Raw genomic sequence first — 72,089 nt, 5'->3', positions numbered from 1 at the left:
ACTACATCTTAGTACTTCTGCTCAATCATAGTATTTCTGCTAAATTATAGTATTTCTGCTAAATTATAGTATTTCTGCTTTTTTATAGTATTTCTGCTTTTTATAGTATTTGAGCTTAATATAGTATTTCTGCTTTTAATAGGATTTGTGCTTAATATAGTATTTCTGCTTTTTATAGGATTTGTGCTTAATATAGTATTTCTGCTTTTGATATGATTTGTGCTTCATATAGTATTTCTGCTTTTTATAATATTTCTGTTTTTTATAATATTTCTGCTTTTTATAGTATTTCTGCTTTTTTATAATATTTCTGCTTTTTATAGTATTTCTCCTTTTTATAGTATTTGTGCTTAATATAGTATTTGTGCTTAATATAGTACTTCTGCTAAGTTATAATATTTCTGCTTTTTATGGTATTTGTGCTAAAACATAGTATTTCTATATATTACTGCCAGGTCCCCAGGTAGCCAATCCTCTGTGAGGACTGAGACATTCAAATTTACAAATCAGAGCCTGCACGACTTCCCAGCCAGCCAATCATATCTGAGGGCTCAGGCATTCAAATTTCCATAATGGGGCCTGCACGGCTTCCCAGCCAGCCAATCATATCTGAGGTCTGCCGTTTCTTCTCTCGTCATATCTCAGCGACGGTTGTACAAAGAGCAATGAAAATCGCAGTCAAAGTACACCAAAGTCCACTGATTCACCCAGTATAAGAATTATGCTTCTAGTCCAACTAGTTTTTGAGTTACACGACGTTTTGTAACTCCAAATGACGGCGTTTTTCGACTCGCACCGCAATCTTATTCTGACTGCTCATCACCCTGTTTTCCAGGCTCCCATGCTCTTTCCCAGTAGCGCAGTTGGTAATGACATGGTTCTGGAACCCAAAAGTCGTGGGTTCAATCCCACCTTGGTCAACATGTTTTTTTCCCTACAAATTAATACACTATCACAGGCCAGTAATTCATATTCATCATTTATTACAATTCTGCAAACTTTTATCATTTTACCAGCTTTTCTAATATGGACCTCACATTCTTGTTAACACTCCATGGCACAAATACTGTTCCCTTTAGGCTCTGTGTATGTGCGTGTGTATATCAATATTTCTCCCATTTTAAAGTATTACTACTCCATAATTGTATTTCTGTTGAATCAAAGTACTTTTACTACATCTTAGTACTTCTGCTCAATCATAGTATTTCTACTAAATCATAGTATTTTTGCAAAATCATGTTTTTTGTGCCAAATCATAACATTTGTGTTATGTTATAGTATTACTACTAAGTGGAGGAATTCCTATCATGTTATAGTATATGTGCAGATTACAGTATTTCTGCTAAATCATACTATTTCTACTATATTATATTTTTCTTTCTAAATATAGCATTTCTGCTATATAATTGTTTTTCTGCTATGTTATAATATTTGTGCTAAACCAGAGTATTTGTGCTGAAACATAGTATTTCTGCCAAATGATAGTATTTCTGTCAAATTATAGTATTTGTGCTAAAACATAGTATTAATTTAAAATTACAATATTCATAGTTCATCACAGTGTCTCTGGTAAATCACAGTATTTCTGCTATGTTGTACTATTTTTCTAAATCATAGTATTTCTGTAATGTTTAAGTATTTTTGGCTAAATATATTCTTTCTCTTATCTTATACTATTTCTCCTAAATTCTTGTATATTTGAGAAGTTATCATGTTTCTGGTAAGTTACAATATTTCTGCCAAGTTCTGCTATGCTATTGTATTTCTGCCAAGTATTATGTTTCCTCTAAGATATTGCAGTTCTGCTAAGTTATTACTTTTTAGCAAAGTTCCTTTGCTTCTGCAAAGTTTTTACAATTTCTGCAACTTTTCAGCTTTTTCAGCTAGTTTTTGCAGACAGCTTCAGCTTTAAAGCATCCACACTGCATTTTCGCAGGAAATGCAAATTTTTCTAGTTGTGTGGATGCTTTAAGGCATCCACACTATTGTTTTCCTGTTTCTCTTTATTCTTTATTATTGTGTGGATGCTTTAAGGCATCCACACTATTGTTTTCCTGTTTCTCTTTATTCTTTATACTTTATTATTATTATTATTATTATTATTATTATTCTAGTTGCCACTTTTTGTACTTTTTTTGGCACTTAACTACTTCCACAATTTTCAGCCGATTTTCACCGTTCAAATTTTAAACTATTCTGCTATTTCTGCTAATTCCAGCTATGACTTTTGCTATTTTTTGCTATTATACTTTTTAAAATATTAAGCTTTTTTCCTTTAATTTGTCCCATTGAAATGAATGGAAAACTTCCACAATTCTGCTAAAACTTGCTTGTTTTTGAAACTTAACTACTTCCTCATACTTTCACTTAGAACAACCATTCAAACTTTAAAATGTTCACAAATTATTGGGCTATTCATGTATGATTCAGCTTTTTCATATCTGTTACCATTTTCATCTTATCCCTCTTCAAGTTTTGAGTTTCATCTTTATGATTTTTGACAAAATACATGGGTTGTTATGGTTGCTATGCTGTTGGTTCTAAGTGAGCCGCTGTACCTTTGGCAATTTTCTCTTCATGTCCGAACAACTTCTGGCTACTTGCTCAATTTTCACTCAACTCCCACAAATTATACATCAAAATGTAGGTATTTTTGCTGGCTTTCAGAAAATGTCACTATCATTGTTGTGGAATTTATAGAATTTTGGCAAATCTCCTCAGACCAACACAAAGTCTGAAAACTCTCCATAGAAAGCCAATGGAGAGTTTGTTCAAAATCACCGCTGGATTTCTCTAATGAGAGGCATATTCGAATCATCATATCTCCTTAAAGAAGCGAAGTTAAAACATGAGGCTTATCCCAGTATATCTTCAGACACTCCTGACGCTCACAATTCAAGAATTTTTTTCTCACCTATTACCGTTCTGAGATGAGTTAGACTTGTTTGAGGGTAGGTAATTCGTTCTTCGCTCAGATTTCTTCAGATTTCAAACTCTGGAAATGAGCCACTTTTTTCTCTCGTCATATCTTTTTGATAGATTTCCACAAAGACCTGGAAATTTCCATGACTATTTACCAAAGCCTGCTGTCTCTTACGGTGAAAGAATGATATCGATACTCCAAATAGATTTAGAGTTAGAAAGCGTTGTTTGATGGCAAGTCAAGGCAGTTTTCGCTTGACTCTACTCAGTTATGGTGCATTACAAGTCAAATATCTTTAATAATTCATATTTTAATGATAAATTGTCAACACTTTAAGATTCCCCCATCTCTGCTGAACAAAACGGTGTAAGAATGACCGTTCTAGCCCCTACGGTTAGGAAATTATGGCCATTTGTTTGGAGGGTAGTCCTCACTATGAGAAATAGACTGCAAAAATCCTGTCTCTGCTGTGTGTGTAAAAACGGCTGCACCTGTTTTGGCGGGAAAAAGTAGACAGCCTCTCTGATTGGTGCATTCAAATTCAGCAGCTCCCAGGCTGCTTGACTGATCTATAAAGTTGCTTCTCTCTCTTTTTGTGTGTGTTTGTGTGTGTGTGTGTGTGTGTGTGTGTGTGTGTGTATTTCTGCTTTTTATAGTATTTCTGCTTAATATAGTATTTCTGCTAAATTATAGTATTTCTGCTTTTTATAGTATTTCTGCTTTTTATACTATTTCTGCTTAATACAGTATTTCTGCTAAATTATAGTATTTGTGCTTAGTGTAATATTTCTGCTAAATTATAATATTTCTGCTTTTTATAGTATTTCTGCTTTTTCTAGTATTTGTGCTTCTTATAGGATTTCTGCTTTTTCTAGTATTTGTGCTTAATATAGTATTTCTGCTTTTTATAATATTTCTGCTTTTTATAGTATTTGTGATTAATATAGTATTTGTGCATAATATAGTATTTGTGCTAAATCACAGTATTTCTGCTAAATTATAGTACTTCTGCTTTTTATAGGATTTCTGCTTTTTATAGTATTTCTGCTTAATATAGTATTTCTGCTAAATTATAGTATTTCTGCTTTTCATAGTATTTCTGCTTTTTATAGTATTTGTGCTTAATATAGTATTTCTGCTAAATTAAAGTATTTCTGCTTTTTATAGTATTTGTGATAAAACATAGTATTTCTACTAAATGTAGTATTTATGCTTAATCATACTATTTCTATATATTACTGCCAGGTCCCCAGGCAGCCAATCCTCTGTGAGAACTGAGACATTCAAATTTACAAATCAGGGCCTGCACGGCTTCCCAGCCAGCCAATCATATCTGAGGTCTGCCGTTTCTTCTCTCGTCATATCTCCGCGACGGTTGTACAAAGAGCAATGAAAATCGCAGTCAAAGTACACCAAAGTCCGCTGATTCACCCAGTACAAGAATTATGCTTCTAATCCACCTAGTTTTTGAGTTACGCGACGTTTTGTAACTCCAAAAAACGGCGTTTTTCGCCCCTCACCGCGATCTAATTCTGACTGCTCATGACCCTGTTTTCCAGGCGCCCGGTCTCTTTCCCAGTGGCGCAGTTGTTAATGACACAGGTCTTCAACCAAAAGGTCGTGGGTTCGATTCCACCTTGATCAACATGTTTTTCTCCCTACAAATTAATACACTATCACAGACCAGTAATTTATATTCATCATTTATTACAATTCTGCAAACTTTTATGATTTTACCAGTTTTTCTAATATGGACCTCAGATTCTTGTTAACACTCCATGGCACAAATACTGTTCCCTGTAGGCTCTGTGTATGTGTGTGTGTATCAATATTTCTCCCATTTTAAAGTACTAGTCCTCCATAATTGTATTTCTGTTAAATCAGAGTACTTTTACTACATCTTAGTACTTCTGCTCAATCATAGTACTTCTGCTCAATCATAGTATTTTTGCCAAATCATGGTTTTTGTGCCAAATCATAACATTTGTGTTATGTTATAGTATTACTACTAAGTGGAGGAATTTCTGTCATGTTACAGTATATGTGCTGATTACAGTATTTCTGCTAAATCATATTATTTCTACTATATTATATTTTTCTTTCTAAATATAGCATTTCTGCTATATAATTGTATTTCTGCTATGTTATAATATTTGTGCAAAACCAGAGTATTTGTGCTGAAACATAGTATTAATTTAAAATTACAATATTCATAGTTCATCACAGTGTCTCTGGTAAATCACAGTATTTCTGCTATGTTGTACTATTTTTCTAAATCATAGTGTTTCTGTAATGTTTAAGTATTTTTGGCTAAATATATTCTTTCTGTTATCTTATACTATTTCTCCTAAATTCTTGTATATTTGAGAAGTTATCATGTTTCTGCTAAGTTACAATATTTCTGCCAAGTTCTGCTATGCTATTGTATTTCTGCCAAGTATTATGTTTCCTCTAAGATATTGCAGTTCTGCTAAGTTATTACTTTTTAGCAAAGTTCCTTTGCTTCTGCAAAGTTTTTACAATTTCTGCAATTTTTCAGCTTTTTCAGCTAGTTTTTGCAGACAGCTTCAGCTTTAAAGCATCCACACTGCATTTTCGCAGGAAATGCAAATTTTTCTAGTTATTATTATTATTATTATTCTAGTTGCCACTTTTTGTCCCGTTTTTTGGCACTTAACTACTTCCACAATTTTCAGCCGATTTTCACCGTTCAAATTTTAAACTATTCTGCTATTTCTGCTAATGTGCGCTATGACTTTTGGTATTTTTTGCTATTATACTTTTTAAAATATTAAGCTTTTTTCCTTTAATTTGTCCCATTGAAATGAATGGGAAACCTCCGCAATTCTGCTAAAACTTGCTTGTTTTTGAAACTTAACTACTTCCTCATAGTTTCACCTAGAACAACCATTCAAACTTTAAAATGTTCACAAATTATTGGGCTATTCATGTATGATTCAGCTTTTTCATATCTGTTACCATTTTCATCTTATCCCTCTTTAAGTTTTGAGTTTCATCTTTGTGATTTTTCACAAAATACATGGGTTGTTATGGTTGCTATGAAGTTGGTTCTAAGTGAGACACTGTAGGTTTCGCAGTCTTTTCTTCATGTCTGAACAACTTCTTGCTACTTGCTCAATTTTCACTCAACTTCCACAAATTATACATCAAAACGTAGGTATTTTTGCTGGCTTTCAGAAAATGTCATTATCATTGTTGTGGGATTTATAGAATTTTGGCAAATCTCCTCAGACCAACACAAAGTCTGAAAACTCTCCATAGAAAGTCAATGGAGAGTTTGTTCAAAATCACCGCTTGATTTCTGTAATGAGAGGCATATTCGAATCGTCATATCTCCTTAACGAAGCGACGTTAAGACATGAGGCTTGTCCCGATATATCTTCAGACACTCCTCACGCTCACAATTCAAGAATTTTTGTCTCATCTATTACCATTTGGCCATGAATTACGTTTGTTTGAGGGTAGGAAATTCGTCCTTCGCTCAGATTTCTTCAGCTTTCAAACTCTGGAAATGAACCACTTTTTTCTCTCGTCATATCTTTTTTTTGGATTTCCACAGAGACCTGAAAATTTCCATGGTTGTTCACCAAAGCCTGCTGTCTCTTACGGTGAAAGAATGATATCGATACTCCAAGTAGATTTAGAGTTACAAAGCGTTGTTTGAGGGCAAGTCAAGGCAGTTTTTTGTTCCCCTCTACTCAGTTATGGTGCATTACAAGTCAAATATCTTTAATAATTCATAATTTAATGATAAATTGTCAACACTTGAAGATTCCCCCATCTCTGCTGAACATAATGGTGTAAGAATGACCATTCTAGCCCCTACGGTTAGGAAATTATGGTCATTTGTTTGAGTTTAGTCCTCACTATGAGAAATAGACTGCAAAAATCCTGTCTCTCTGCTGCGTGTGTAAAAACGGCTGCACCTGTTTTGGCGGGAAAAAGTACACAGCCTCTCTGATTGGTGCATTCAAATTTAGCAGCTCCCAGGCTGCTTGACTGACCTACAAACTTGCTTCTCTCTCTTTCTGTGTGTGTTATAGTATTTCTAAATGATAGTATTTCTGCTTTTTATAGTATTTCTGCTTTTTATAGGATTTGTGCTTAATATAGCACTTGTGCTTAATATAGTATTTCTGCTAAATTATAGTATTTCTGCTTTTTATAGTATTTCTGCTAAATTATAGTTTTTCTGCTTTTTATAGTATTTCTGCTAAATTATAGTATTTCTGCTTTTTATAGTATTTCTGCTAAATTATAGTATTTCTGCTTTTTATAGTATTTCTGCTAAATTATAGTATTTCTTCTTTTTACAGGATTTGTGCTTAATATAGTATTTGTGCATAATATAATAAGTCTGCTTAACATAGGATTTCTGCTAAATTATACTATTTCTGCTTTTTATAGGTTTTGTGCTTATTATAGCATTTGTGCTTAATATAGTATTTCTGCTTAATTATAGTATTTCTGCTAAATTATAGTATTTCTGCTTTTTATAGTATTTCTGCTTAATATAGTATTTCTGCTCAATTATAGTATTTCTGCTTTTTATAGTATTTCTGCTAAATTGTAGTATTTCTGCTTAATATAGTATTTCTGCTTTTTATAGTATTTCTGCTTAATATAGTATTTCTGCTAAATTATAGTATTTCTGCTTTTTATAGTATTCGTGCTAAAACATAGTATTTCTACTAAATGTAGTATTTATGCTTAATCATACTATTTCTATATATTACTGCCACGTCCCCAAGCAGCCAATCCTCTGTGACGACTGAGACATTCAAATTTACAAATCAGGGCCTGCACGGCTTCCCAGCCAGCCAATCATATCTGAGGTGTTCCGTTTCTTCTCTCATCATATCTCCGCGATGGTTGTACAAAGAGCAATGGAAATCGCAGTCAAGGTACACCAAAGTCCGCTGATTCACCCAGTACAATAATTATACTTCTAGTCCACCTAGTTTTTGAGTTACGTGACGTTTTGTAACTCCAAAAAACGCAGTTTTTCGCCTCGCACCGCGATCTAATTCTGACTGCTCATGACCCTGTTTTCCAGGCACTTGTTCTCTTTCCCAGTGGCGCAGTTGGTAATGACAGGGGTCTGCAAACAAAAGGTAGTGGGTTCGATTCCACCTCGATCAACATGTTTTTCTCCCTACAAATTGATACACTATCACAGACCAGTAATTCATATTGTTTATTTATTACAATTCTGCAAACTTTTATCATTTTACCAGCTTTTCTAATATGGACCTCATATTCTTGTTAACACTCCATGGCACAACTACTGTTCCCTGTAGGCTCTGTGTATGTGTGTGTGTATCAATATTTCTCCCATTTTAAAGTACTACTCCTCCATAATTGTATTTCTGTTAAATCAAAGTACTTTTACTACATCTTAGTACTTCTGCTCAATCATAGTATTTTTGCCAAATCCTGGTTTTTGTGCCAAATCATAACATTTGTGTTATGTTATAGTATTACTACTAAGTGGAGGAATTTCTGTCATGTTACAGTATATGTGCTGATTACAGTATTTCTACTAAATCATATTATATCTACTATATTATATTTTTCTTTCTAAATATCGCATTTCTGCTATATAATTGTATTTCTGCTATGTTATAATATTTGTGCTAAACCAGAGTATTTGTGCTGAAACATAGTATTTCTGCCAAATGATAGTATTTCTGCTTAATTATAGTATTTGTGTTTTTTATAGTATTTCTGCTTTTTATAGGATTTGTGCTTAATATAGTATTTGTGCTTAATATAGTATTTCTGCTAAATTATAGTATTTCTGCTTTTTATAGTATTTGTGCTAAATTATAGTATTTCTGCTTTTTATAGTATTTCTGCTTTTTATAGTATTTCTGCTTTTTATAGGTTTTGTGCTTAATATAGTATTTGTGCTTAATATAGTATTTCTGCTAAATTATAGTATTTCTGCTTTTTATAGTATTTCTGCTTTTTATAGTATTTCTGCTAAAACATAGTATTAATTTAAAATTACAATATTCATAGTTCATCACAGTGTCTCTGGTAAAACACAGTATTTCTGCTATGTTGTACTATTTTTCTAAATCATAGTGTTTCTGTAATGTTTAAGTATTTTCGGCTAAATATATTCTTTCTGTTATCTTATACTATTTCTCCTAAATTCTTGTATTTTTGAGAAGTTATCATGTTTCTGGTAAGTTACAGTATTTCTGCCAAGTTCTGCTTTGCTATTGTATTTCTGCCAAGTATTATGTTTCCTCTAAGATATTGCAGTTCTGCTAAGTTATTACTTTTTAGCAAAGCTCCTTTGCTTCTGCAAAGCTTTTACAATTTCTGCAACTTTTCAGCTTTTTCAGCGAGTTTTTGCAGACAGCTTCAGCTTTAAAGCATCCACACTGCATTTTCGCAGGAAATGCAAATTTTTCTAGTTGTGTGGATGCTTTAAGGCATCCACACTATTGAGTTCCTGTTTCTCTTTATTCTTTATTATTATTATTATTATTATTATTCTAGTTGCCACTTTTTGTACTTTTTTTGGCACTTAACTACTTCCACAATTTTCAGCCGATTTTCACCATTCAAATTTTAAACTATTCTGCTATTTCTGCTAATGATCGCTATGACTTTTGCTATTTTTTGCTATTATACTTTTTTAAATATTAAGCTTTTTTCCTTTAATTTGTCCCATTGAAATGAATGGAAAACTTCCACAATTCTGCTAAAACTTGCTTGTTTTTGAAACTTAACTACTTCCTCATACTTTCACCTAGAACAACCATTCAAACTTTAAAATGTTCACAAATTATTGCGCTATTCATGTATGATTCAGCTTTTTCATATCTGTTACCATTTTCATCTTATCCCTCTTCAAGTTTTGAGTTTCATCTTTGTAATTTTTCACAAAATACATGGGTTGTTATGGTTGCTATGCAGTTGGTTCTAAGTGAGCCACAGTACCTTTGGCAATTTTCTCTTCATGTCCGAACAACTTCTTGCTACTTGCTCAATTTTCACTCAACTTTCACAAATTATACATCAAAACGTAGGTATTTTTGCTGGCTTTCAGAAAATGTCATTATCATTGTTGTGGAATTTATAGAATTTTGGCAAATCTCCCCAGACCAACAGAAAGTCAGAAAACTCTCCATAGAAAGTCAATGGAGAGTTTGTTCAAAATCACCGCTTGATTTCTGTAATGAGAGGCATATTCGAATCGTCATATCTCCTTAACGAAGCGACGTTAAGACATGAGGCTTGTGCCAATATATCTTCAGACACTCCTGACGCTCACAATTCAAGAATTTTTTTCTCACCTATTACCATTTGGCCATGAATTACGTTTGTTTGAGGGTAGGAAATTCGTCATTCGCTCAGATTTCTTCAGCTTTCAAACTCTGGAAATGAACCACTTATTTCTCTCGTCATATCTTTTTGATAGATTTCCACAAAGACCTGAAAATTTCCATGGTTTTTCACCAAAGCCTGCTGTCTCTTACGGTGAAAGAATGATATCGATACTCCAAATAGATTTAGAGTTAGAAAGCATTGTTTGAGGGGAAGTCAAGGCAGTTTTCGCTTCGCCTCTACTCAGTTATGGTTCATTACAAGTCAAATATCTTTAATAATTCATATTTTAATGATAAATTGTGAACACTTGAAGATTCCCCCATCTCTTCTGAACAAAACGGTGTAAGAATGACCGTTCTAGCCCTTACGGTTAGGAAATTATGGCCATTTTTTGCAGGGTAGTCCTCACTATGAGAAATAGACTGCAAAAATCCTGTCTCTCTGCTGCGTGTGTAAAGACGGCTGCACCTGTTTTGGCGGGAAAAAGTACACAGCCTCTCTGATTGGTGGATTCAAATTCAGCAGCTCCCAGGCTGCTTGACTGACCTAAAAACTTGCTTCTCTCTCTTTCTGTGTGTGTTATAGTATTTCTAAATTATAGTATTTCTGCTTTTTATAGTATTTCTGCTAAATTATAGTATTTCTGCTTTTTATAGGATATGTGCTTAATATAGTATTTGTGCTTAATATAGTATTTCTGCTAAATTATAGTATTTCTGCTAAATTATAGTATTTCTTCTAAATTATAGTATTTCTGCTTTTTATAGGATTTGTGCTTAATATAGGATTTGTGCTTAATATAGTATTTCTGCTTTTTATAGTATTTGAGCTTAATATAGTATTTCTGCTTTTTATAGTATTTGTGCTTAATATAGTATTTCTGCTTTTTATAGGATTTCTGCTAAATTATAGTATTTCTGCTTTTTATAGGATATGTGCTTAATATAGTATTTGTGCTTAATATAGTATTTCTGCTAAATTATAGTATTTCTGCTAAATTATAGTATTTCTTCTAAATTATAGTATTTCTGCTTTTTATAGGATTTGTGCTTAATATAGGATTTGTGCTTAATATAGTATTTCTGCTTTTTATAGTATTTGAGCTTAATATAGTATTTCTGCTTTTTATAGTATTTGTGCTTAATATAGTATTTCTGCTTTTTATAGGATTTGTGCTTAATACACTATTTCTGCTTTTTATAGGATTTGTGCTTAATATAGTATTTGTGCTTAATATAGGATTTGTGCTTAATACATTATTTCTGCTTTTTATAGTATTTCTGCTAAATTATAGTATTTGTGCTTAATATAGTATTTCTCCTAAATTATAGTATTTCTGCTTTTTATAGTATTTCTGCTAAATTATAGTATTTCTGCTAAATTATAGTATTTCTTCTTTTTATAGTATGTGTGCTTAATATAGGATTTGTGCTTAATACATTATTTCTGCTTTTTATAGTATTTCTGCTAAATTATAGTATTTGTGCTTAATATAGTATTTCTCCTAAATTATAGTATTTCTGCTTTTTATAGTATTTCTGCTAAATTATAGTATTTCTGCTAAATTATAGTATTTCTTCTTTTTATAGTATTTGTGCTTAATATAGTATTTGTGCTTAATATAGTATTTCTCCTAAATTATAGTATTTCTGCTTTTTATAATATTTGTGCTAAAACATAGTATTTCTACTAAATGTAGTATTTATGCTTAATCATACTATTTCTATATATTACTGCCAGGTCCCCAGGCAGCCAATCCTCTGTGAGGACTGACACATTCAAATTTACAAATCAGAGCCTGCACGGCTTCCCAGCCAGCCAATCATATCTGAGGTCTTCCGTTTCTTCTCTCGTCATATCTCAGCGAGGGATGTACAAAGAGCAATGAAAATCGCAGTCAAAGTACACCAAAGTCCGCTGATTCACCCAGTACAAGAATTATGCTTCTATGTTTTTACAATTTCTGCAACTTTTCAGCTTTTTCAGCTAGTTTTAGCAGACAGCTTCAGCTTTAAAGCAATTCAGAATTCATATGATTACAACCAATATGTATTAGAATAAAAGAAACAAATGTGCAATGAACATGTCAGGAGTCGCTGTTAAAAAGTCTCATGGTAGTGGGGTTAAGGGACCTCCTGAACCTCTTGAGTCCTGCAGTGGAGTGAGATGAGCCTCTGCAGCCACTGTCCTGTGAGGATGCTTAGGCGATCACCAACACCAGCTCCTTGGTGTTGGTGTTCAGAAGAAGACTGTCCTTATTACTGCAGTCAGTTAAATAAATCTATCATAATACAGTACATTTTAACATAATGACCTTATGTTTATTTATGTCTTTTAACCATTATTTCAAATTCAAAGAATCCTGTTTGAAACATTTATTAAACTTATAGAATTAAATTTCTGCTAGTTGTTTTTGTTGCAAAAAAATCTAGTATAATAATATTTAAATTTACATATATTTTTCACGTTTTCAATGCCAATTTTGTGTAATGGCGAAGTTTCCCACTACCCGTGAATGCCTCTTTTTTTACGTCTCTGGCTGACTCCTGAACCTCCGCCCACTCTCTGCTCTATCCCTGCCGGTAAGCGCTGCTTCTCTGTCTCTCTTCTCTGAAATGAAGTGTCTATAAGCTGTTTGAGTGATTTAGTCAGTTGTTGTTAGTGACTTATAAAGCCAGTCAAAGTATAAGTCATGTTTAAGTAACACAATGACTGCTTTTTTAATGAAATGTTGTAATTTTAGTATTTAAAAGGAGTGTTTGGTAAGCTAGCCCTAACAACCAAGTGCTAACGCCTAGCCTAGCTCCTAGAGGCCCAGTGTGAAATTAATATGGTTCATTTGATTGTTTAATACAATTATTGTGTTGTATTTGGTTCATTCGGTGTGTTAGTGTTTCTGAGTCTCTTAGGGAAGCTCAAGTTACTTCTCCTCTTCACAAGTCAGTCAGTTAAAACGGCCTCATTCTTTAGGTTGTAATGTAATGAGCCGCCATTTTAGAATCACTGATTAGCTGCTGAAGCAGCAGGGTCGGCAACTTCAAAGGAGCCATTTTACCGCCTCTGACTGAAAGGCGGGAGAAAAAGAGTCACGTGCCTGTGTGCGTGTGTTTGTGTTGTGGGTTAATTAACAGAAGGGAGAGAGAGAGTGAGGATAAAACACATAATATAAGAAAATAACATTTCTTAACAAGAAGAAGTTGTTTTTAATTAATCAATTTTAGTTTTTTAGTTAAATTTTAAGAACTGTTTAACAAACACTTGTTTGTGCAGTTTGTTTTTTTAAAATATATCCTACACCTGCAGCTCTTTTTAACTTCTCACTTTGTGAAAAATTAATGAAATATAAAAAAGGCCACAGCAAATCATTGCTTATTAAATCTACTGTGTTATCTAATAGCACCAAACTAATAGAGCTATCACATAACTGAGAAACTTGTGTGGCTTATTACAAATGGATGAAACCACATTTTACCTTAATGAAGACAGTAATCTTTAATAAGGTGTAGAAAAAAGAGGTGAGTTGTTTGTTGCTGTGGTAAACATAGAAGTGTACTGAATCTTTTGGACTACACAGAGTGATGCAGTATTGACTGTGATGCTGATTTGAGTTGTCTCATTCTGTGTTTTTGTGCTTTGTCTTTTGTTACACAGAGTGAAAGAGATCTTTGGTTTTGCCTTTGCTGGTAAGTAAACAGTGATTGTAACTGAAGCAGTATGAACCTGGCATTGCGTAGCACATTTGGCAACTTACATACAGTAGTATGACTTTTTGTGATATGTTTCCATTTACTGATGGGCAAAAACACAAAGTCAGGATTTATTACGTGTAGCAGCAAAGCCCCCACACAGGACCTCTGACTGTCCCTGAAAATGTCCCTGAAGTTTAATAGCCCATTTATGTATGATATCAATTTCTTATGGCTTATCAAATCCAAACATAGCTAAATGTCAGTTGTTCATTTTCTCCTTATGTTTGTGGATTTAAGTAGCAGACAAAACAATTAAAGTGTTTTAGGGGAGTCAGTAGAGCTGCAGAGGTATTGATCTATATTGTCTCTCAAATTCTGCTGATGTATTACATTAAAGTCAGAACATTGTAGAAGTATTTTGCCTGACTCGGTATAAGTAATAGCTTTAACAGTTAAGCAATAATAAAAACAAAGAGAACCAGAGGTGTGAGTGGACATTGTTAGGTACATTACAGCCATTGTGTCGAATTAGTTTATTACTTATTTAGTGAATATAATGTGTTTTAAAATTAAATAGAAATTTTGCCAAAAAGGGACAATTTTAAGTAGGTGGCCTGAAACTGTCTGCTCTAACCTCAGTGTGTTGGTTTTGTTGGACCATATAATATTTACAGTAAGTGATTGTAGCAGCACATCTTGGTGTAAGTTTATAGACTCTGTTTGTTTTTATTGTGTTAATAGAATTTGAATTCAGGCCATTCAAATTCTATTGCAACATACATAAATATTCCTAGCAACTGGTACAATGAAAGGAATTTTAAGTTTAATATTTTAAGACATTTCATTTCACAAAACATTCTGCACCTCTGTTATTGTAACATGTCAGTATTTACATGTATTTTAGGATTTGCATATTCATATCAGACTAACCAAAACATGATGAGGTTTTCTGTTGCTTCTGATTAAAATAATTACTTTGTATTTAATGTTTTTAACCTGAAAGGACATTAAAAGTTTTGGTTTTTCACACTTTATTAGCTCTGACCTGTTGTAGAAAATGTTGGAGCCACAAGGCTTCTGTGTAGGAAATATTTGGTGTGTCCTGCACTTGTGCCAACAAATATTGGTGCCTGTTCTTTGCATTTCTGTAGTAATAATGCTTTTATTACACATGCTATAGCCATGTGAGACACTGCAGTTCAATTATCTCCTCTTTAGACTACAGTAAACTTAAAAAAGCTTAAAGTAATTGAGGATTTTACTAGTTAATTTGTGTCACAGTAAATTGGATTGTGTGAAGAGGCTCAACAGTCTGAATCATTAAACAGTGATCTGATGAATTGTTTCCTTTCTCTAGACTGCTGATCTGATCGTCTCAAGTCTGGTAAGTAAAGGTTTTTCTGAAGTGCAGTGCTGGGAAATGTTTCTCATTTTAGGAGATTCAGTTTAGTGCAGTGAGTGAGCACAGCTCTTGGTGATCATCGAAAGTCATCAAATCCTAGAAAAATCTGTGTAAACATTTCCAGACCTACAGAGGTCGGTAGGTTATTGTAGCAGCACATATTATTTCACATTAGAGCAGCTCATGAACAGCAGTTTAGGTACAATTAAGTCTTCAAGTAGGGCCTTGTGGATTTCAAAAGCTTCTTTCCCTTCATTAAATTAAGTCACTTTCTGAAAACTGCTCTTTGAATTAGTCTTTTAATTAAGGATTTTGTTGATGACTGGAAAAAATCAAAAGCACAGATACAGCACTCATATCTGTATTTTATGATTAAATGATCTACAAAGAAATTATCATCATACTACATTTTTAATTAGGCCTTTAAATCGGCCATTATAAGTACGTCCTAGATTTAGTGGAGTGCTTATGGCTGTGTATTAAACATACCCCAAATGTGACTGAAATATGTAGAAACTGCTTTGTAGGAACCATCCATCTCCAAATTTCTCATTTTGCCAAAAGTCATACTGAATAAAGTATTGTTTACTTTTATGATGTACTGTTGTCCCAGGTAAATACACACAGAAACAGTGATTTGAGAACTTTGGGAACCTGTGATGTGGCATAAATTTTAAGTAGGTGGCCTGAAAGTGTCTGCTCTAACCTCAGTGTGTTGGTTTTGTTGGACCATATGATATTTACAGTAGGTTATTGTAGCAGCACATCTTGGTGTAAGTTTATGGACTCTGTTTGTTTTTATTGTGTTAATAGAATTTGAATTCAGGCCACCTCAAATGTTAAAACCTACAAACATTCCATACAAGCTATCATTTGTGATTGTTGCCTACTTTTAAATTGTGACATCACCATTTGATAAAGTGTGCAGTGCTAGGTGTTGCAAATCATTGGTCTACTCTCTTAAGTAATCGAACCTAAATTTTGGAGCATTACATGAATCAGAAACTTGTGTGGCTTATTGCAAATGAATAAAACTACATATTACCTTTATGAAGATGATAATCTTTAAAGAAAAACAGAGGAGAGTTGTTGTTTGTATTCCAGCTGTGGTAAACAAAGAAGTTTCTGGAATCTTTTTGACTACAGAGAGTGATGCAATATTAACTCTAATGCTGATTGGAGTTGTCTGAGCCTGTATTTTTGTTCTTTGTCTTTTGTTACACAGAGTGAACAGATCTTTGGTTTTGCCTTTGCTGGTAAGTAGACAGTAATGGTAATGTTTAGTAATTTACTTGTGTCTTCTTGCCATTCACTCATGGGCAAAAACAAATAGTCAGGATTTAGAATCTGTAGCAGCAAAGCCCCCACACAGGACCACTGACTGCCCCTGAAAATGTCAATGAAGTTTAATAGCCCATTAATGTCTGATTTTAATTTTTGATGGCTTATCAAGTCCAAACATAGTTAAATGTCAGAGATATCTTTATGCAGTTGTTTGATTTCTCCTTATGTTTGTGGATTTAAGTATCAAACAAAACTATAAAAGTGCTTTAGGTAAGTATAGGTGGTACCTTAAACACTTAAGAGCACCACAGCTATCGATTTTTATTATTATATCTTTCATTCCACTTATGAATTAGCATGAAGTCGAAACACTAGAAGTATTTTGCCTGAGTGACTGTAAGTGATAGCTTAAACGCTTAAGCAACAATAAAATGTAAGAGAAGTACAGTTGTGAGTAGGTATATTAAAGCCAATGTTTTAAAATTAAATATAAATGTTGCCAAAAAGGGATATACTGCAAAACATAAATATTGCTAGCAACAAATACAATGGAATGACTTTTTAGCGTAATATTTTAAGAAATTTTCATTAGAAAAATGGTGTGCCACTGTTGTTGTTGTTGTGGTTTTCTGTTGCTTCTGATTTAAATAATTAATTTGTATTCAACATTTTTAATCTAAAATGAGATTAAAAGTTGTCATTCTTCACATATTATTAGAACTGACTTGTGATAGAAAATGTTGGAGCCACTATGCTTCTGTGTACGAAAATATTTGGTATATCCTGCATTTGTGCCAACAAATATTGGTGCCTACTCTTTGCAATTCTGTAGTATGAATGTTTTTATTAACATGTTAACATGTTATTAAACATGCCATCTGAGACTCTGCAATTAAATTCAGCTCATAAAGCCTTAAATAAATTGAGGATTTTACTAGTTAATTTGTGTCACAGTAAGTTGGATTGTGTGTGAAGAGGCTCAACAGTCTGAATCATCAAACAGTGATCTGATGAATTGTTTCCTTTCTCTAGACTGCTGATCTGATCGTCTCAAGTCTGGTAAGTAAAGGTTTGTCTGAGGTGCAGTGCTGGGAAATGTTTCTCATTATAGGAGATTCAGTTTAGTGCAGTGAGTCAGCACAGCTCTTGGCAATCATCAAATCCTAGAAAAGCCTATGTAAACATTTCCAGACTTACAGATCTCTCTTATCATCATACTGCATTTTTAATTAGGCCCTAATATCGGCCATGCTAAGTTTATTGTAGATTTAGCGGAGTGAGTATTAAACATGCCCCATATTTGACTGAAAAATGTAGAAACTGCTGTGTAGGAGTCATCTGTCTCCAAATTTTTCATTTTGCCAAAAGTCATACTGAGTAAATTATTTTTTACTTTTATGTTAACGGCTCCCCAGACATTATGATATACTGTTGTACCTGGTAAGTACACACAGAAATGGGAATTTGAGACCTTTGGGCATTTAGGAACATGTGAGTTGAGTGCATGTGAAGTGTTTAAAGCAGGTGGTCTGAAACTGTCTGCTCTAACTTCATTCTGTGGGTTTAGCTTGACCATATAATGTTTATAGTAAGTTACTGTAGCACCACATCTTGGTTTACAGACTCTGTTTGTTTTTATTGTGTTAATAGAATGCAAAAATGTCCTTAGAAATGTTCCACCGCCATATGTTAAACATTTTCATTCAGTTGAATCTAATAATGTACTGTACAACTCTTCAGTGTGTAATGAATGAATTAATGTTCTGTATTTTTCGGACTGTAAGGCGCACTAAATTCTAAGGCACATTAAGCCAAACAAAACAGATAAGTCAAACTTTATTCAACTCATTTACAATAACTCTGAAAATTGTTCAGTTGCAAGACATAAAATACAGAACAATACACTCACTTTTCAGGATTTGTGGATTGATGAATGTGGATTGATCAGTTTGAAATCTGCTTCATAAGCATGGCTCTCAACAGGTGCCAGGCCCTTATACACACACACCATATTATGTTGAAGCACAGTACGAATTACTCTACGAGGGTGCTGACTATGGTAGCCATACTCCGACAATACATCAAGTGGTGCGGCTTTGTAGCTTACCAAAGTCATACTAAAACATTTGACAGATTTTTGAGTGCCGTGTACCACATAGAATTGGTTTGAAATCAGTAAGCACAACCATACATAAGGTGCACTGTCTATTTTTGAGAAAATTAAAGGCTTTTAAATGTGCCTTATAGTCTGAAAAATACGGTAAAGCCAGGTTTATTGGAAGTGTGTCTAATTCCACTTTCTTTCTGTCTTACAGGTGACCTGCTGCAGAAAACCCTCTCCCTCTATCATTAACAAGCAATTCAGTCTGTCCTATCACTCTCCCTCTCCCTGCTCCATCTTTTTTGACAAGCCATTCTATCTTCTATCATTCTCCGCCATGAACTCTATCTAATTTGACAAGCTTGAACCTGAGTTGAAACGCAATCCTGTGACTTGAAATCAAGTTTTACCAGAATCTAAGTTTTTGGAATTGAAGTTACCAGAACTTCGTCAATCTGTATTCAGAATTCTGAGAGATCTCCGCTCTCACTGCTCCATCTTTCCTGTCGTTAAACTCTCTCACATCCAGTCATTTTGCTGGAAATCACAAGTACAAAGTTAAAATTACAGTAGTAGAATTACAGTACAGTAGAACTCACAGTAGAAACTACTTACACATTTTAATTTTGCATTACACTTTGGAATAAACATTGATTGGCTGTTTGGCTTAGAGGTGCAATTACTTTGATAAATTATATAAAATATACACCTCTTCTTAAAGGTTTATTTGTAATAAGACAATCTGGTTATTTTGTAATTTATACATACAGACTGCTGTATTTACATAAATATTAAATTAGATTCAGATACATTTTTCAAGTCTGTTTCATTGACTATAACATTTGACTACAAGTTTAAACTATTATTATTTAAGGACAAACCCTTTTTTTGTCACTCAGTGTAAGTATTCAGTTACAATTGTCATCTAGAGGCTGCCCTGAGAACCCAGACTTCCTGTTTCCTGACTGCTGCAGAACATCCAGCTGAAGAATCGTCATCGCCTGTCATCTGATCACCACACCATCACAGTTCCTTATATTTGCTTTAAATTTTAGATATCTGAAAGATTTACACAAATTCTACTTAAAGGCTAAGAGTTTTATTATAGCCTGTTGATTGTTGAGATTTATTCTGCATATTACTTTACAGAAGTATAGACCTATTCATTAACCAGTCTGGTTAAACAAAATAGAAGTAATAATATACAGTTTTTGAAAAAGCTACAATAAAACTGTTTTTAAAGAACTTTCAATAACCTTTATATTGAGTTTGTATTTAAGTCAGCCTTTTACATCAATTACATAGTTATAACAACACTTTACCATTTGTATAGTTTTACATTTCTCCATTTGATAGAAACTTGAGGAGTCATTTGTTTTTCAGTGTTTACAGGTTGAGTTTTGTTTACATTTGTGTATAAATACATATAAGGGCCAGTTTGTACTTGCACAAAATGCCAAGGAAAGGTCAAAGGTCACAGTCCCAGAAGCTTAGATGGCAAAAGGAGAAGGAACAGGTAAATGTTTCTCAGACCGGTGAGCAGGTAAAGGTGTCTGTTACAAGTATTCCCAGTCCAGAAGTGCAGCTCAGCGTTCAGACAGCCGCAGTGTCTTATGCAGATGTGGTAAAGAGAGGTGTTTGCTCATCTGTGCCAAATGCTAAAGTACAGCAGGTAATCCAGACTGAATCCCAGGTAACTGTGCAAATGCAGCATGATGGAGAAGCTCCAGGACCGTCTCATGTACAGGTTACAAACAGTGAAAGTCGTCCACGAGTGAGTAACATCTGTGCATCTCGAAGCCAGGCCGCTGCTAAGTATGGAAAGTACAGGAATCAGCAATGCATGGCTAACAGTTTGGTTTTCCTGTCATTCTTACACGAGGATGAATTCATTACCAGAGCAGATCTTAACCGTGTGTTGGACAAAGGCCATGCCGTGTATTCAGATGCCAGAAAGAGGTTTGTGAACAGCGTGTTTCTAGCCTGTGATGAGCTTCCCACAGTGGTCACCAGCCGCAGACACGAGTATCAAGTGGATATGTCTCAGTTTGCTCGTTATGGCACATTTGACGGTACAGATCATCTTCCGAGCCTTGAACAGGGACTACAGTGTTTGGCTTCAGAGTTTCGCTACGCTTTGCTAGTCATGGGAGGAACAGTCATGGCAGTTTGCAGGCTGACTTCAGGTGAATACGCATACTTTGACCCTCACCCACGTAAGTCTACAGGAATGCCCATGTCGCTGGGTGTAAGTGGTGGAACTGCAGTTCTATTAAAATTCACACATCTTAACGACATGATTGACAGGATCAAACATTTGTACCGAATGTTTAGCATCGCACCAACCTGCACTTATGAGCTACAGCCTGTTGAGTTCCACAGTGAAAACGTTGCTGACCAAAGAAATGCTGATGAAAACAGACAAACAGCTTCAACTGTTCCAGCACCAGCCTTAAATGAACCTGAATTTGAAAGAGTGGATTATTCAAATGAGCCAGCTGCTGAGCTGAACAATCGTCCTTCTGATTATTTAGAAATAGAAACCTCTGCATCTTCTGTAAGAGACACTCCGGTAACAAAAGATTCTGTTCCTCAGAATGATTTAAACACTGCCTCCTGTTTAACTAAGACAACAGAGGAACTCTCACATAAACTGTTGAAGCATAATAAACAGCAAAGGAGAAAGATTAGGAGACGACTATTGGTCCAAGAAAAACTACCACAGAGAAAGGAAAATGAGAAAAAGAAAGAAAGACAGATGTACACTTTTGATGAAAGCTTTAAGGCAAAGAAAAAAGATTCTAGTAGAAAGTCTCATGATTCTGATCACAGTAAGAAAAAGAGTGTGTACAAAAATAATCTGTATAAACTCAATGCTACATACAGAGAGAAACAGAGAGAACATTTTAGAAAAATCTATAGAGATAGTGCTAAAATTAGAGAGAGAAAAAGAGAACGTGTCATAAGGATGTATAAAGAAGATTCTTTATTCAGAGAAAAGCAGAAGGAACGAATAACAAGAACATACAGAGAATCTCCCGTGTTCCGAAAAAAGCAGAAGGAACGAATAACAAGAACATACAGAGAATCTCCCGTGTTCCGTAAAAAGCAGAAGGAACGAATAACAAGAACATACAGAGAATCTCCCGTGTTCCGAGAAAAGCAGAAGGAACGAATAACAAGAACATACAGAGAATCTCCCGTGTTCCGAGAAAAGCAGAAGGAACGAATAACAAGAACATACAGAGAATCTCCCGTGTTCCGAGAAAAGCAGAAGGAACGAATAACAAGAACATACAGAGAATCTCCCGTGTTCCGAGAAAAGCAGAAGGAACGAATAACAAGAACATACAGAACTTGTGCTGAATTCAGAGAGAAACATAAAGCTTACATGAGGTCATATGTTTCTAACCTATATAAAGAAAGTGTAGAATTTAGACAGAAAAAAAAATGTTACATCACTAAACGTTATGGAGAAGAGAGACAATTTCAGCAGCAACACAAGGACAATATGAGAGAACGAATGAGAGTAAAATATTGGAACAGTTTTTCTTTTAGACAGATGCATAATATCAGATGTGCAATGAAAATAAAAAGAAAATATCGTCAGATGCATCGACCAGCTGAAAGTTTACAGTGTCATCCAGAGAACAGTTTAATGAATGAGGCCATATCTCGTTTCAGATCCAACATTAAGTCAGCACCCTCTTATGTTTGTACTGTTTGTCTAAAAGCTTCTTTTCCTAATCAGGTGAAAATCTGCAAAAGAGAAAATTACTCAAAATATCAAATTGTAGCTCAGCAGTGTCTAACTGGTAAATTTGTTCATATGTGTGATGAAGCATGTAATGATCACTGCAGCTTTCCTGTTGAGAGAAAAAAGGAGTATATCTGTCACACGTGTCACAGTTCCCTCAAAAGTGGACGCATGCCAAGACTTGCCGCTGTCAATGGTTTAGAACTGCAGGATATTCCAGCTGAACTTCGTGATCTCAACATTCTGGAGAGACATCTGATTGCCAAATGCATACCTTTTGCTAAGATTATTCCACTTCCAAAGGGCAGACAAAGACTCATACGTGGTAATGTGGTGTGTGTACCATCTGAAGTCCAACAAACAGTTGACTGTTTACCGAGGCTCAGAAGCCAATCACAGATAATGAGGATCAAGCTGAAAAGACGACTGTGCTACAAAGGCCATCAGCTGTTCCAGACTGTCACCTGGTCTAAACTCATTGAAGCCCTGCGTAAACTCAAACAGATTCACCCACAGTACACAGATGTTGTTATCAGAGATGATGCATTGCTTTGTGATCCAACGTTACCTGATGATGACAGCAGTGATGAAGCCAGCATGGGAAGCGATGATTATGATGAAGCAGATTTAATGGAAATTGACAACTATGAAAAAGATGCCCTTTTGTGCGAAAGTGAGTCTGAAAGTGAACAAGATATTAATATGCAATCCTGTGATGAACAACCAGAGGAACAAAATCCAGATGAACCAGAAAGTGATTTGAACAATGGAGGTTTTGCTCTAGAAAGTTGTCTGCAGCCTGTTGACATTTCAGAAGAGATTCTCTGTTTCACTGATAACACATATTGTGTGGCTCCTGCAGAAAGAAACAATCCTGTTAGCTTCTTCAGAACTCCTCATTTGGAAGCCATGGCATTTCCTGTGCAGTTTCCTACCGGTCAGAATACACTGGACGAAAAGAGACTTCTTAAACTCACACCAAGTGCTTACTTCAAGTCAAGGCTTTTCAACATTGACGCAAGATTTGCTAAAGACACAAATTACCTGTTTTTCTCACAGTTTGTCACTGAAATACACTTGGCTAATTCCAGCATGACAATACAGCTAAGGAAAGGTAAAACTATGACCAAAGATGGACGCAAAATCACATCAGGAATGTTACAAAGTAAGACAGAAGTAGAGAAGCTGGTAAGAAATAAAGATGCAATCAGATTTATGCAGCCACTCAGAGGAACTCCAGCTTACTGGCAGAAAACTACCAAAGATCTATTCAGTATGGTTCGTCAAATAGGAACACCTCAGTTCTTTGTCACTTTCTCTGCTGCTGAGATGAGATGGCCTGAAGTGATTCAAGCAATAAAGAGACAGCAAGGTGAAGAGGTTGATTTTGAAGCCCTGGACTGGTCAGAAAAGTGTGAAATCCTAAGATCAAATCCAGTAACCACCATGCGAATGTTTGATAAGCGTGTTGAGGCTTTGTTCAGAGATTTGCTTTTTTCTCCTGCACAGCCCCTTGGTGAAATCATTGATTACTTTTACAGAGTTGAGTTCCAGCACAGAGGTAGTCCGCATATACACATGTTGCTGTGGATTCGAGAAAAGGTAGAAGTAGATGTGGACGATGACCAAACGGTCTGTGACTTTGTGGACAGATACATCTCGGCTCAACTCCCTGATCCAGAAAAACAACCTGAACTGCACAAAAAAGTCACTGAACTACAAAAGCACAGCAAAAGCCACACAAAAACATGCTTTAAGAGTGTGAACTCTGGTTGTAGATTTGGGTTTCCAAAACCACCAGCCACAAGAACAATGATTGTGAGACAGGATGAGGATTCAGACACTGAAGCTGCAAAAGCCAAACTCAGACCTTTGATGAACCTGCTGAAGGAACCTGAAGCTGCTTCCCTCACCATAGAGCAGATTCTGTCACGATGCAACTTGACAATGAATGAGTATGAACAATGCCTCCAGAACATAAACAAAAAAACAGCTCTTATTCTGAAACGTGACCCAAAGGACTGTTGGATCAACAATTACAACCCACACCTGCTTGAAGCCTGGAATGCCAATTTAGATGTCTCATTAATTTTGAATGCCTATTCCTGTATAGAATACCTCTGTAAATATATAACGAAGAAAGAATCTGGCCTCTCTGAATACCTGAAGACAGTTATTGATAACTCTGCAAAGAACACGGTCAATGAATGTGATGAAATGAGAGCTGTGATGCAGGCTTACTCAAAAAAGAGAGAGATCAGTGCACAGGAGTGTGTGACTCGAGTCTGTGGCCTAAAAATGAAAAAATGTTCCCGCAGTGTTGTATTTGTACCAACAGATGATAACCCGGTAAAAATGAGTCGCCCCATGAGCTACCTGGAAAGCACAACACACGACAGTTGTAATATTTGGATGACAAGTTTGAGTGATAAATACAAATGCAGACCTGAGACACCAGAATATGAGGAAATGTCACTGGCTGATTTTGCTGCCCTTTGCCGGTTGGTGAGTGGTCCAAATGAAGGAAAAGATGTGCTTCCTCTTCTAAACCAGCTTGGATTTGTACAAAGGCGAAAGAATGATAAACCAGCTATAATCAGATATTACCACTGTTCAGAGGAAAAGGATCCTGAGCAATTTTATGGACGATTGCTGAGACTTTACCTTCCACACAGATCAGAGCAGGAACTGAAACCACAAGGGTTCCAAACCTATCAGTCCTTCTACAACTCAGGTTGTGTACGACTTCCATGTTCAGACCACAGTGAGTCTGTTAAACGGATTGTAAAAAGAAATAAAGACAAGTATGAGAAGAACTCTGAGGATATTGAGAGTGCACTGGAAGAATTTGAACAAAATAGGGATGTTGTGATCGATGAATGGTGTAATCTGGCTCCTGAATCTGAAGTTGTGAGGCTGCAATGTGATGAGAATCTTCCTGAGAGACATTCTGATGATGAGAACGAACAGGAGAATGTCCCTGACTACAGTCGTCAGTCTGATGCTGTAACAGAGATCAGAGCCATCAGAGAACAACCTGCAGTAGATCCAGCTGTGGTACGTGTAATGTATCAGAATCTGAACCAGAAGCAGGCCTGCGTGTTCTATGCTATAAGAGACTGGTGTATTCAGCGAGTTTGTGGTTTGAACCCAGATCCATTTTTCTTCTATATCAACGGTGGTGCAGGAACTGGAAAGTCACATCTGATTAAGTGTATTCACTCTGAAGCATCAAAGATCCTGAGCAGACTGCCTGCTAATGCAGAAGAAGCTGACATATCAAATCAAACTGTTTTACTGACTTCATTTACCGGGACAGCAGCTTTTTCTATCAATGGCTCTACATTACATTCTCTACTGAAACTACCCAGGAGTCTGAAACCACCCATTCAAGGACTTGGTAACCAACTGGATGAAGTCAGATCTGAGTTGATGAATGCAGAAATTATTGTTATTGATGAGATTTCGATGGTTTCAAAACCCCTTTTTGCCTATGTGGATGCAAGACTGAAACAAATCAAAGGCACTCAGAGACCTTTTGGTGGAATGTCAGTTTTAGCTGTTGGAGATTTTTACCAGCTGCCACCAGTGCGACAGTCTAAACCTCTGTGTGTTTATGATCCAGAACAGATTGACCTATGGCAGGAACATTTTCAGATGATCACTCTAACCGAGATCATGCGTCAGAAAGATGATGTGGCCTTTGCAGAGATGTTGAACAGGATTAGAGTCAAAGAAAAGACAGATGAGCTTTCTCAGTGCGACAGAGATTTGTTGTCACAGGCTGTGACTACACCAGAAGAATGTCCAACTGAGGTCTTACACATTTATGCCACCAACAAGAATGTGGAATCCCATAACACAGATACCCTGAAGAAGCTTCATTCAAACATCATAATCATCACTGCAGACGATTTCCAGAAGGATAAACGTACAGGCAGAATGGCACGAAGAGACAAACCATTTACAGGTGGGCGAAATGATTTACCCGACACTCTGAACGTTGCTGAAGGAGCTCGAGTGATGCTGACCAGAAACTTGGACACACTAAACGGTTTGGTCAACGGTGCTTTTGGTATACTGGTAAAGGTGGTGAGATCTGAAAATGATGGACACATAATTAAACTGGGCCTGAGAATGGACAACCGGCAGTCTGTAAGAAGCAACCGCAGTGCTAATGCAGCGTCTGATAATCTGGTTTACATTGAGAGAGCAGAGGAGAGTCTGAAGTTTAAAGGAGCGGTACGCAGACAGTTTCCTGTAAAGCTAGCATTCGCCTGCACAATTCACAAAACCCAGGGTCTTACAACACAGACAGCTGTAGTTTCAATGAAGAACATTTTTGAACCAGGTATGGCTTATGTTGCTCTCAGCAGGGTGACGTCTCTCAGTGGACTCTATTTACAGGACTTGGATGAGAAAAAGATTTACGCCAATCCCGAGGTAACTGCAGCGCTCCAAACCATGAGACAAGCCAGCGTTGAGGAAATGATGCCTCTTCTTCAGGTCAGAGAAACAGCCAGCAGATCTGACACTCTTACACTGATCCATCACAATACGGAGGGTTTGCCATCTCACATCAGTGACATGAAGAGTCATCATGAAATGTGTTTAGCAGATGTTTTGTGTCTCACTGAGTCTCACCTCCAAGGCTCCTTTGTTGCAGATAGTCTTCATTTGGACGGCTACACCATGTTCAAACGCAACAGACATGTGTCCTACACAAACTTTCCTCACATGGCCAGCAGAAGTGGTGGTGGAGTTGTTGTGTATTTGAGGAATCATTTTCAGGTTCAGGTAAAACAGTATCTGCATAATGTCACTGATCTTGAGTTTTTAGTGTTGAAGGTTCAGGCTCCATTCCCTGCGCTCATTGCGGTTGTGTACAGACCCCCTGACTACAGTTTGACACCGTTCATGCAAAACCTGGTAAGTCTTTTAGATTCACTTGAAATAATGGACTGTCACCCAATAATTGTGTGTGGAGATTTTAATGAAAACCAGTTACAGAGTGGAAGGAAACAGATTCTGGAGCAGTTTCAATCTAGAGGGTATTCACAGCTGATCACTTCTGCCACTACAGACAAGAACACCCTGCTTGACCTGATTTTTCTTTCTGAGCCACAGAAAAGCCTCCATTCAGGTGTTCTGAGAACATATTACAGCTACCACAACCCTGTGTTTTGTGTCCTGTCCTCAAGCCAATCATGAAGTCGTGTGGTGAGTTTTGAAACAATTACAGATCATGTTTGTTACAGAGTTTACTGATTGTAGAGCATGAAAAAGATTTTTCATTGAAATATCACATTTCTTCATATTGTCTTCCCTACTCTGTCCGTAAGAAGACCCTTTCTTATTGCAATGTTATTAATCATTTCACCAAATCATGGCTGTACTTCATGCAGAGCCGGGAGATCTGCTTTCTGTTATCATGCACCTCAGATCTGAAATATGCTGCAAAAAGTATTAAACGGACATAATTTATTTTTTATTCTCATGTTTTAAATGACTAAATCTACTAATGCATTTTTTCATGGATGTTAATTGTCATCTCCTTTTTTGATACTGTTTTTACTTTGACGTTTGTATCTCAACAAATGAGATCTTCCCCTCCAAGGGCTTTCAAATATGAAATAGTAAATAAATAAATCCCAGATAAATGCAGGTATTTATTATGGGTCACATGAATAAATACAGACAATTATATTTTCTTGATTATAGTAGATTTTGTAGAATCAAATGTTTTTGGGATGAATGAGGTTTTGCTTATCATGTTTTACAGGTAAAAAAATGTAAAGGTTTTAAACTATCTTTAGGCTACCAGAGATGTCTATGATGATACATTATGTAGAGAAAAAACATTAGTACAGCTTACAGAATATGTATAAAAACTGATTTAGAAGTACATTGAAAGTTTCTGCATCCATTTTCTGACTTGGCCTTTATCCGGGTGGGTTTGGGTTTGGGTGGATAAAGGCCAAGTCAGAATTCTCTGAGCAGCTGGAAAAAGCTGCTAATAAACAAAGACATCAGAAAGCGGGGGCTTTAGGTGTAGCCCCCGCTTTCTGACGCACTAATTAGATTTAGTAACTGACACCCCATACCAGCATTACATAGACACTTGGGGGCTGAGATGGGTGGGTGGGGAGGGTGGGTGGGTGGTGTTAAAAGCACTTTATGTTTTGTAGATGTATTTTTTTCAGACAGGGCACACACAGTCCTGTTTCCTTTGTGGGAAAACCTTCAAACTTCACCATCCTCAGCTGAAACAACAACATCTTAACACCATCTTCATGAACTGCTGAGCCAAACCTGATCCATCAGTGCTGGACTGCACAGATAACTACATGCCACACAGAGACTGCTGTTTTATGAACTGCCATACCAGTGTGTCTTCAATGGAGAAGATGACACACCCATCACCTGACCTCCTGCCTGATCTGGAGACCATCATCATGCTGCCACACTACACACCTCTGAGACCATCAATGATGACTCATACTGAGGAAACTGTATTTCCTGTCAGAGATGCTCAGTGATCCTCAGAGCAGAGAGAGGTATGATTCTTTATCTTTGATAAAAAATGTCAGTGTTTTTAATTCAATTAATTAATTTAAATCCTGTTTATTGCATAAATAATTCCACACTCAAATGATTATACTTGTTGAAACTTTTTGAGTTTTAATTCACATTATGGATTACAAATCTATGCTTTTCCTACTCTGTCTCTCTGTGCAGGTACTGCTGTCTTCTGAGTTCTTCAGTGTCCCAACTGAGACATTCAAACCTCATTGCAGAGCTCATGTCTTTCCTCACCATCATGTGAGTGTGAGATTGCTCTGGATTCTGGTGGCCTGCAGCACCTATAAGGTATTTCAACATTGTTCATTGTATAACTTATTTGTAGTTTTTAGGCCTTAACACAAATAAAATGTTCCTTTTTCTGTATTATTTAGAACAAGCTCGTACAGTGTGCCTGCATTCCAGCTTCTTAGACTCTACGCAAGTGGACAGAGTATCAGTGTTTGGCCACTCTTACAGACACCGACTTCTGTCAACTCACTGCTACTAATCAGGCAACTCACTCCAGAAAGACAGAGGGCTGCAAGCCTGTCATCGTTTCCAGTGTGGCTTTGTATTCTTGGGGTAGCATCAGATTTTTCCCACAAATATTCAAAGGTAACACTTATTTTAAGCTTAGTTATTAAATCAAAAGTCTTCCCTTTTGTTAATTTTATTGTTTTAAAAAAAACATTTGTTTTCTTTTAGATTTATATGCAGTGATCGGATGTGGTGGAGCTTTGTTAACTGTGTGGAAAACATCTGTTTGTGATGATATTTACAATGAGGCTTTAAGGTGACAGTTTCCATGTAATTTCAATCCTTTTACTAAGCAAAAACATGTTTGCAATTAACATTTTTTTTCAGTTTTGTCTTTTGGATTTATGGTTAACATTCATCTGTGACAGCAAATACTAAACTGGTCCAAGTAACCAGCATATCATTGGTCAAAGGCAAAAAGGACCACATGTCACGCTAGCAATGAATTTTTGACTGTGTTTGTGTCACCAGATTTAACAAACAATATCAGACATATGAAACTGAACTCTCGATTAATGTGCAGATGTTTTTTGTGTTTTTTTTTTATTGTTGAATAATTATTTTGTAGGACAAACCCAATCTATTTACCCAAACAATGTAACTTGTTTGGGTAAATAGTGGATTAATATATCTAAGTCTATAAGTATAGCAAGCTGAATTCATACAAACACACAGCTCTAAATCTTGAATTGTAGAATGTACAAAAATGATCATGTGATTATTATGGACATTTAAATAACTATATCTATTGAACCATTACACGTATTCTTTATAGAGATTACACAATCTCAAAATGTGAAAAAAGAAAGTGTTTAAGAGAATAAATAATGTGTGTTTGTATGAATCCTGCCTTAGTATGGGGTGTCAGTAACTACATTAGTATAGAGTAGGTCTAACAGTGGTTTTCCACATCTGCTCTAATATATATAGATAATGGGTCAGGCATATAAAGTCATTTTGAAAAGTTCATAAAGGTCATTTATATGTGTTCCTCTTTATCATTTTATATCAGGTCACACAGCTGACTTGAGTTTTGATCAGGGTAGAACCATAACATTCATGCTAATGGTTCTACTGTTTACAGTTACTTTATGATGGATTTCACCCTGGTCACAGCACTATGTGAAAAGCTGTTAGAGGTAAAGTTAACCCAATTAATACCTCATCATAAGTCACTCTCTAACGCAAAGCAGTGATTATTTTTCAGTGTAATTTATTCCACAACAATGTTCTTTATTTGATTCCTGTTTCTTTAAATATGCACATCGATTGTTCAGCTATGTGACTCTCCACACCTCAAATATATCACAATGTGGACTTCATTTCGGTACAGATTTATCATCAAATCAGGAAACTGTAAACTAATTGAAAAAATGAAACTGATGAAAATTTTAATGTGGCATTGGAACATGTTGTTTATCCTTGCCAAATGGTATTTACACAAAACTCCAGCAAATCAGAGGATGTATTTTTGTCCTTCACTTGCTGTTTATATATGTGTATATTTTTGCAGTTAATAGCCTATCATGTGTCTGCGCATCTTAGGGCCATAAACATAAACATGGCAAACAAGGATATGTTCACTATTCCAACAGATGCTTCAATTGTTTGTATAGGTGTTAGATTCATTTGATTTGCATTTTCTATTAATATTATTCTGTTTTGTCCCAAATGGGATTTTTATTTCTGTATGCCATTATTGTAATCATTGGAAACAACTGAGTAAATATTTTGTATCATATGTTTCTAAAAATACTTGAACGTTCCACTTTTCTACTACTGGTTTTCTACTTTCTAAACTTTCTGCCACTCTTTGGCATTTCAATAACATTATTTTTGGGTGTTTTTATCTCTGACCGCAGCATCTTGTATTACCTAAATGTTGTTTGTGTGGGTTTTGTTTTTGTTTTGTTTTTTTTTTGCCATTTTTAGATTTCACCAGCTGTGTAAACTCTGCAATTTTACCTTGGTTTTGTTCCACATCAGTTTATCTGCTGGGTGATTTTCTTCCTTTTCTAATGTTTCTGGTAATTTTTCACAGTTAAACAAGTAACTTTGAGGTTACTTCAGCCTTTTCAGTTGTTATCTGTTGACAGTTTTGCCTAATTATTACATTTCTGCAAAATTATAGCAGTTCTGATAAGTTGTAATATTTCTGCAAAGTTTTTAATTTTCTACTAAATTATATTATTTCTGCTAGGTTACACTACTTTTGTTTGTTATGTTATGTTATTCTAAATTATTACATTTCTGCTAAGTTTTTAATTTTCTACTAAATTATATTATTTCTGCTAGGTTACACTACTTTTGTTTGTTATGTTATGTTATGTTATGTTAAGTTATGTTATTCTAAATTATTACATTTCTGCTAAGTTGTGGCTTCTGGTAAACTACAACATTTCTGCTGAATTGTTATGTTTATTAGTTATTGCATTTCTGCTAAGTTATTACATTTTTGTTAACTTGATGTTGTCCTGCAAAGTTATTAAAATTTCAACAACTTTTTAAACACTGACTTCAGCTTCTTCAGCTATTTTCAACTATTTTCAGCAGACAGCTTCAGCTATACAGCATCCACACTGCATTTTCGCAGGAAATGCAAATTTTTCTAGTTATTATTATTATTCTAGTTGCCACTTTTTTCCCCGTTTTTTGGCACTTAACTACTTCCACAATTTTCAGCCGATTTTCACCATTCAAATTTTAAACTATTCTGCTATTTCTGCTAATGATCGCTATGACTTTTGCTATTTTTTGCTATTATACTTTTTTAAATATTAAGCTTTTTTCCTTTAATTTGTCCCATTGAAATGAATGGAAAACTTCCAAAATTCTGCTAAAACTTGCTTGTTTTTGAAACTTAACTACTTCCTCATACTTTCACCTAGAACAACCATTCAAACTTTAGAATGTTCACAAATTATTGCGCTATTCATGTATGATTCAGCTTTTTCATATCTGTTACCATTTTCATCTTATCCCTCTTCAAGTTTTGAGTTTCATCTTTGTGATTTTTCACAAAATACATGGGTTGTTATGGTTGCTATGCAGTTGGTTCTAAGTGAGCCACAGTACCTTTGGCAATTTTCTCTTCATGTCCGAACAACTTCTTGCTACTTGCTCAATTTTCACTCAACTTCCACAAATTATACATCAAAACGTAGGTATTTTTGCTGGCTTTCAGAAAATGTCACTATCATTGTTGTGGAATTTATAGAATTTTGGCAAATCTCCTCAGACCAACACAAAGTCGGAAAACTCTCCATAGAAAGTCAATGGAGAGTTTGTTCAAAATCACCGCTTGATTTCTGTAATGAGAGGCATATTCGAATCGTCATATCTCCTTAATGAAGCGACGTTAAGACATGAGGCTTGTCCCGATATATCTTCAGACACTCCTGACGCTCACAATTCAAGAATTTTTGTCTCACCTATTACCGTTCTGAGATGAGTTAGACTTGTTTGAGGGTAGGAAATCTGTCCTTCGCTCAGATTTCTTCAGATTTCAAGCTCTGGAAATGAGGCATTTTTTTCTCTCGTCATATCTTTTTAATGGATTTCCACAGAGACCTGAAAATTTCCATGACTATTCACCAAAGCCTGCTGTCTCTTACGGTGAAAGAATGATATCGATACTCCAAATAGATTTAGAGTTACAAAGCGTTGTTTGAGGGGAAGTCAAGGCAGTTTTTGCTTCGCCTCTACTCAGTTATGGTGCATTATAAGTCAAATATCTTTAATAATTCATATTTTAATGATAAATTGTGAACACTTGAAGATTCCCCCATCTCTTCTGAACAAAACGGTGTAAGAATGACCATTCTAGCCCCTACGGTTAGGAAATTATGGTCATTTGTTTGAGTTTAGTCCTCACTATGAGAAATAGACTGCAAAAATCCTGTCTCTCTGCTGTGTGTGTAAAAACGGCTGCACCTGTTTTGGCGGGAAAAAAGTACACAGCCTCTCTGATTGGTGGATTCAAATTTAGCAGCTCCCAGGCTGCTTGACTGACCTAAAAACTGGCTTCTCTCTCTTTCTGTGTGTGTTATAGTATTTCTAAATGATAGTATTTCTGCTTTTTATAGTATTTCTGCTAAATGATAGTATTTCTGCTTTTTATAGGATTTGTGCTTAATATAGTATTTCTGCTTAATATAGTATTTCTGCTTAATATAGTATTTCTGCTAAATTATAGTATTTCTGCTTTTTAAGGTATTTCTGCTTTTTATAGTATTTCTGCTTAATATAGTATTTCTGCTAAATTATAGTATTTCTGCTACATTATAATATTTCTGCTTTTTATAAGATTTGTTCTTAATATAGGATTTGTGCTTAATATAGTATTTGTGCTAAATTATAGTAATTCTGCTTTTTATAGGATTTGTGCTTAATATAATATTTGTGCTTAATATATTATTTTTGCTAAATTGTAATATTTCTGCTTTTTATAATATTTCTGCTAAATTATAGTATTTCTGCTTTTTATAGTATTACTGCTTTTTGTACTATTTCTGCTTAATATAGTATTTGTGCTAAATTATAGTAATTCTGCTTTTTATAGGATTTGTGCTTAATTTAATATTTGTGCTTAATATATTATTTTTGATAAATTGTAGTATTTCTGCTTTTTATAGTATTTCTGCTAAATTATAGTATTTCTGCTTTTTATAGTATTACTGCTTTTTGTACTATTTCTGCTTAATATAGTATTTCTACTAAATTATAGTATTTCTGCTTTTTATAGTATTTGTGCTTAATTTAATATTTGTGCTTAATATATTATTTTTGCTAAATTGTAGTATTTCTGCTTTTTATAGTATTTCTGCTAAATTATAGTATTTCTGCTTTTTATAGTATTACTGCTTTTTGTACTATTTCTGCTTAATATAGTATTTCTACTAAATTATAGTATTTCTGCTTTTTATAGTATTTGTGCTAAAACATAGTATTTCTACTAAATGTAGTATTTATGCTTAATCATACTATTTCTATATATTACTGCCAGGTCCCCAGGCAGCCAATCCTGTGAGGACTGAGACACTTAGCCCTGAAATTTACATATCAGGGCCTGCACGGCTTCTCAGCCAGCCAATCATATCTGAGGTCTGCCGTTTCTTCTCTCGTCATATCTCAGCGACGGTTGTACAAAGAGCAATGAAAATCGCAGTCAAAGTACACCAAAGTCCGCTGATTCTCCCAGTACAAGAATTATGTTTCTAGTCCACCTAGTTTTTGAGTTACACGACGTTTTGTAACTCCAAAAAACTGTGTTTTTTGCCTCTTACCGCGATCTAATTCTGACTGCTCATCACCCTGTTTTCAAGGCTCCCACTCTCTTTCCCAGTGGCGCAGTTGGTAATGACACGGTTCTGGAACCAAAAGGTCATGGGTTCACTCCCACCTTGGTCAACATGTTTTTCTCCCTACAAATTAATACACTATCACAGACCAGTAATTCATATTGATTATTTATTACAATTCTGCAAACTTTTATGATTTTACCAGCTTTTCTAATATGGACCTCAGATTCTTGTTAACACTCCATGGCACAAATACTGTTCCCCTTAGGCTCTGTGTATTTGTGTGTGTATCACTATTTCTCCTAAAGTATTACTCTTCCATAATTGTAATTCTGTTAAATCAAAGTACTTTTACTACATCTTAGTACTTCTGCTCAATCATAGTATTTCTGCTAAATCATAGTATTTTTGCCAAATCATGGTTTTTGTGCCAAATCATAACATTTGTGTTATGTTATAGTATTACTACTAAGTGGAGGAATTTCTGTCATGTTACAGTATATGTGCTGATTACAGTATTTCTGCTAAATCATAGTATTTCTACTATATTATATTTTTCTTTCTAAATATAGCATTTCTGCTATATAACTGTATTTCTGCTATGTTATAATATTAGTGCTAAACCAGAGTATTTGTGCTGAAACATAGTATTTCTGCCAAATGATAGTATTTCTGTCAAATTATAGTATTTGTGCTAAAACATAGTCTTAATTTAAAATTACAATATTCATATTTCATCACAGTGTCTCTGGTAAATCACAGTATTTCTGCTATGTTGTACTATTTTTCTAAATCATAGTGTTTCCATAATGTTTAAATATTTTTGGCTAAATATATTCTTTCTGTTATCTTATACTATTTCTCCTAAATTCTTGTATATTTGAGAAGTTATCATGTTTCTGGTACGTTACAATATTTCTGCCAAGTTCTGCTATGCTATTGTATTTCTGCCAAGCATTATGTTTCCTCTAAGATATTGCAGTTCTGCTAAGTTATTACTTTTTAGCAAAGTTCCTTTGCTTCTGCAAAGTTTTTACAATTTCTGCAACTTTTCAGCTTTTTCAGCTAGTTTTTGCAGACAGCTTCAGCTTTAAAGCATCCACACTGCATTTTCGCAGGAAATGCAAATTTTTCTAGTTCTAGTTGCCACTTTTTGTCCCGTTTTTTGGCACTTAACTACTTCCACAATTTTCAGCCGATTTTCACCGTTCAAATTTTAAACTATTCTGCTATTTCTGCTAATGTGCGCTATGACTTTTGGTATTTTTTGCTATTATACTTTTTAAAATATTAAGCTTTTTTCCTTTAATTTGTCCCATTGAAATGAATGGGAAACCTCCGCAATTCTGCTAAAACTTGCTTGTTTTTGAAACTTAACTACTTCCTCATAGTTTCACCTAGAACAACCATTCAAACTTTAAAATGTTCACAAATTATTGGGCTATTCATGTATGATTCAGCTTTTTCATATCTGTTACCATTTTCATCTTATCCCTCTTTAAGTTTTGAGTTTCATCTTTGTGATTTTTCACAAAATACATGGGTTGTTATGGTTGCTATGAAGTTGGTTCTAAGTGAGACACTGTAGGTTTCGCAGTCTTTTCTTCATGTCTGAACAACTTCTTGCTACTTGCTCAATTTTCACTCAACTTCCACAAATTATACATCAAAACGTAGGTATTTTTGCTGGCTTTCAGAAAATGTCATTATCATTGTTGTGGGATTTATAGAATTTTGGCAAATCTCCTCAGACCAACACAAAGTCTGAAAACTCTCCATAGAAAGTCAATGGAGAGTTTGTTCAAAATCACCGCTTGATTTCTGTAATGAGAGGCATATTCGAATCGTCATATCTCCTTAACGAAGCGACGTTAAGACATGAGGCTTGTCCCGATATATCTTCAGACACTCCTCACGCTCACAATTCAAGAATTTTTGTCTCATCTATTACCATTTGGCCATGAATTACGTTTGTTTGAGGGTAGGAAATTCGTCCTTCGCTCAGATTTCTTCAGCTTTCAAACTCTGGAAATGAACCACTTTTTTCTCTCGTCATATCTTTTTTTTGGATTTCCACAGAGACCTGGAAATTTCCATGGTTGTTCACCAAAGCCTGCTGTCTCTTACGGTGAAAGAATGATATCGATACTCCAAGTAGATTTAGAGTTACAAAGCGTTGTTTGAGGGCAAGTCAAGGCAGTTTTTTGTTCCCCTCTACTCAGTTATGGTGCATTACAAGTCAAATATCTTTAATAATTCATAATTTAATGATAAATTGTCAACACTTGAAGATTCCCCCATCTCTGCTGAACATAATGGTGTAAGAATGACCATTCTAGCCCCTACGGTTAGGAAATTATGGTCATTTGTTTGAGTTTAGTCCTCACTATGAGAAATAGACTGCAAAAATCCTGTCTCTCTGCTGCGTGTGTAAAAACGGCTGCACCTGTTTTGGCGGGAAAAAGTACACAGCCTCTCTGATTGGTGCATTCAAATTTAGCAGCTCCCAGGCTGCTTGACTGACCTACAAACTTGCTTCTCTCTCTTTCTGTGTGTGTTATAGTATTTCTAAATGATAGTATTTCTGCTTTTTATAGTATTTCTGCTTTTTATAGGATTTGTGCTTAATATAGCATTTGTGCTTAATATAGTATTTCTGCTAAATTATAGTATTTCTGCTTTTTATAGTATTTCTGCTAAATTATAGTTTTTCTGCTTTTTATAGTATTTCTGCTAAATTATAGTATTTCTGCTTTTTATAGTATTTCTGCTAAATTATAGTATTTCTGCTTTTTATAGTATTTCTGCTAAATTATAGTATTTCTTCTTTTTACAGGATTTGTGCTTAATATAGTATTTGTGCATAATATAATAAGTCTGCTTAACATAGGATTTCTGCTAAATTATACTATTTCTGCTTTTTATAGGTTTTGTGCTTATTATAGCATTTGTGCTTAATATAGTATTTCTGCTTAATTATAGTATTTCTGCTAAATTATAGTATTTCTGCTTTTTATAGTATTTCTGCTTAATATAGTATTTCTGCTCAATTATAGTATTTCTGCTTTTTATAGTATTTCTGCTAAATTGTAGTATTTCTGCTTAATATAGTATTTCTGCTTTTTATAGTATTTCTGCTTAATATAGTATTTCTGCTAAATTATAGTATTTCTGCTTTTTATAGTATTCGTGCTAAAACATAGTATTTCTACTAAATGTAGTATTTATGCTTAATCATACTATTTCTATATATTACTGCCACGTCCCCAAGCAGCCAATCCTCTGTGACGACTGAGACATTCAAATTTACAAATCAGGGCCTGCACGGCTTCCCAGCCAGCCAATCATATCTGAGGTGTTCCGTTTCTTCTCTCATCATATCTCCGCGATGGTTGTACAAAGAGCAATGGAAATCGCAGTCAAGGTACACCAAAGTCCGCTGATTCACCCAGTACAATAATTATACTTCTAGTCCACCTAGTTTTTGAGTTACGTGACGTTTTGTAACTCCAAAAAACGCAGTTTTTCGCCTCGCACCGCGATCTAATTCTGACTGCTCATGACCCTGTTTTCCAGGCACTTGTTCTCTTTCCCAGTGGCGCAGTTGGTAATGACAGGGGTCTGCAAACAAAAGGTAGTGGGTTCGATTCCACCTCGATCAACATGTTTTTCTCCCTACAAATTGATACACTATCACAGACCAGTAATTCATATTGTTTATTTATTACAATTCTGCAAACTTTTATCATTTTACCAGCTTTTCTAATATGGACCTCATATTCTTGTTAACACTCCATGGCACAACTACTGTTCCCTGTAGGCTCTGTGTATGTGTGTGTGTATCAATATTTCTCCCATTTTAAAGTACTACTCCTCCATAATTGTATTTCTGTTAAATCAAAGTACTTTTACTACATCTTAGTACTTCTGCTCAATCATAGTATTTTTGCCAAATCCTGGTTTTTGTGCCAAATCATAACATTTGTGTTATGTTATAGTATTACTACTAAGTGGAGGAATTTCTGTCATGTTACAGTATATGTGCTGATTACAGTATTTCTACTAAATCATATTATATCTACTATATTATATTTTTCTTTCTAAATATCGCATTTCTGCTATATAATTGTATTTCTGCTATGTTATAATATTTGTGCTAAACCAGAGTATTTGTGCTGAAACATAGTATTTCTGCCAAATGATAGTATTTCTGCTTAATTATAGTATTTGTGTTTTTTATAGTATTTCTGCTTTTTATAGGATTTGTGCTTAATATAGTATTTGTGCTTAATATAGTATTTCTGCTAAATTATAGTATTTCTGCTTTTTATAGTATTTGTGCTAAATTATAGTATTTCTGCTTTTTATAGTATTTCTGCTTTTTATAGTATTTCTGCTTTTTATAGGTTTTGTGCTTAATATAGTATTTGTGCTTAATATAGTATTTCTGCTAAATTATAGTATTTCTGCTTTTTATAGTATTTCTGCTTTTTATAGTATTTCTGCTAAAACATAGTATTAATTTAAAATTACAATATTCATAGTTCATCACAGTGTCTCTGGTAAAACACAGTATTTCTGCTATGTTGTACTATTTTTCTAAATCATAGTGTTTCTGTAATGTTTAAGTATTTTCGGCTAAATATATTCTTTCTGTTATCTTATACTATTTCTCCTAAATTCTTGTATTTTTGAGAAGTTATCATGTTTCTGGTAAGTTACAGTATTTCTGCCAAGTTCTGCTTTGCTATTGTATTTCTGCCAAGTATTATGTTTCCTCTAAGATATTGCAGTTCTGCTAAGTTATTACTTTTTAGCAAAGTTCCTTTGCTTCTGCAAAGCTTTTACAATTTCTGCAACTTTTCAGCTTTTTCAGCGAGTTTTTGCAGACAGCTTCAGCTTTAAAGCATCCACACTGCATTTTCGCAGGAAATGCAAATTTTTCTAGTTGTGTGGATGCCCTCACAGGGCATCCACACTATTGAGTTCCTGTTTCTCTTTAATCTTTATTATTCTTCTAGTTGCTTCCGTACACTTTTTGGACCTTAACTACTCCTTCAGTTTTTGTGCTATTTGCACCGTTCAAATCTCAAAAAATTCTGCACTTTCTGCTAATGCCGGCTATGACTTTTGGTGCTCATAACTTCTATACTTTTTGAGATATTGAATTTTTTTTGCAATATTTTTTGCCCTTTTCTGCCACATTATCAGTGGCCTCACTGATTTTCCTTGCCGGGTTGACCTGTGTTTTAGCTCAGTGAGATGAGCATCCGTTCTCAGACTGGGAGGCCCGGGTTCAAATCCCGCTTATGGCAAAATTTCTTTCAGTTAACAATTAAACGTTTTTAACTCTTTTCAGCAGAAATTCTTCTGATTGAACTCTTTTCAGCAGAATTTTAAATTTTTTCACCACTTTTCAGCACAAATCCCAGCTTTTTCAGCTATTTTCAGCAAAAACATCTTTTCAGCAGAATTCTGCTGATTGAACTCTTTTCAGCAGAAATTCTGCTGATTGAACTCTTTTCAGCAGAATTCTAAACTTTTTCACTACTTTTCAGCACAAATCCCAGCTTTTTCAGCTGTTTTCAGCAAAAACCTCTTTTCAGCAGAAATTCTGCTCATTGAACTCTTTTCAGCAGAATTTTAAATTTTTTCACCACTTTTCAGCACAAATCCCAGCTTTTTCAGCTGTTTTCAGCAAAAACCTCTTTTCAGCAGAATTCTGCTGATTGAACTCTTTTCAGCAGAAATTCTGCTGATTGAACTCTTTTCAGCAGAATTTTAAATTTTTTCACCACTTTTCAGCACAAATCCCAGCTTTTTCAGCTGTTTTCAGCAAAAACCTCTTTTCAGCAGAATTCTGATGATTGAATTCTTTTCAGCAGAAATTCTTCTTATTCACCTCTTTTCTGTAAAGTTTTCAGACTTTTCACCTCTTATCAGCACAAATCCCAGCTTTTTCAGCTGTTTTCAGCAAAAACCTCTTTTCAGCAGAATTCTGATGATTGAATTCTTTTCAGCAGAAATTCTTCTTATTCACCTCTTTTCTGTAAAGTTTTCAGACTTTTCACCTCTTATCAGCACAAATCCCAGCTTTTTCAGCTGTTTTCAGCAAAAACCTCTTTTTAGCAGAATTCTGCTCATTCAGCTTTTTTCAGCAGAAATTCTGCTGATTTATCTCTTTTGAGCAGAAATTCTGCTGATTCATCTCTTTTCAGTGCAACTTTCTGCTTCTTTCCATCTTTTCTGCACAAATCCCAACTCATTCACCTCTTTTCAGCGCAATGTTCTACTCCTTTCCATCTTTTCTGCAGAAATTCTGCTGATTTATCTCTTTGAGCAGAAATTATGCTGATTCATCTCTTTTCAGCGCAATGTTCTGCTTCTTTCCATCTTTACTTCAGAAATTCTGCTCATTCAACTCTTTTCAGCAAGATTTTCAGACTTTTCACCTCTTATCAGCACAAATCCCAGCTGTTATCATAAAAATCTCTTTTGAGCACAAATTCTTCTGATTCACCTCTTTTCAGCGCAACTTTCTGCTTCTTTACCTCTTTTCAGCAGAAATTCTGCTCATTCAACTCTTTTCAGCAGAATTTTACATTTTTTTCACCACTTTTGAGCACAATTCCCAGCTTTTTCAGCTCTTTTCAGCAAAAACCTCTTTTCAGCAGAATTCTGCTGATTGAACTCTTTTCAGCAGAAATTCTGCTGATTGAACTCTTTTCAGCACAACTTTCTGCTTCTTTACCTCTTTTCAGCAGAAATTCTGCTGATTGAACTCTTTTCAGCAGAAATTCTGCTGATTGAACTCTTTTCAGCAGAATTTTCACCTCTTTTCAGCCCAAATTCTGCTTATTCACCTCTTCTGCAAAATATTCAGCCTTTTCACCTCTTTTCAGCAGAAATTCTGCTCAGTCAACTCTTTTCAGCAAAATTTTCAGCCTTTTCACCTCTTATCAGCACAAATCTCAACTGTTTTCAGAAAAAACTCATTTGAGCACAAATTCTGCTGATTCATCTCTTTTCAGCAGAATTTTAAATTTTTTCACCACTTTTCTGCACAAATCCCAGCTTTTTCAGCTGTTTTCAGCAAAGACCTCTTTTCAGCACAAATTCTGCTTATTCACCTCTTCTGCAAAATATTCAGCCTTTTCACCTGTTGTCAGCAGAAATTCTGCTCATTCACCTCTTATCAGCGCAATTTTCTGCTTCTTTCCATCTTTTCTGTAGAAATTCTGCTCATTCAACTCTTTTGAGCAAAATTTTCAGCCTTTTCAACTTTTTCAGCTTTTTTCAGCAGACATCTTCGGCGTTAAGGCATCCACACAGCATTTTCGCAGGAAATGCAAATTTTTCTAGTTATTATTCTAGTTGCTTCCGTACGTTTTTTGTCCTTTAACTACTTCCACAATTTTTGTGCTATTTTCACCGTTCAAATTTTAAACTATTCAGCTTTTTCTGCTTAATATTGCTATGACTTTTGGTATTTATAACTATTATACTTTTTAAAATATTAAGCTTTTTTCCTTTAATTTGTCCCATTGAAATGAATGGAAAACTTCCACAATTCTGCTAAAACTTGCTTGTTTTTGAAACTTAACTACTTCCTCATACTTTCACCTAGAAAAACCATTCAAATTTTAAAATGTTCACAAAATATTGGGCTATTCGTGTATGATTCAGCTTTTTCATATCTGTTACCGTTTTCATCTTATGCCTCTTTAAGTTTTCAGTTGCAAAATTGTGATTTTTCACAAAATACATGCGTTGTTATGGTTGCTATGCACTTCGTTCTAAGTGAGCCACTTTAAGTTTCGCAGTCTTCTCTTCTTGTCCGAACAACTTCCTACTACTTGCTCAATTTTCACTCAACTCCCACAAATTATACATCAAAACGTAGGTATTTTTGCTGGCTTTCAGAAAATGTCACTATCATTGTTGTGGGATTTATATAATTTTGGCAAATCTCCTCAGACCAACACGAAGTCTCAAAACTCTCCATAGAAAGTCAATGGAGAGTTTGTTCAAAATCGCCGCTTGATTTCTGTAATGAGAGGCATATTCGAATCGTCATATCTCCTTAACGGAGCGAAGTTAAGACATGAGGCTTGTCCCGATATATCTTCAGACACTCCTGACGCTCACAATTCAAGAATTATTTTCTCACCTTTTACCATTTGGCCATGAATAACGTTTGTTTGAGGGTAGGAAATCCGTCCTTCGCTCAGATTTCTTCAGCTTTCAAACTCTGGAAATGAACCACTTTTTTCTCTCGTCATATCTTTTTAATGGATTTCAACAAAGACCTGAAAATTTCCATGACTGTTCACCAAAGCCTGCTGTCTCTTACGGTGAAAGAATGATATCGATACTCCAAATAGATTTTGAGTTAGAAAGCGTTGTTTGAGGGCAAGTCAAGGCAGTTTTTGCATCGCCTCTACTCAGTTATAGTGCATTACAAGTCAAATATCTTTAATAATTCATATTTTAATGATAAATTGTCAACACTTGAAGATTCCCCCATCTCTTCTGAACAAAACGGTGTAAGAATGACCGTTCTAGCCCCTACGGTTAGGAAATTATGGCCATTTGTTTGGAGGGTAGTCCTCACTATGAGAAATAGACTGCAAAAATCCTGCCTCTCTGCTGTGTGTGTAAAAACGGCTGCACCTGTTTTGGCGGGAAAAAGTACACAGCCTCTCTGATTGGTGGATTCAAATTTAGCAGCTCCCAGGCTGCTTGACTGACCTACAAAGTTGCTTCTCTCTCCCTCTGTGTGTGTGTGTGTGTGTGTGTGTATTTCTGCTTTTTATAGTATTTCTGCTAAAATATAGTATTTCTACTTTTTATAGGATTTCTGCTTTATATAGTATGTCTGCTTAATATAGTATTTCTGCTAAATTATACTATTTCTGCTTTTTATAGTATTTCTGCTTAATATAGTATTTCTGCTAAATCATAGTATTTCTGCTTTTTATAGTATTTCTGCTCAATTATAGTATTTCTGCTTTTTATAGTATTTCTGCTAAATTATAGTATTTCTGCTTTTTATAGTATTTCTGCTAAATTATAGTACTTCTGCATTTTATAGTATTTCTGCTTAATATAGTATTTCTGCTAAATTATAGTATTTCTGCTTAATATAGTATTTCTGCTAAATTATAGTATTTGTGCTTAATATAGTATTTGTGCTTAATATAGTATTTCTGCTAAATTATAGTATTTCTGCTTAATTATAGTATTTCTGCTAATTATAGTATTTCTGCTTTTTATAGTATTTCTGCTTAATATAGTATTTCTGCCAAATTATAGTATTTCTGCTTAATATAGTATTTCTGCCAAATTATAGTATTTCTGCTTAATATAGTATTTCTGCTAAATTATAGTATTTGTTCTTAATATAGTATTTGTGCTTAATATAGTATTTCTGCTAAATTATAGTATTTGTTCTTAATATAGTATTTGTGCTTAATATAGTATTTCTGCTAAATTATAATATTTCTGCTAAATTATAGTATTTCTGCTTTTTATACTATTTCTGCTAAATTATAATATTTCTGCTAAATTATAATATTTCTACTTTTTATAGTATTTCTGCTAAAATATAGTATTTCTGCTTTTTATAGTATTTCTGCTTAATATAGTATTTGTGCTTAATATAGTATTTCTGCTAAATTATAGTATTTCTGGTTTTTATAGTATTTGTGCTAAAACATAGTATTTCTACTAAATGTAGTATTTATGCTTAATCATACTATTTCTATATATCACTGCCAGTTCCCCAGGTAGCCAATCCTCTGTGAGGACTCAGGCATTCAAATTTACAAATCAGGGACAGCACGGCTTCCCAGCCAGCCAATCATATCTGAGGTCTGCCGTTTCTTCTCTCGTCATATCTCAGCGACGGTTGTACAAAGAGCAATGAAAATCGCAGTCAAAGTACACCAAAGTCTGCTGATTCACCCAGTACAAGAATTATGCTTCTAGTCCACCTAGTTTTTGAGTTACGTGACGTTTTGTAACTCAAAAAAACGGCGTTTTTCGCCTCTCACCGCGATCTAATTCTGACTGCTCATCACCCTGTTTTCCAGGTCCCCGGCTCTCTTTCCCAGTGGCGCAGTTGGTAGTGACATGGGTCTGCAAACCAAAGGTCGTTGGTTCGATTCCACCTTAGTCAACGTGTTTTTTTCCCTACAAATTAATACACTATCACAGACCAGTAATTCATATTCATCATTTATTATAATTCTGCAAACTTTTATCATTTTACCAGCTTTTCTAATATGGACCTCACATTCTTGTTAACACTCCATGGCACAAATACTGTTCCCTTTAGGCTCTGTGTATGTGTGTGTGTATCAATATTTCTCCTATTTTAAAGTATTGCTCCACCATAATTGTATTTCTGTTAAATCAAAGTACTTTTACTACATCTTAGTACTTCTGCTCAATCATAGTATTTCTGCTAAATCATAGTATTTTTGCCAAATCATGGTTTTTGTGCCAAATCATAACATTTGTGTTATGTTATAGTATTACTACTAAGTGGAGGAATTTCTGTCATGTTACAGTATATGTGCTGATTACAGTATTTCTGCTAAATCATAGTATTTCTACTATATTATATTTTTCTTTCTAAATATAGCATTTCTGCTATATAATTGTATTTCTGCTATGTTATAATATTTGTGCTAAACCAGAGTATTTGTGCTGAAACATAGTATTTTTGCTATGTTGTACTATTTTTCTAAATCATAGTGTTTCTGTAATGTTTAAGTATTTTTGGCTAAATATATTCTTTCTGTTATCTTATACTATTTCTCCTAAATTCTTGTATTTTTGAGAAGTTATCATGTTTCTGGTAAGTTACAATATTTCTGCCAAGTTCTGCTATGCTATTGTATTTCTGCCAAGTATTATGTTTCCTCTAAGATATTGCAGTTCTGCTAAGTTATTACTTTTTAGCAAAGTTCCTTTGCTTCTGCAAAGTTTTTACAATTTCTGCAACTTTTCAGCTTTTTCAGCTACTTTTTGCAGACAGCTTCAGCTTTAAAGCATCCACACTGCATTTTCGCAGGAAATGCAAATTTTTCTAGTTAAAAATGTTTTCCCAGCTAAAGATCTAACATTTAATAAAGCCAACTTAAGTGTTTTAGAGGCATTACTTGTCCCTTCGTGTTTGGGAGCAGTCTGTGGCACACAAGGTATGTTTACTATATTTAAAGATCTTTTAGAGTGCAGCTCTCTGTGTTTTGACCAGGCCACATGTCTCCTTCTGTCACCTAAAAGTACAGAAATTTTAAAACCTTCTAGTAAACAGGGTCCCAGCTTCTCCTGGGAAAAGTCACCACTGCCATAATCCTCGCAGCCCGGACCCTCCACACATCACACATCAGACTGCGGAGACAGGGCATGAAGGTGGTAAGGAGGAACTAAGGGGGGTGAGGCTGGGCAATGTGACTTCGATTGCTCTGTTGAGGGTGGGGCTCGATGGCGAACCTTTGGCTGCTCTGGTGGGGGGTTTATGGGGGACAAAAAGGGATTGGGCCGGGGGGTAGATCTGAGCCCAGCATTGACCCATTCCATCATCTCCTCAGTGAATTTCAGGTGTGGGGAGGAGGGAGAAAGGGAGGGGGAGGAGGGTGGTGGCCTGTCAGGGGTTTGGGGGACTGGGGAAGATTGTGGTCCCTGGTCCTGGTCGTTGGTGTTGTTAAGAGAGTTGGAGGCAAATAGGGACCCCTCTTCTTGCCTCTGATGTCTCTCCTTTCTGAGGCTCTTCCCGGGTGGGGGCAGATGGAGCTCCTCCTCAAGGTTTCTGCTGGGCTTTGTCTGTTCTTGGAGTACTGTTTGTTCCTCTTTATGAGATAACTCCTCGTTTATCTCAGCCTTGGCACCAAGCACAGATGGATGACGTATGGAATAAAACAAGTTGGAGGTGAACAGTTTCACCCCCGACTTGTTAAAATTAAATCCATTTGCTTTAAACAGATGCCTGTGTTCCCAAAAAATATTAAAGTTGTTGATAAAATGCACTGAGTGGTCAGTACATGCTGATATGAGCCATTTATTCAGTGTAAACAACCTGCTGAATCTCTCGTCTCCTCCTCTGACGGGCGGTACAGGTCCACTGATGAATACAGCTGCATTCAGAGAGTTTACAGTATTTAATAATCCAGTAAAGTCCCGTTTCAGAACCTCCGACTGTTGTTTGGACACATCGTTTGACCCTGTATGCAGAACAATGTTTGTCACAGTTGGATATTCATCTGCAATCTGAAGAATTCTCTCCTTCAGGTTGTTGACCATATCCTTAGGAAAGCAGAGGACTTTAGTGTTCTTACCGCACATTCTTTGTACATCCTTTACGGCAGAGTCACCCACAATCAGAGTTTCAGGCCTAGCCTTTAGCTTTCCCTGTGGCCTTTTACTTTTCAATAGATTTTCAGACCTTACTTCACTACTTTTAGATGGGTGGTTGTCCGATATAGATCCAGGGTCCTTTGATAGTGGAGCAAATCTGTTCTGCAGTTTCACATTCAGTTGTTTTGGAGGTTTGTTGTTAACCTTCCTATTCACGGTTGTCCAGTCCTGTTTCCTCTCGTATACAGGGGTAGAAGAGCTTCTCTGTCTCGTAGGAAGTGAAGGCCAGTCGGTTTCAGAGATTTCAGCTCGCTGTGTTCTGGCTGTGATACGTCCTCCCCCTTCCAGGAGACATGATTTATGTCTTGGTTTTGCACCAAGACAGTCCAAGGGGGGATTATCGCTTGAGGATTTATAATAGTGCACAAAGTCTACTTTCTTGGTCATGTTATCTGTGCTCCTTAGCTGTGTACTAGCTTGCTCATTGCCATTGTTTTGAATCAAAGGCAAGGTTGTTTCATTTCCACACAGTCCATTTACCTCCACGTTTACTTCTAAGCGATGAATTTTTGCCTCCAGTACTGCAATCTTCTGCAGGAGGCTGTGGTAGTCATTTGTGGAGAGGGAAGGCATCTTGTTGCTAGTTAGCCTAGCGGTTAGCACCTTTCCAGGCTATTGAGGCTGTTCGGTGCCCAGACGCTGTAATCAGGCTTCAGCTGTGTCTAGGCCACAGACACACGGAGCGCTGAGGATAAGTTAACTGTAAAAATGTTGCTGTTTCTGTTAAGAACACTTTAGTCCTAATGATCTATAAGTGTCCAGAAGCTATCGCAGGTAAGCTCATACGAAAAAAAGGGAAAAATCAGCATAAAATCAATAAAAATCATTAAAAGAAGCAAAGCATTTAAAGAGCAAAGAGATGAAGCGTCCACACTCACAAAAGGGGGAGGAGCGAAAAATGAAACACTTTCTGCGCCAGTGTCTCATCCTGATCTGTGTCAACCTGGTAGACTTCCTTGCTGAAACTAACCAGTTTCATTCGCACGCTGTCCTTTAATCCGATGATGGGTTGCACATCGTGTTTTACAACTTGGAATTGCAGGTCATACAACTGTCCAGCTATCTTGCACTTGAGAGTAACTGTGCCTGTGGTCTTGATCTTCGTGCCTCCGAAAGCAACGAGATTTACCTGTTTTTGTGACTTGAGTAGGGTTTCGTTGTTGCCGATCTTTCTGTAAGTGTCTAGTGAGATTACGTTGCACTTTGCCCCAGTGTCTACTTTTAGTTTGAGGGCCTTATCAGAAACTTTGACTGTGCAGTATCCTTCTTTGTTGTGATTGTTCTTGCCCTCCATTGTTAGGTGCTCAATGCAAAATGCCTCATCACTGTCTGGGTCAGCATCCTCTGAAATTTGGTTCACTTGCTTGCCTCTGTGATGTGGTTTTGCTGATCTGCATTGTTTTTTGTAATGATTGCATTTTTTGCAGACGTGACACTGTTGTCCGAAAGCAGGACATTGCTCCCGTTTGGCTGGATGCGAACCGCCACAGTTTCTGCAATTTTGAATGTTCATTAGAAGTTTATTTGTTTTCCTTTTGAACTTGCCATGTTTAATCTGTACAGTGTCCACACTAGCAGATGTAATATGCTTTGGTGTAGAGAGGGCTTTGCTATGTTGATCTGTGAGCTCGCTTATTTGGCATATACGCACCGCCTTGGCAAGAGTGAGTTCCGTCTCTTTAAGAAGGGAACGTCTGACGCTGTCACTGGTTATACCACATACTAATCTGTCTCTGATTAACTCGTCTTGTAGTGCACCAAAGCTGCAGGTTCTGGCCATGTTCTTTAACGTGCTCACATATGCTTCAATGGTTTCACCGGGTTTCTGTTGTCTTTTGTTAAAGTTATGCCTCTCCATTATGACATTAGTCTCTGGGTTGCAGATCTCCCTGAACTTTCTCTTTAGACATGCGGGGTCTTCCCTCGATTCCGCGGCAACTTCTACTATGCCTTCAGCTGATATGACTGCGGGGGCATACGTGAATGATCGCTCTCTTTCAATGGCCTCTGGTCCCGCCAGATTGAGGAGTATATAGGCCTTAGTCTTAGCATTTTTGTCACTGTGGGCAGCGGCGATAAAGATGTCATATTCGCGCTCGAACTTACGCCAGTTTTCAGCGACGTTGCCGTCAAAGATGAGAGGATCTGGGCGCCGGAATCCGTCCGCCATGTTGTGCGGTGATTGCTTTTTTCGTCGTCCTTACCGGCTCCCCTTTTCTTCTTGGACTGTGCAGGCTTTCTAATGTATCCCACTTCTGACACCATGTAGGTTTGCTTATAATAATCAGTCCGCTGTAATTGTATGCCAGGCGTTTTATTAGCAGCCAACATGAACGTCTGTACACTCGTAACCGGAAGTACACATAACCCCCAGAGAGAACCACAGCGACACCTGCTGGAACTCTCCGTAACAGCAGCAACAGGAGGCAGTATGGACAAACATAACATTGCTGTTATCTACAGAAACGTAAAATGATTGGCTAGAATTCAAAGTGTGTGACATCTCAGGGGAAAAAAAGCACCGAAATAAAGCACCGAAATGTGCGCTGCTTTTCGGTCTGGTTACTACCGTTTATGTCAGATACTGGTACCCATCCCTAGGTGAGACAGACATGTTAGTCAAATGGTTGTTTGCCAAAACTCATTAGAACATGTATCTAGTACCTAGTGTTTCTTTTTAGGTTTGTTATTTTTCAAATTCTATATTTATTAAGTTATGCAGGCTTGTTTGCACAACAAGGCTAAATAGTTATATAAACATTTCTGAATCTAAATAGTGTACTTTGGTAGAATTAAAAAAATAATATGGTACAAACTAGTAACTCATCATATTATCTATTGAAAAGAAATATTTGAATAATATTGACGCTGAAAATCTCATTGATAGGTTCGCAAAACTCAAGCCTCGAAGATACAGTCTCATGTTAAATAAATAAAGAGGTGTTGTCAGTGTAGTGCAGGTTTATGATGATTTTCAGTGCTACTATCATCTAGTATTGCTTCTGCTGCTGTTTTGGTTAAGTCCTAAGTAGTCCTGATTTTGAACTGTTGTAGTCCTGTTTTAATTCCGGATCAGTTCTGGGTCTGGTGGAATTGGGGTTTAGTCCTCGTGTCTTGATACAGCCCTGATTTTGTTCTGCCTTGCTGCTTAATTAAAAAACCTTTTTAAGGTTTAAGCTTTAAAAGTTTAAGGTGTCCTGCATATGCGATACATATATTTTTTTCTCATATGAAGGTTTTCTTTTTATCTGTGAAATGTGCTATATAAATAAATTTTACTTACTTACTTCTTTTTCTTTTTCGAACAAAACTCAAAACACAGCCTAATAAATCTTCAACTTCACAGCATGTTTTTCAGTCTTTTCTAATCTCCCAATCCCACATGCATGCTACCCTTTAGGGCTAAAATGTCTGGCTGCGCCTCTGGTTCAGCAACTTAGTGAATGATATTTAAAGAACTCTATAACAATGCTCATTTGATCTGTTTAATTAATTGTAATTTTAGTACTTCAATGGTTTTGCTTTTATCAATCACACCAACAAGAACAGTAAAGCCCAAGAGACACATTTCCTGCAGGGAAATTAAAAGAGAGTGGACTGTGTCAAAAAATAAGAGGATGAAAACACTATAGACTAATTGTTTGTGTGATCACTTTGTTGGTAAAAGTTGGACCCAGATCCAGTTTGGCAATGATGTGCTTTTTTCATTTGCCAAATATGGCAGTGTTGTGATCACATTCATTTCTGATACTAAACTATTATTGTCTTGGCTGAAATGACCATGTTGCTGATGAGACTGACAACAAATATTATGACTGCATGGTGGTTAGAACTGTTGTATTAGCACTGTGACAGACTGGTGACCTGCCCAGGCTGTACCTTGCCTCTCACTCCACGGCAGCTGGGATAATCGCCAAACAGAGATGGGCAGTAAGTGTAATCCGATTACTTTTTTCAAGTAACGAGTAAAGTAAGGGATTACTATTGCAAAAAAGGTAATTAGATTACTGTTACTTTTCCGTGCGCACGCTGCGTTACTGCGTTACTAAAACCGTGATTTTTTTGCAAGTGCGACGTTCGTGGCAACAGCTGTATGCAGATCAACACTGGATTATATATTGAGCGTGGGACAGAGTATGGCCGTGCAGTGTTTAAAGTGTGGAAGTACTGACCTTACTTTGACTTTTATTCCGTAAAAAGTGACAAAAACATTAATGTCCGCTGTTTGAAGAAAATGTCTTTTTACAGCGAAAAAAAACCTTCCGCACAAGCACTGAGTAGGCTACGCTGCCACAGGAATGTGAAATTCACAGAGAAACTCGCGGATTCTTCCACTGACATGATGGCTGCGACACACCTGCACCAGGGCAAACCTCCGCCTGCTAAACAGGTGAAAATAGAGCAACAGGACCGCTGATTCTTTGATTTTATGTATTTTCTGCTGTGTTTTACTTGCATCTATTTGAAAGAGTGAGCGTAAACACAAAACACTATTTTATTTTATATGCTGGAGTTGTGCAGAAAATAGGTTTAAATGTTAAGCAAATTTCTTCCAGTCAGAGAATGTTGCGTATAATTTAATTTTGGCTTAATGCATGAAGTTAAAAGATTAAAACTAATAAAACAAGTTTTATAAAGAGACTTTTTCATTTGACTACATTTTACATGATGGATTATGCAGAAAAAGTAGAATTGAGCCGAAAGATCTATCGCTTTATTACCTATTCAGGTTGTAAATCATGTTTTTAAAAAGTAACTAAGTAACTAATTACTTTCAAAAATAAGTAATCAGTAAATTAAAGGGATTACTTTTGGGGGGAAGTAATCAGTAATTAGTTACTGATTACTTTTTTCAAGTAACTTGACCACCATTGGCGCCAAACCTCCCAAGACCCTGAATTGGATAAGTGGAAGACAATACATAGATGTGTCTGTTAACCCACTTTCAGGCCTTTTGTTCAAACATTAATATCTGAGGCAGTGTTTGAACATCTAAAAACAACTTCACATACAGAAAGTGCCAAAATCTCCACCCCAGCACTTCCGTTCAACTTGGGTGTAAGTGGAGCCACCTGGTGGTCCTCCACAACAGCACCCATTAGATATGTTCAAAGTTTGAACAATACATTTGTATGTAAATGCGTGATGGTCAAGCAGAATGTTCTAAAAGAAAGTCTGTTTTAAGATGGAATGACTGTAACTACTTATATTAAGGTCTATTTTTTGTAGACTCATTAATTTATAAATGTAACTTACAATTTCTATAAAGGAATTAATTTCAGCATTTTTGTACTGGTTAGATTTTGTGATGCAGTTCAGAAATGTGGTTCATGGTAGTACTACTGGGGTTAGGTTAATTGGTGAATCTAAATTGTTCATAGGTGAGAATGTAAGTGGGAATGGTTGTGTGTTTCTATGTGTTGGCCCAGCAATAGACTGGCCACCTGTCCAGGTTGTACCTTGCCTCTTGCACAATGATAGCTGGGATAGGCTCCAGTGACCCTGAATTGGATAAGTGCAAGAGAATGGCTGGATGGAAATAAATTAAATGAAATATCATCCAACAACTTTCTTGGGTTGACTTTATGAATTTTGAATAATTTCAGTGAGTGCAAAGTCTTAAAGAACCACAATCCCAAATGACAATGCATATTTGGTCTCTTAATGCAGCATTTAAGTTTGATTAATTTAAGTGAATTAAATTTCTTCTCAGTGAGAGAAAAGGAGAACAGTATTTGCTAGAGAATTGAATCACTGTAAAGACAACGGTAAATAAAAGGACTCACTCAGAAGCCCTTCAAGCTCTTTGAGATTTTCAGAGAGGTTGGCACGCAGCAGGTCTCTTTCCTCAGTCATGACAGCAAGTTTTTTACTCACAGTGGAGAGATTTGCATTCAGGCTGTCTCTTTCCTCAATCATAATGAAGTCTGAAATAAATAAATTAGGACAGGTTTTTGAGACACAAAACATCTTGTGCATTCATACTTAGACTGCTTCTGATTTATTTTAAACCATAAAAACTTTGAACATTGCTTAGCTTGCCAAATATTAATTCAGCACTCAGTGGCAGTTTGAACAATTATTTATGAAGAATCAGACTCACAGTGGACACCATGGGTGACAAATACAGTTAGAAGTAAAACACCCAGCAGATTCCACAACACAATAACACCTAAATAACCATTCTCCTTACAGCTCTTTGGACCTGAAAAGAGAAGAAAAAAAGACTGAATTATACAACAGTAACAACAGCTGTTAAAATAAATCTATCACTTCCTACTTGTGTGATGTGTTGACCGTTTTGGGTTGTCTTGTTCAGCAGATTCAGCACTGGCAGAAATTTCCTCCATTGCTCACAAGCAGGCAAACTATTTCCTAAATGGTGAGATCTGTAGCTCAGCGCTTGTAACCTCAAATTATCAGTAGTTTCAAGTTCTTCTTTTTTTGAATGTCTGAGGATGTCACACATTTCAGATGTTGTTGATATGCTTTTCACAGCACTGATCGACCAGTAAAAATGGATCTGATCCTTTCTAAAGATAATTTTGTATATGATAGTCATATGAAAACTAATAAAAGTTAAATTTCTTTACGCAGTTCTTTTTAAGAACTTTAAAGTTTCAGATTTCAGGTTCATATAAAGAAAATGATCAGAAAGTTAGCAATTAAAACTTTAGGCTCCTGCCTAAGACCTTTAAGTTCTTATTTAGAAACTATGTAGAAACATGCTAGATAGTATTTTAATCACTTTTTAAAGATGGATTATTTACTGTCATTGCTGCAGAGACATTTGTGTGATATGTGATTAAAAATAACTTCAACACAAGAATGAGATAATAACGTTACACATGAAAGTGCTAAAAGGGGAGAATTTCTCTCCCTCTCTCTCTTGCTTTTTAAAACATCCAGAAACTTGTATAACCATTATAATTTCTTGGAAACAGCACAAAAACAACAGGTCAGCTCCTAAAAATGTTAGATTAGCACAAGTGGAGAGTGGCAATTAGAAGACCTTTATCTGATTTTGCCTTTTATTGATAAACAAGTTGTGAGAATCCTATTTTTAACTACCAAGAGTGCCACTACCATGCTAGTAGATGGCAACACCCTCCATAAGCACAAATACATAAACATGGAGAGGGAAAAGGAACAAATAGGTAGAAAAAAACAAGGAAAAAAAGGCAACAAAAAGGACAGGGGGACCATAGCGAGAACTAAAGTTAGTCAAGTATAACCTATTGAGGCCAACAGTGTGAAAGCAATGATGAAATATTCATTCATCTGATATTCAGTGTAAGTGTAAGTGCACGTGGCACTAGGACGCTCTAGACTGCAGGTCGTAAGTGAAGCAGTGGGAAAGAGAATCAGCACCTCCAAATCTGAGGCCATGGTCCACAGCCGGAAAAGGGTGAAGTGCCCACTCTGGGTCAGGGATGAGTTCCTGCCCCAAGTGGCAGAGTTTAAGTATCTTGGGGTCTTGTTCATGAATGATGGGAGAAGGGAGCCGGAGATCAACAGACAGATTGGTGGGAACACCTTGGTGTCCCCCTGGACAAGCTGGAGGAGGTGGCTGGGGAGAGGGAGGTCTGGGCTTCTCTGCTTAGGCTGCTGCCCTCTTGACCCAGTCCCGGATATGTTGAAGAATATGGATTGATGATAATTAGTGTTTGTGAATGTTGTGGATTATGGTGTCTACTTGTTCGGGGTTACATTGTCCACTTAGTTTTTTACCAGACTTCATAGCAATAATGGATGATTATTTTTTTCGCATGACTATATGTCATAACTCATCCAGTACAGAGCTGCTGTTGCATAATGTGCCTGTACTGTGGGTGTCCTTGTTATCAAATTATGACTGGCTTTTGCCAGGAAACCATCTTTTATCACTAACATCTTGCTGTTTCCTGTATGTCCATGTTCATCCTCCGTATCTGTGAGCAGTGTTTATTTTGTTCTGATCTTCTTAAATTCATGGAGAAACATAATATTTTATGAAAGCATTTAACATATTTAAGGACACTTTAATGTAAGCAACCATCACACCCAATGTGCATTTCATACAATTTCTGTGTATGGTATTATATAGACTGTATACAAATGATGTACATCACTGTGGCTGAAAAGCAAAGTGTATCAAAAAGTGCTTTTAATGTATTTTTAATGACCATGAGAGGATGACTTATCTCAGTACAGAGTTAAGTCCAGTTGTATAGGAGGAATACTGTGTATATTAATAGAAAAAACATGGTGTTAATGGTGTTAGTGCATTACAAAGTAATGTGTTACTGTAATCATATAACATTTTTCAGTAACACAGTAACGTGACTATAACGTGACTAATGTATTAAATTAAGTAACTACATCGTAGTTACTATTATGTTACTACTTGTGTTATAAAGGTTCCACAACTTCTGTGAGGCAGATATGTTTTTTTCTTCCAATTGTTCCACTTAGTCACAACTGAAATCAGTTGATTGTGACTAAGTCACACTGTAGGGTAAGGTACTATAAACCCACAGTTGATAGTACTTGCATGTTTCCAATCTGTGGAACCAGTAAGGTTCAATATAATGCCATGCTAAATTAAGAAAAAACAACAACAAAAAACTAAACTGATGACATGTCAGAGTGCCTGTAAGAGATTTCAACGGGTTATTATTTTGAAATCCAAAATGTAACTGACTTTATATTGAGTTGTCACCAATGTTCCCTCTAATTTTTCATGTGTCTGAGCGAACGCACAAACTCCCTGAGTGATCCCTTGGACCGCTGTGAGCAACATTAGACGTGTGCACTGTGGTCATGGCAGCATCGAATCCATCCAAGTTACATGGTTTATTAAAATAATCAAATTACAGCATTTACATTTATGTTAGACTACTTTTAATTAAGTGCTTTAGCCCACTTACGATGAAAATTAAAAAAAATCTTGTTCATGACCTGTGTAGTATGTTAACACTATTGGAAGTAAAAATAACTTGAACTCCAATTTTAAAAAAACACAACTTTCTTTTCTTTTTTTCTTTTCTTAATAAAGCTCTGACTTGTATTATGAGTCTGAGTCTGTGGTCTGGGAGAGAGTCCTGTAACTCTCTGTCTGCAAAATACAGTATATAAAAAACAATGTTGGACAATTAATTATATAGTTAGTTCCTCAAAAAAGTTACTGAGTTTTGCAAACAACTTTTTTTCAATTTCAATTTTTTTTGCAGCTGTTTACCTAAAAATGCAGCCAAGGCGTTTTTTTTAAAATAAACACTTAAATCTATTTACAGAACAATGTTCTGTGTCAAATTTGATGCCAAAATAATTTCTGTCCACTATGAGATAAAGGAGAACAACAGACTGATACCTGCAGGCCTGACAACAGGAGATGTATCACTCCTGTAACACCTGTAACATTCAGCAGTCGCCTCGTTGTTCTGACACACACAACAAAACTATTGACTACACTACACACTAACTACACAAGATTTGCGCAAAACGTCGCAAATCTCTCACATCTCAAACCACTCCTAAAACTTCCCCCTTCCTAAACAACTAAATGCCATATCATTTTTTGATTGGTCAGCATGGTACATTTTTTGACCAATAGGAAAGGGTGGGGTTTTTTTAGTTTTGTTTTTGCTCAAAAGAGGAGAGCGCTTTCGAGCTTTTCCTAGTGATGTGCGATACCACTGATTTCCTTTCCGATCCGATACCAAGTAATATTCAGGGTGGTATCGACGATACTGATCCAATACCGATACTTTGTACAAAAACGTATTTTATGTATTGTATCTCAAATTATAGTTTCATAATGATTACAGGACATCAGATTACTTGTTCTTATCACTTAATAATGCAGAATTTATCATATAGAAATAAAGAACCTGAAACTGTGCGCTATTTGAACACCTTGCCTGCCTGCAGCACTAAAGGACTCCGTGAGAGACGTCTGTCTCGCCCTAGCAGCACCTGTCCCTCTCCTCCTCTTCAGTTCGCCTTAACATACGCTCGTCATATTCTGTGATATGATTTACTCTGAGGTGTTTGACAAATTTGTGGTGTTGCCACAACACCTCACTTTCTTGCTACTAAAATATCGATATTTTAATGTGAGAATCGATTCTAGAACATAAATGACTGGTATTGGAGGAATCGATATTTCAGTATCGATCCGCACATCACTAGCTTTTCCTTATAAAACGCAGTTTTTACCGTTTCTTCCTGCAGTAAATATAAACAACGATAGTATTCATGAAGAAAAACAAACATTGCATACTTTTTTATCATAAGTCTGCTTTTACGTGGCCTATCAACACAATTTAAAAACTGGTATAAAGTCCACACTTTTTCCATAAATTGTTCCGTCTGTCCTGCTCACATCTCCAATGGTTGTACACGTTGTCATTAACGTGGCTTCACTCCACATCAGCCACGCCGCTTTGCTATCTAAAACACCGGTGTCGGCACATAAGGACGCTGTCATAGCCTGTCAACGACATTGATTCGCTGCATATATACGAATGTGAATCACATTATTGGCTGGATAGCATAAGGTGGTATCGTTCTAATCCCATATGGGAGCAGCCAGTCACTTACTGACTAACACTGCAAAACAGAATTGTTAAGTTTCAATTTTAATTTCAATTCAGGTTAGATTTTTTTTTTGTGTGTGCAACGCAGATTTTCTGTGCGCAGAGACCGTGCCAGCAGTGCGCAATTGCGCACGCGCGCAGCTTAGAGGGAACATTGGTTGTCACGACGAGTTGGAAGAGCCATGTGGAAAAATAAAGGAGGATCCAATTGCAGGCACTCGTGAAGGCGTGAAAGTGGTTTATTGAAACACAAAGCACAGGGGAAAAAATGGCAAACAGAGATTAAGCTAAACTATACTGGGAACATGTATAGTTCCCAGTATAGTTTAGACATGACCCTTCAAAGTAAAACAGGAAACAAGAGACAATTCATGAGACACAGACTAGACACAGAACCAAAACTACAGTAAACATGAGACACAACCCTAAGAACTAATCCTTCACCAGAATAACTAGAACATAGATTTGTCATAATAATCAAAGCACCAGAAAAACCAAAAACAATCCATAATGCAAAAATAAACCAAAACATAAGAACTCAAAATACTGGGTCAAAATTGACCCAGAACCATGACATGAATGGCTTAAGTGAAATGAGTCCATGGAAACCAGATGATTTTTTTTTAATAGCTTCAAGAGTTGAGACAAAGCCTGAACTGGTCCAGAGGCTGTCCGCGCTGACGAAGAAGTCCAGTGAGCGGCCTGGAAGGTGACCACTGACGCCGAACCAGACATGGACGAGGAGGTGGCAGCTGCAGGACCAGACGAGGCAGAACCAGACAGCGGCGTGACAGCCACAGATGATGGAGCGGGTCATGTCGCTGCAGGCTGGATGGATCCCACTGACCCTCCAGTGGCGACTGAATACAGCTAAAGCAATCCCTTGGACCCTTCAGCGGAGGCTGAAGACAAGTGAATTGATCCCTCGGACCTTCCAGCAAAGACTGAAGATGGCTGAATGGGCCCCTTGGACCCTCCAGCAGAGGCAGAAGACGGCTGGCACGGTTCTCCAGAACCAGACATGAGGAAGTGCTGGTCGAGCTCTCCAGAACCCCCAGCTGATGAGGCAGACAGCGGCGTGGGAGCCATGCAGTGCTGGGTTGGCTCACCTGAGCCTCCAGCAGGAGCAGATGCAGGGCCAGAAGGTGTGGGGACCCTTGGCTGTATAGGCAGTTGAATAGTGGCAGTTCAGTCTGAGTGGCAGACTGAACTGGAGACGGAGCTAAAGACTGTACTGAAGGCTGAGCAGGAGACTGAGCTGCAGGCAGAGCTGCGAGTGACTGAACAGGAGACTGAGCTGAGCTAATAACCAAAGTGATGGTTGAGGTGAGAATGGAGTAGGTGGTGGAGTAGATGACTAAGCTTCAGGCTGGGCAGCCGACTGAGCTTCAGGCTCAGTAGAAAGATAAAATATTAACCAAAATTCTAGAAAAAGCAGATTACATAAAATTTATTAATTGACTTGCGTGTCATTGAATGAATTCAGTATTTGATTCCATACCACCCAGCCAACATTCTGGGTATTATGCCACACATTACAATTGCAATCATTTAGTCAATTGTAGACAATCCTGATCTCAAATGAACACAGAATCAATTTCATTTTTCTCCATTCCAACCTCTCCAGCGTTTGGGCGAGACCAAAGAGCTGTCAAAGGCATTGTCGACGTACACAGGGCTGAAAGGACTACAAGACCACCAGAATCTAGCTTGGTGAGAAGGTGACAACTGTTGGTGTTCAAATCAGAAATAGAACAAATATAAAATGACCATCTGTCACCCTCGTCTGGAGCAAGATCTTCACCCCTGATGGGGATGATGATCATGAGAAAGGTGGTGGATAATCCCAAAATTAAAATGTTAATCATCTGAAGGCAGCTGGGACACAGTCAGCAAGCACATCATTAGTAACACACTACACAGTAATGGACTGAAATCTTGCAGTGCCTGCTAGGTCACTCTCCATGTATAAGCCCATCTTAAATTTGCTGGTGAATATCTTAATGATTTATAGAGAAACTGGTAGAAAGTGCTTTGAAAACCAAAATCAAACACTCTGACAGACTGATATACATACAGAAAATAATTACTTCAAACCATTCCTTCTAAAGGTTGTTCAACAAGTTATTGAATTATAGTGTCTACTTAATTTTTTACATAGCATCCCTGTGATTTTTTTTTAACGACTGTATGTTGTAACTCAAGTAGTGCAGAGATGTTGTTGCATAATGTGATTTTACTGTGTATTTTGTTTAAACTGTGTGCATGCTTGTTATCAAAGTATGGTTGGCTATTGCCAGGAAACTATGTGCTATGTTGCTATCTGTTAAATATTGTTACATGTGATTATTATCATATCATGTTCAGGGTTTTATCAGCTTGCTGTTTCCCTTAAGCCCGTCGTCATCCTCTGTACTTTGAACGCTGTCAGCAGTCAAAATAACAGAGGAGGACACATTAAGTAATATTAAAAGATTTTATTCACTTTATTTATTTATCTATCACTAAAAGTAATTCCAACTGGTCAAAAGAGTGCTGCCAAATTAAAATTAAATCAAATCAGGAGTACTTAACTCCCTGATATAACTCTCAAACGTGCACCTTAAAGCAGATAACTCTTAAGCTGGAGAGGAAATGGTGTAACACAAATTTAGATGAGCATCATTTAGCCTGGAGAATTAGTTTGCTGCTTTGTAAGAAAAAATTCCGTAAATTGAGAACATCTTACTATTCATCATTGATTGAACAAAATAAGAACAACCCTAGGTTTCTCTTCAGCAGTGTATCCAGGCTGACAACAAGTCAGAGCTCTGTTGAGCCAACCATTCCTTAAACGTTAACTAGTAATGAAATCATGAACTTCTACACAAATAAAATTTTAACCATTTCAGAAAAAAATAGTCATAATCGTCTCACAGATGTAATTTTATCTACAGCTATAGTACCATTGATATTCATTTAGAGTCTTTTTCTCCAATTGATCTTTCTGAGTTAACTTCAGTAATTACTTCCTCCAAACCATCAACGTGTCTTTTAGACCCCATTCCTACAAAACTGCTCAAAAAGGTTCTACCATTAATTAATGCTTCAATCTTAAATATGATCAACCTATCTCTAATAATTGGCTATGGGCCTTTAAGCTGGCAGTAGTTAAACTGTTACCTAAAAAGCCATCACTTAACCCAGGGGTCTTAGCTAATTAAAGGCTAATCTCCAACTTTCCTTTCTTTTCAAAAATCCTTGAAAGAGTAGTTGTCAAACAGCTACAGATCATCTGAAGAGGAATGGCTTATTTGAAGAGTTTTAGTCAGATTTCAGAGCTCATCACAGCACAGAAACAGCTTTAGTGAAGGTTACAAATAATCTTCTTATAGCCTCTGACAGTGGACTCATCTCTGTGTTTGTCCTGCTAGACCTCAGTGCAGCGTTCAATACTGTTGACCATAATATCCTATCAGAGTAATTAGAGCACGCTGCAGGTATTACAGGTACTGCGCTGCAACAGTTTGTATCATATCTGTCTAACAGTCTCCATCATGTAAACGGAGAGTCCTCTTCTACACTAAGGTTAATTATGGTGTTCCACAGGGTTCCGTGCTAGGACCAATTCTGTTTACATTATACATGCTTCCCTTAGGCAGTATCATCAGAAGGCATAGCATACTGATATGCAGATGACACCCAACTCTATCTATCCATGAAGCCAGATAACACACACTAATTAGTTAAACTGCAGGAATGTCTTAAAGACTTAAAAACCTGATTTACCTCTACTTTTCTCCTTCTTAATTCAGATAAAACTGAGGTTATTGTACCCCGAAAATCTTAAAAATATTGTGTCTAACCAGATTTGTACTCTGGATGACATTACTTTGGCCTCCAGTAACACTGTGAGGAACCTTGGAGTCATTTCTGACCAGGATATGTCCTTCAATGCACATATTAAACAAATATGTAAGACTGCTTTCTTCCATTTACGCAATACTTCTAAACTGAGAAATATCCTGTCTCAGAGTGACGTTGAAAAACTAGTTCATACATTTATTGCTTCCAGGCTGGACTACTGTGATTCATTATTATCAGGAAGTCCTAAAAACTCCCTGAAAAGGCTTCAGCTAATCCTAAATGCTGCAGCAAGAGTACTGACAGGGACTAGAAAGAGAGAGCATATTTCTCCTATATTGGCTTCCCTTCACTGGCTCCCTGTTAAATCCAGAAGGTCTTAAGGTCTTAAATAATCAGGCCTCATCTTATCTTAATGACCTTATAGTACCATATCACTTCGCTCTCATACTCCAGGCTTACTTGTTGTTCCTAGAGTATCCATCCACCCATCTTCTTCCACCATTGTGTTTACATCCATACAACTCCATGTGTTTGGCAAACTGATATTACCGAAGCAGTCAGGTTTTTTTTTCCTTTTATCTGTTAAAAAAGTGGATTGACAGAAAAACCTAGTCTGAAGCAAGCCTCCTTTGAAGAGCACAATTGGTAGTAAGACACATGATGCTGACCCTAAACACTTAATTCTAATATCTAATCCCACGATTGCTAGAGGCAAGCAGGGATCAGACAATCAGTATCCTAACTGTCATCCTAAAATGATGCAACAATTTGCTCTTTGCTATTTCACTTTCCTTCTTTGCCTTCTGTAAATTCTCTCTGGACTTGCCCTAAGTAAGCCTTTGCCTTTTCAATTGCTTTGTTTGCTTTCATTTTCTTTTGTTCCTCTTCAACTGCTCTCAGGAGCTCCGCCAATTCGTTCATCATATTTTCTTTGCCTCTTCATTTCCCCTTCATTTCAGAAATTGAGAGATTCTCACTAATCCTCCTGTGAATGCTTGGGTACTCATTTTGCGTCTCTATACTATAATAAAAATAATAACAATAAAACATAACTTTATTTGCATAGCAGTTTTTAAAACGCATTTACCAAGAGCTTCATAGATAGAAGATGAGATTCATCACATTGGTATAAAATATTACAAATCAGTGTAAAACCCCTCCCACTGCAAAAAAAAATCTAAATATATTGCAGTTAATTTTCTTTTACACTTTTAAGCAATCGAATAAACACTGTATAGACAAAATATAATGGAATTTAAATATGCAATTCATATGTATTTATACTGAGTATAAAACTGAAAAAGTACTGGGTCTGAAATGTAATCAAGAGTAAGAAAATTAAAAAGAGATCATTGAAGAAAAGTTCAAGGTCTCATGCTGCTGAGGTGGAACGCAGTAAGAAAGTCATTTGGAATTTCTTTAAAGATTGAGGGTTATGGAACAAAAAAGTCAAGTTAAAGACCCCCAAAAATTTCACCAGCACTGAGCCGGCAGATTAAGTTGGCTGTCTGTCAAGACACTGGTGTCATGGTCCTGGGTCACTGATCCAGCATTTTGAGTTTTCTTGTGTTTTGATGTCATTTTGTATTATGATTTAAGTCCATTTTGTTAGTCTTGAGTTTATTCTGTAGTGCCCAGGTTTTTCTGTTTATCTTTTTATTATTATTATTATTATTCTAAATTACTATTATTCGACTATTAGATTCCCTCGTGTCTTTGCCCTTTATGTCTCTCTATGTCTCTATGTTTATATTTGTTGTGTGAGTTCTTGTGTTTTGTTTCCCTCCTCGTGTTTCATTCTGTTCCCCCCTGCTTGTCATGTTTATCCATGTTTGCCCAGTCTATCATGTCTCTCTCGTTTCCTTTCTCTCTCCCTTGTGCTCCTTCGTGCTCCCTCTGTCTCTCTTGTCTGTCTTTCCTCCACTCCTGTACCATGTTCCTCCGTTTCCTGTTTTATTATGAAGGTCTCGTGTTTCCATGTTTGGTATGTCTAGTTTTGCTTCCCCTGTGGCGTCATGTTAATTCACGTCAGCTGTAGTCCCTGTGTGTTCTCACTTCCCATGTTATCCTTCTGTGTATTTATGTCAGTGTCTCCCTCATACCTGGCTGTGCGTCCTGTTCATAGTTCCATTTCTAGATTTCCAGTTTAATTTTTGTATTAACTTGTGCCAGCAATAAAGCTGAGTTTTTGTGTTCAAATCCTGTTTGTGAGTCTGCGTTTGGGTACAATCCTGCCTGCCACACACGGTTCATGACAATTGGACGATCCTCGACCCAAATTAAAGCTGTTATTGGTGCCGACTGCTAGTGATGGCCAAATGAAGCTTTCTGAAGCATTGAAGCTTGTATTGAAAAACGGTTCATTACTCGGAGCTTTTCAACACAGTCCTCTCTGGTGACATCTGGTGGCCAAAAATAAGAAGAGCAGCTTGAATCCACAAAAGAAAACCAACTGCTTCATTATCATTGCCCACTCTACAGTGTGGAATTCTGTCTGATATTGGGCCACTGCTGTGTTGCTTTGAACGTGTATTCTTTGGTGGTTAAAAAAAATGTGTTTTATTTGTTTAATAAATAATTTTGACCAATAAACTCTCCTTGTTTAAATATGCACCATGGTGTGGTCTTTCTTTGCTTGTGATTTCTTGATGTTGGTAAATACAATAATTGAAAAATACCACATTACATATAATATACATATAATAATGTACAACACATTATGGAGTAGGCTTCTGCTGTGAGGTCCTGCCTCCATGTACTTATGCAATTAATCGCTAGACGGGTGTATTTATAAATAATATTACATTAGGGAAATTTTCCAAGACATATTTTTGACCTGGGGGTAGAATTGATTGTGAACTGGAAGGGGAAAATGCTTATGAACTTGCAAATTAAAAACATGATGCATTTAAGGTAACCCTTTTCCATTTGTATTTAAGAAGAAAATTTGTTCCACTGTGCGATGGCCGAACCTGTTCCTTTTCGTGGAGATAATTTCTCCTGCCTTAAGGAAAATCCCTTTACATGGCACAGAGGAGGCTGGAGTGCACAGAAACTGGTAGAGATGCAGTTATACAGTCTACCTGGGCCCCACCAACTATCAGCTAAAGAGAATAAATCAATTAAATTGCTGCACATTTGGCAGACTAACATTTTCAGATTAATATATTTTTTTATAACATTAAATGTAAAGAGTCAAGTGGAAGTTTTTCTAAAGTTATTTAATGATATTTACATTATGGAAGCAGATTTTTGACATTTTACTTTTTTCCAGTTTTCAGATAAAATAAACGTGCACAAAACAAAAGCAAACGGCCAGAACACAAAGCTGGAAAACCCACCCGATTGACAAAAATCAACTCAAAATTCTCCCACACAACAGAACCTCCTCTATTCCTCGCTGGCTCCAAATCTCTCAACAGAAATATCAGTGGTTTGCTATCTGTCACCATCAAAACGCTCCACAAATCCCGCGAATGAGTCACCTGCTTATAAACCATTGACTCAGATACCGAAGCAGTTAGGTTCTAAATGAAGCTTCGGACGTCACTGATCACGTGACTCTGGCCAAACGAATCAAGCTTCGACACAGTGCTTCTGAAGCAGTGTGTTGATTTTTTTTGACACACGCACCGGAGCTTCAGCTTCAAGCGCGCCATCACTACCGACTGCAGCCCCATAACCATCAGACAGCATCTGAGACTGAAGGACTTCAAAAACAAAAAATGTCGCTAAAGGCCTCATCTCCTTGAATGCCACAGAACTGACCATTTGGACTTTGCAAGAGAGCACCAAACATGGGATATTGAAAGGTGGAAGAAAGTTGTATTCTCTGATAAAAAATTTAACCTTGATGGTCCTGATGATTTCCAACGTTACTGGCATGACAAGCAGATCCCACCTGAGATGTTTTCTACGCGCCACAGTGGCGGGGGATGCTTTTTCCTTCAGTGGCCTCTGGCTATGTCCAGATGTTGCAGAGAGCATCCCTCATGACTGAGGGCCCTCATCTTTGTGGTAACGACTGGGTTTTTCAACAGGACAATGCTACAGTACACAATGCCTGCAGGACAAGGGACTTTTTCCTGGAGAATAACATCACTGTTTTGAACCATCCTGTGTGTTTCCCTGATCTAAATCCAGTTGAGAACCTTTGGGGAAGGATGCCCTTTGTGCAACCATCAAGTGTTCCCACTCATCTCGTGGAAAAGCTTGTATCAAGCATTCCACAATGAATTTTTGAATTGATCAACAATAACGGTGGAGCTACTCATTACTGAGTTCATGTTTGGAACTTTGATTTCTGTTTTGTGGTGTTTACAGATTTTTTTTTGGAGGTGTGGTCCTAAACTTTAGATCAGCTGTAAAAAAGCCTGTTTCAGTATAAGCTTTGTTTTCAATAAATTGCATGCTCAAAAGGTTTTGTCTCATTGTCCATTTTCATGTAACATTTGACTAACACAAAGTTAGTATACTTTGTTAACAAACACAAAAATCTAAACTTTAAAACACTGCAATAAAAACCAAAGAGAAACCCCAAATTGAAACACATATTCAGCTATGCTGGTGTTTGATCATTTCTCTCTAAAAGTCTCCACTGAAGTAACAAGTAAAAAATCTTCAAGAAATGATACAGTAGTCTGGTGCTTTTTCACAGATCCATTTAAGAGAAGTTGAGCATGAACGGTCATTCATGCTCATGTCCTCACCACTGTAGACATGAGCACAGTCCTCTTCTCCACCATTATCAGGTTGAGTCGATCCCCAGTACCTAGTTAGTCCAAAACCATAATATTAGGTTGTTTTTATTATTGAAAGAAAAATCAGATGTTTGGTGTGTAGTGACAGGGCTTTTTTAAGATAACAAAGTTTCATATGGAGATGATAACAAGACGTCATAGTTGATATAGCAACTTCTAACCTATGTTGTCTAAATAAGTCATTAGTGTACATTTTAAGCTTTTGACCTTGCAGTTTGGCTCAACCCACTGAAATGTAAGTTCACCAGTGTGTTTTGTACACTAACAGTCAAAAGTTTAATGGTTTTCTTTATTTTCACAACTATTGTACATTGTAGAGTCTCACTGAAGGCATCAAAACTATGAATGAACACATATGGAATTATGTAGTAAACAATAAATTGTGAAAAAACTCAGATTCTTTGCTTTGATTACTGCTTTGCACACTCATGGCATTCTCTCGGTGAGCTTCATGAGGTCGTCACCTGAAATGTTTTTTTTTTGAACAGTCTTGAAAGAGTTCCCAGAGATGCTGAGCACTTGTTGGCCTTTTGCCTTCACTCTGTGGTGCATCTCATCCCAAACCATTTCAATTAGATTCAGTCCCAACCCCATTAAGAACCCTAAATGAAACCTGACAAGACACACCTGTGAAGTGAAAACCATTTCAGGTGATTACATCATGAAGTTCCTATGAGAGAAGGCCAAGGGTTTACAGCACTGTCAATACAACAAAGGGTGGCTACTTTAAGGAATCTAAAATGTAAGAAGAAGAGTTATTGATCAATTTTTTTCTTTGCTACATAATTCCATGTATCTTGCTTCATATATTTGATGTCTTCAGTATGTTTCTACAATGTAGAAAGTAGCAAAAATAAAGAAAAGCCATTAAATGAAAAGGTGTGTCCAGGCTTTTGACCAGTAGTGTGTATATGTTTAACACATTTCTTTTGGAAACTTAATGAAAGTAACAAACTGAACCAAAGTAAAGACTTACGACAGAGTCAGTGGAGTTCCATCCACCCATTTCCATGTTCCCTCCTGTTCTTCGTCAGTCAAACCAAGCCAAACTCTTTTTGTGGTGATCGTAGAGAGAAAGGTCTTTTTCATATGAAGTAAAAGCAATTTATATTAGTTTTGAACCACAATTTTAGTCAATGCACTTTTTGCTGTAACACATTCAAAACTTTTAATTCATTTGTCTGTTTTTCTTTAACATGTAATAAGTCATTGCCACCAAAATCTTTTGACACTGTCTACAAAAGACTGGTTAAATGGTATTATGTTCTGTCAGTGGACTCTTAAAGGTCCACTGACTGCATTCCCTGCATTCTTCAGTATCCTCCTATATTCTGATTTACTTTTTCTTTATACACCACCATGCTTTCTTATTTCTCCATTGACAGGTTATTTCCCCCATAATGTTTTTGACTGTGTATATTTCTCTGAGTCATTGTGGTACAATAAATTTGATTTAAAATCCTCATATTCATCTTCTTTGATTTCATCCTAATTGTGGTAACACTTTTTAAATTGAAGGTTCCATTAAGTCACTTTCACAATCACAGAAAACTATGTGGTCATATGAGTTTTTTCCCACAGAACAACTTTGATCAGATCATAAACTTTTATGTTTATGATCTGATCTCATATATGTGTTGAATAGTTTTCATGTGCATATGGGCAACATTAGTTATGTAAAATAAGGAGCTTGAATTTCAGTAATAATTTACAAACACAATAAGTCAGACAGGCATAAACACAGTACCTGTTTTTCAGGGCTGTCAACAACCACCAGGTCTGCTCCTCTGTCTCTGCAGTCCTTTCTGGCTGCATCCCAGGAACCAGAGCTTTGAGACCGGATATAGCAGCTACAGTTGAATTTGCTCCATCCTCCAGAACATGTATTTTCTACAAGAAATTACAAACAATATATTTAAGCTAGCTATAAACTGGACTGCTCCAATGGCTTAATCACAAAGATCTGTGCAAAATCTATTCTCTTGAGACTCAATAATGATAATAATTATTATTTTATCACAGAAAATAAAGCAATGGCAATTAAATAAAAATACAATTCAAAAATTCAAGAAACACAAAAATCAACACTGTAAACACTAGAATAAAAATACTGGCAGCTGCCAGTGCTACCCCTTAGCCTCCCAGTAGATGCACGTATGGTATACATTTGAAAGTATAACAGAATAAAACAGACTAAACTTAAAATAGAATGATAGAAAAAACCTGCAAAACATTTATTAATAGATCATTGTCAGTAAACTGTACTGCAGTTTAGTGTTTTTTCACAGATCCAATGAAAAGAAGCTGAACATCGAAAATCCATCCAAGAATTTTTGCCGTGATTCCTGACATAAGCACAGTCCTCATCTCCACCATCATCAGGTTGACTCGATGCCCAGTACCTAGCAGGTCAGTCACAACAACATTATCTTATTACTTCATTTCTTGTCAATTCTGCATGCATCTGTGGATTCAACAAATTTGATTTTGAAATGTAATTAGAGTAACAAACTGAACCAAAGTGAAGACTTACATCAGAGTCGGTGGAGTACCATCTACCCATTTCCATGTTCCCTCCTGTTCTTTGTCATTCAAACCAATCCAAGTTTGTTCATTGATGATTGTAGAGAGGAAAGTCTGTTTAACATGAGGATAAAACATTTTATTTTAGTTTTGAACCAGTTTTATTCTGTGATATACAATCTGGATGGGTAAATAATGCCGCATTGTGGGAAGTGAAGAACAAGAAATTGTTCATGGTTAAAGCGAAGGTAAGCACTACATTGCTAACTTAAATGAATTACCACACGCAAATCTTATCTTTTTAATTATCTGGTTATTTACACTGTAGGACCAGAAAAGGTATTAAATTGTCACATTAATATTGCATCACACAGTAAAGTTTACCAAGTTGTTTCTAGTTTCAGTTAAATCGTTCCTGTATTGTTTTCCCCTCCAGGCAGGGATGTCCCAGTAGTTCTGACGCCACACAAAAACTGGACTGAGTACCACCCTAATATTAGTGAGGTTGTATAGCAGTGCTGCATTTGTATGCAACACAACACAACATTAGAGGATGTCAAGGTGATAGTATACCAGGTGCTTGGTCTATTGCTTTTTGTCAGACTCTGGGACCACGGTGTTGGTTTTTGTACAGTCATTTCCATCGTTGCCAAGTTTCAAAAACGGCTGTTTTGATTACTGCAGAAGAGTCACTGTCATGACTTATTAAGTGACACCACTGACTTGCTAATCCGTGGCACAAAAGTTGTCTGACATCATTTACCATGCAAAACAATGCTTCAAATCCCTTGACTTTCTGCCGCTCCGGCACTTTGGCTACAGACTCCCATCCGCCTGGTAGTAACTGCTCTCTTGCAAAGTAACAGTGGAAGAACCTTTGTATGCTGCATCCCCTGCATTCTTTAGCATTTTATAATATTCTGTTTTTCCTATCTTTGCTAAACCACCACATTTCATTATTCTTTCTTTAAATAAGGACCCATATAATATATACACTTTAGTTCTATAAATATGTCTTAAAATTCACATGTTCATCAAAGTTTTTGAAGAATGAAACTATTCAGCTAAGACAAATTCCATATAGAACCATAGAAAATGTCTGTTAGTTGTTTTCTACACTGAGACAGAATTACAGTTATTTCAGGTTTTTGTGTTTAGATATGTGTTGATTAAATGCTCAAATGCTCATAATAAACACTTTTAGGAAGAAAAAATAAATAAATAAATAAAAATAAGAATTTGAACTATTGTGTTTATTTACAAACACAATAACACACTGTACCTCTTCTTCAGGGCTGTCAATGACTATCAGATCGGCTTCTTCGTCTGTACAGTTCTTTCTGGCTGCATCCCACGAATCAGACCTTTCCGATTGGAGATAGCATCTATGATTGAACTTGCTCCATCCTACAGGACATGTTTTGTCTGCAGGAAGGAAAGATCCTTTAAGAACTCTATAATGATGCTCATTCAATCTCTATTTAATTTCAATCCTCCAAAGTCTTGGTCACAAAGATCTTTGCACAGTCTATTCACTTACTGACTGTTATATTTGTCTGCTTGTATTTAACATGGTGACAGTTTTAATACCCAATTTATTTTATATTAACAGAGAACAGTTCCACTCCCATAAGTTATTCTAAAAACAAAGTGTGTGGGACACATTTCCTGCTGAGGATTCAAAAGATGAAGTGAACTTGTTTTGTTTACCAAAAAAAATGTGCTGTGACCTATTTTCTCCCACTAAAATGTTATGGTCTTGGCTGGAGTGACCACGTCGCTGATGATATGGTCCCTGCAGGATTTAACCTGCCCTGAGCAGCATGGTGGTGTCTTGCACTTTTTCCTCAGGGCAAGAAGGTCCTGGTCTCAAATCCAGACATCTGCCCAAGACCTGTGTGAAGTTTGTATGTTGTCCCTGAGCCTGCATGGGTTCTTTCTAGGTAATCCAGTTTCCTCCCACAGTCCAAAAAGAAAAGTCCAAGAAATCTCCAGTAATGGTATCTAAGTTAATTTAATAGAACGTTTGTGCTGATGTCAAAATTGTCAGTATAGAAATCTATTGTAATATGTCAATCTTTTTCTGTCATCGGGAAATTATATGCATATTTAAAATATATATAATGTTTATAATAAATAATAATAATAATTTATTATATTTAATAATTTAAAATTTTATAGAGTTCAAATAAAGAAAGTGCTAATTTCACTCAAACTTTATTGCTTTAAAGTTTGAGACTAAATGAGGGTAAAGTTTTTCCTAATTCGTGCAACCCTGACTTTCCACACTGACACTGTTACATACTAAAATTGCCAGTTTCCATATGTCAGTGAACTACAAGGGTAAAAGCCTGATAAATCTTTGTGTGATGTGATTAAACCTACCTACCACAAATGAATTTAAGATACAGCAACAACTGAAAACGTCTAATAACTGGGCAAAACTGATGAAAGGTGAAACATGTAGTTCAAAAGAGATATGATAGTGAATAGATGCATCCTTACTGAAACACAAATCATCACCAAATAGATGAGCAACTGAATAGTTAACAGTTTTAAAGATATAGAGTTAAAAAGGAGAAAATACAGGAGTAAGAGGACTGGCACCTAACACAAACACTTTAGCTTTCTTTTGTGCTCACTGATCAATGGTCATTACAAGTTGCATATTAATGAACATGAACCTGACCCGAAGGCCCATTTTTAATCAGTGGCACTAGTTCAGGTCATTATTGACAAAGCTGGGGAAACCTGCAATCAGCTGAGACTGAAGCAGAAGTCACTTGGATCAGTGACAAAAAGATTCTCCCACTAAAACGCTACATCCAGATGAACAGAATCAACTTTCTGGGGTTTAATGCTCGTTGTATTTGTTAAATGTTGTTTTGCTACAATGAAAGTTTGCACATGAAAACTTGATTAAAAATTAATAAAATTCATTAACAAATATTAAGTTCTATTTTGGATTCATAAAGTTTTGAAATTACTAAATAATGACGGTACAGTCATTTTGTTCAGTCATAACTTCCTTA

General features: G+C 36.1%; 4 protein-coding genes and 1 long non-coding RNA gene across 6 annotated transcripts in view; 2 read left to right on the top strand and 3 right to left on the bottom strand.

Moving 5' to 3' along the window:
- Positions 1–12,700: 12,700 nt before the first annotated feature.
- Positions 12,701–15,398, top strand: LOC148098211 (uncharacterized). Its single transcript, XR_015716619.1, has 3 exons — positions 12,701–12,873; positions 13,943–13,974; positions 15,338–15,398. It is a non-coding gene; the product is annotated as an uncharacterized LOC148098211 (long non-coding RNA).
- Positions 15,399–16,599: 1,201 nt separating this feature from the next.
- LOC148098210 (uncharacterized) lies at positions 16,600–32,134 on the top strand. Of its 2 annotated transcripts, XR_015716618.1 has the most exons (7): positions 16,607–16,638; positions 17,699–17,725; positions 18,982–27,744; positions 28,728–29,081; positions 29,263–29,394; positions 29,481–29,703; positions 29,794–32,134. XR_015716618.1 is itself a non-coding variant. In XM_087830222.1 (2 exons), exon 2 carries the CDS (start codon positions 20,221–20,223, stop codon positions 27,733–27,735), a length of 7,515 nt encoding a protein of 2,504 aa, XP_087686348.1. In that variant the 5' UTR covers positions 16,600–17,725; positions 18,982–20,220; the 3' UTR covers positions 27,736–28,459. The 2 variants fall into 2 exon arrangements, 1 of the variants encoding a protein (XP_087686348.1); XM_087830222.1 differs by lacking the exons at positions 28,728–29,081; positions 29,263–29,394; positions 29,481–29,703; positions 29,794–32,134 and having other exon boundaries at positions 16,600–17,725; positions 18,982–28,459.
- A 13,979-nt stretch (positions 32,135–46,113) lies between these two features.
- LOC148098209 (uncharacterized) lies at positions 46,114–47,921 on the bottom strand. The gene has a single exon (XM_087829686.1). The coding sequence runs from the start codon at positions 47,919–47,921 to the stop codon at positions 46,314–46,316; it is 1,608 nt and encodes a 535-aa protein (XP_087685812.1). The 3' UTR covers positions 46,114–46,313.
- Positions 47,922–53,099: 5,178 nt separating this feature from the next.
- Positions 53,100–53,698, bottom strand: LOC148098208 (uncharacterized). The gene is made up of 3 exons (XM_087830043.1): positions 53,629–53,698; positions 53,452–53,553; positions 53,100–53,275 (listed from the first exon to the last, which is right to left on the bottom strand). The coding sequence occupies exons 1-3, from the start codon at positions 53,696–53,698 to the stop codon at positions 53,100–53,102; spliced, it is 348 nt and encodes a 115-aa protein (XP_087686169.1).
- An 11,281-nt stretch (positions 53,699–64,979) lies between these two features.
- Positions 64,980–72,089, bottom strand: part of LOC102788779 (C-type mannose receptor 2-like) — a 10,119-nt gene continuing 3,009 nt past the window's right edge. The window contains exons 5-10 of the mRNA XM_006805845.2: positions 70,340–70,482; positions 69,068–69,171; positions 68,800–68,936; positions 68,282–68,424; positions 67,511–67,614; positions 64,980–66,545 (exon numbers count right to left, since the gene is read on the bottom strand). Of these exons, the coding sequence (XP_006805908.1) occupies positions 66,395–66,545; positions 67,511–67,614; positions 68,282–68,424; positions 68,800–68,936; positions 69,068–69,171; positions 70,340–70,482 (782 nt within the window). The 3' untranslated portion in view covers positions 64,980–66,394. The remainder of the gene's footprint in view (positions 66,546–67,510; positions 67,615–68,281; positions 68,425–68,799; positions 68,937–69,067; positions 69,172–70,339; positions 70,483–72,089) is intronic.

Source organism: Neolamprologus brichardi, chromosome 16 (genome assembly GCF_056152115.1).
Source record: "Neolamprologus brichardi isolate AB-2024 chromosome 16, ASM5615211v1, whole genome shotgun sequence".
NCBI classification, from domain to species: domain Eukaryota; kingdom Metazoa; phylum Chordata; class Actinopteri; order Cichliformes; family Cichlidae; genus Neolamprologus; species Neolamprologus brichardi.
The sequence above is the reverse complement of the archived record's forward strand: the minus strand, read 5'-3'. Positions and strand labels throughout refer to the sequence as shown.

Coding starts and splice junctions, on each gene's coding strand:
- LOC148098209 (XM_087829686.1), bottom strand. CDS start 47,921: ATGCCTTCCCTCTCCACAAATGACTACCACAGCCTCCTGCAGAAGATT.
- LOC148098208 (XM_087830043.1), bottom strand. CDS start 53,698: ATGGAGGAAATTTCTGCCAGTGCTGAATCTGCTGAACAAGACAACCCA. Junction 53,554..53,628: donor ACGGTCAACACATCACACAA/GTAGGAAGTGAT, acceptor TTCTCTTTTCAG/GTCCAAAGAGCTGTAAGGAG. Junction 53,276..53,451: donor TGTCACCCATGGTGTCCACT/GTGAGTCTGATT, acceptor TATTTATTTCAG/ACTTCATTATGATTGAGGAA.
- LOC148098210 (XM_087830222.1), top strand. CDS start 20,221: ATGCCAAGGAAAGGTCAAAGGTCACAGTCCCAGAAGCTTAGATGGCAA.